The 72,089-nt window shown below is 34.7% G+C and overlaps 1 protein-coding gene across 1 annotated transcript; it reads right to left on the bottom strand.

Moving 5' to 3' along the window:
• Positions 1-24,156: 24,156 nt before the first annotated feature.
• Positions 24,157-50,969, bottom strand: LOC145690906 (uncharacterized). The gene is made up of 2 exons (XM_081766333.1): positions 50,442-50,969; positions 24,157-28,942 (listed from the first exon to the last, which is right to left on the bottom strand). Exons 1-2 carry the CDS (start codon positions 50,804-50,806, stop codon positions 27,856-27,858), a joined length of 1,452 nt encoding a protein of 483 aa, XP_081622459.1. The 5' UTR covers positions 50,807-50,969; the 3' UTR covers positions 24,157-27,855.
• Between the last annotated feature and the right edge of the window lie 21,120 nt (positions 50,970-72,089).

The raw sequence follows: 72,089 nt of genomic DNA on the forward strand, positions 1-72,089 counted from the left end.
TAGATTTTAAATCGTTCTAGAGTCTCCACAACTGACATCAATTCAAGCAAATAAATGGGCTTACTATAATCATAATGACGTAATTTTCGACTGAAATACGCTACAGGTCTCAAGTAGCCTTCTGAATCGTACTGTTGGATTACCCCTCCAAGACTTTTTAATGATGAATCGCAACACGCTATAAACTTTTCGTTTAAATCGGGTAATTTAAGTACAATGTGGGATTTAAACATTGCCTTCATATCATCTAAGGCTTTTTTCTGAGCGGGTCCCCAATGAAATGCCACCTTAGGAGATCTCAATTCATTTATTGGATGCATTATTTCATGAAAACCGGGCACGAACCTTGAGTATTATTGCAAGAATGAACATAACCGCAACACCCCCCGACAATTTTTTGGTGCTGGTAAGTTTCGTATAGTATCTAGGCGAGCAGGATCCATTTCAAACTTATTGCATTCAATAATATGACCTAAATAAGAAATCCTGGTTTGAAACATAACACTCTTATCAAGCGACAACGTAATACCATTTTCACGAAAAATATTCAACACTTTTGTCAACAATTTCTTATGGGAAAATATATTTTAGGAAACCAGAACGACGTCATCAAAAAACCACTCCAATCCTTCCTCTTTTAAGGGATATAGCAAGTCCGTCATAAGTTTTGACAACAAGTAAGACCCCACTGATAATCCAAAAGGTAAATAACGAAATTGAAAAAGGCTTCTGTGCGTCAAAAACGCGGTATACTGGCGCGAATTCTCAGATATCTTCAATTGTAGATAAGCTTTAAGTAGATCGATCACACTAAAGATACGCCCTTGAGATAATTGTGCAATAACATCCTCAATAAGCGGAGTATATTGAGAATTAACCAACAGTCTATCATTCAAACCCTTATAATTCACTACTAATCTTCTTCCCCCACTCTTGTTTTTAACCAAAAATGAAGGAAAAGCCCAACAACTATTACTTTTTTCAATAATGTTCTGTTCTAACCAATCATCAATAATTTTATCCATCTCCTTCTGTTGACTACGTGAAATCGGATATGCTTTATTTCGAATAGGGGTTTAATCAGTTACTTTTAATTCATGCTCAAAGTTTTTAACAGTTCCAATACGATCACTGAAAACGTCCGAATAATTAGCAACCAATTCATTTACATACCTTGGTAAATCAGGATCTTCACTCACCAACTTGGGATCGACCAAAACCTTGGTAGCCTGCCTATTAGGAGTTCTCGTATCCTCTCGTACATTGGATCCATCCCCCTGTATACCAGAGTGTTGAAAATTATGTACCACCGCCCTGGATATAGCTCTGCTGTTTGAACCTGTTTCTGCTTGCACACCATCACGGTACGCCTGATGTTCCACAAACCATTTGGAAGTCGGAAACTTATGGGACCTGGAATGATTAGTTTCTGCGGCAGAATCATTTTTCATAGGAACAGGGGTATTATTTAACCTTACTGGAACCTTAACTTTTCCACCATCTATTATAAATTGCTTCTTGTTAATGTCTACTGTTCCTTTAAGAAAACTAATTCCGTCTATTAATATAATGAACTTAGGTGACAAGTTTTTGTGGAAAAAGAATGTCAGTTTATAAGTTATGCCTCCAATTTTTATCGGTAGAACAACACATTGATCTAATAAAGCACTTCCTTTCCAATCCCCACTCCACGAAATGTATCTTTAATATATTGCACTCTCCAGTTAGTGTTTTGTTCCCATTCTTTAAAAGAGTCTATATCACAAAGATTCACTGTGCTGTACGTATCTAGGGCTCCTTCCAACTTTCGTCCCAAAAAATACGCATCAATAAATGTAGCTATAGGTTTCCTAATATCTTCGGCTGACGTTCTATTCATCAAAGCTGCCTGTTTTTGTTGTTGCTTTTTATACATACAATTTATGACTCTATGATCCCCACCACAAAAATAGCATTTATTCTCTTTTTACACTCAATGGAAAAATTTGACCCACACATTTCATCATAGACTAATTTTGATCTTTCATAATTCACATATTTAACAACTTCCTCATAAAGTTCTTGATAAGTTGATGGAATATTGTATTTAAAGATTGCGTATCTAATATCTGGTTTCATACCCTGTAAAACATTCAATTTAAAACCCTCTTCATTTAGAGTGCCTTGAAACACCACATAAGAATCATAAATATTACTGATATATTATAATATATTTTCATTCTTGCTCTGAATACGTTCAACAAACAATCTATTTATTTCTCGTAACCCTAATGGTGTCAACAGAGAAGTTCGTAAGGCACGACATACCTCCAACCAGTCATTAACATTGCCCAACAACTTAAGTAATTCTGTATTCAATAACCCAGTAGTTTTTCCAATAGCCATCATCATAATACATTCTAAGGGAAACAACCTCAGTTTATAAATTTTATAAACAGAAAGCAAAAACTGAAAAAGTTCTATATCTTTGCTTCCATCACAAAAGGGTATATTACGAGCAAAATCATTTAAAGATTTTTGTGCTGAATGAGTTACAAGTTTACTTAAATCTGTTCTCAAAACAGAAGCATTAGTATTGCATCTAAAAAGTAGTCTATCTTTTAGATAATTGAAATAGGAAAACAAACTTGAAGTTCGGAAGAATTGTGGGTTTAAGAGGTGCTAGGCCATAGGGCGAGCGGGTGTGTGGGGGTGAAGCCCCAGCTGGGCACATTCAGGGACTATGAAAATCAAATGCACGAAATGCACTGTTGATACACAAGAGGTGCGGGCCGCAGGCCGAGTAAAACCGGGGTGTGGGGGTGGAGCCACCGGTTAGCCAAAAGCTGGTCAAAATATATAACTAGATGAACTTCTTTGAAGACATCTCATTTTAAAAACAAAAAGTAGGAAAAATATAAGAAAAATGTTGGTGTTGTTAACTTAGGAATTACTTGTAAAAATTAGAATCTCTTTACGTGCATTACTGTGTGTAAAAATGGATTTATTAAAGGTACTTAGCATCTACTCTCCAGTGACCGTATGTGTTGCTCACTGAAATACCAGAGGCGGTATGGTATAAAACCGCATACCGTCTCACTTCGACCACTATTTAAGGATATGCAATAATTTAAATTAGTAAAATGTTTCAGAAACATTTCCGGTAAAATTCATTTTAGTATTATGTACTTTTATTGTAACTGAACAATGAGCATACTGTAAACTATTTCTTTAATATATCAGAAAATATTATTAGCTAAAAGCACAAACTATATTTCATAAACACGATGGTACACAGGTTCTATTCATTATTAATATCTGTTTTAAATTCTTTTTATTTAACCTTCAATAAAATATTCTGGAAATAATTCTAAAATATTGTATGAAAATATTTCATTTAAGTTATAAGAGAAGATTACTAAAATACTTTCGTAAAAATTAAGTAAATTTTTAAAAACTTTTCTGAAAAATATTTTTACGTTACGAAATAATTTATTATTAAAATATTCTAAACGTTCTTTTAAATATATATTCGATATGTTTTCTCGTAAAAATAGAAAATATTGCAAATATCGTATTGGAAAACATTTTTTGAATATATAGAATAAATTTCATTTCATTGTTTTCCATATCATATATGTTGAACATTTTTAGTATCATTTCGAAAATATTTTCCTTCTCAACAGTGAAAACATATTACATTACATCCAATACAATATTTCTAATACATTTTGTGAATATTTTCCTGGATTTACTTTCCGGCGAGCATTCTCAACATGTACTTTCGGTAATTTCTAAAATGTTTTCAAAACATTTTTGGGAAAATATTTTCGGGAAATATTCGGAATACATTGAGAAAACCAGCATGGAATTCTCCATAGAAGGAAAACCTTTTAGAAACCAACGAAAATATTTTCTTTTGGTTGAGGAAATATTCCTTGCTGTGTGGGATCCACCTTGAGTATATGTGATCCTTATAAATTGGTATTTCATAGTGATATAATGTTTTTTCCTGTAAATTTTGGTCCTCATGTTGTTCAACTCCAGCACTTCTTTCCTTGATATCCTTGCAAGTATTAACCTTTGGTGTAGATTAAGAATATGGAGACACTATTACGAAGATTTACGGGTAAAATCTATAGATTCACACAGAAAGACTAACATCTAAGGAACTTCATTACTAGCGCAATATGGTAGAAAAAGTGCAATCAGTATGCCTGTAAATGAAGCAATACAGTAGAACAAGGACAACTATAGTGCCATTTATGTGTAATCTACCGTACAGAAAGCATTTATACCCAATATGAACTCTGTCCCAAAGTTGTTTTGAACCATATAATTGTAAATAGCGCTCCCCTCAGTACCTTCAGTGTTCTAACGCTCTTGCAAGTTGCCTACTTTCGCTTGCAATAAAATTCCTAAGCTACTTCGCAACAGTGTCGTCAGCGCCTTAACCAGTAGTGCTACTGTTCTTCCAGGGAATTAATAAGTAGAACATCGCCAATAGTTTAGTGGGTTTTATGCTGTTATGAGTTTATTGTGCACATAAGACAACACACACACACACACACACACACATATATATATATATATATATATATATATATATATATATATTCCATTTACGCTCCGCTCTTGTTAATCTGCGCGTGAAAGATCTCAAATGACAAATATTTGCAGGTACGGCAAAGCTGAAGCTGTTGGCGTACATGAAAGAAACTCTTAAATTTTTTATGGTTACCCCATATTGTTAATCTGTACGATATATTTATCTTTAATATAACTGGAGAGTCATTCGTCTAAAAGAAAAGCATGTTTATTTTTACCTAGTACGCGAAATTCTCCCTTCTTTTGTTATCAATGTTCCATATTCCACCACGATGAGGCGTTGGAATCAAATACGGATCAAAAGCTAATTTGACGAAGTGTACACTATTTAGTGTGCACTTCACTTGTAGACTTCGAGTGTGCATCCTCGAAGTGTGCACTATGACTTTTGGACACAGCCATAATTTTTGATTAAGAGAGACTTTCAATTCGAACCTGACATTGATTATGATATTTTGAAATTAAAAGAGTATTTCTATTAAATGAAAACATTTCTGCTTCTTGACAGAAATCCTATTTCAACATCTATATTTTGGATATTTATATTTTTGTTATGTTCTGTTTGTTTTTCTTTCATTTTTTGTCACGAATGGCTGATTTTATAGTCTTTACTAGGTTCTATTAGTATATTTGCATTTCTTATTGGAGGAATTAACATAAATATATCTCTTATGTTTTCTAATGTTTGTGATATTAATTGCATGTCTATTTTATTTTTTATTTTTGTTGTGTGTTTCAATATTTATAAAGGGGGCCGCGGTGGCTCAGTGGTAGAGCGTTCACCTCTGGTGCTAGGGGTCTCGGGTTCAAACCCTGCTCCCGCCAAGTGAACTTTGTGGTGGACAAACACCGTGTGCGTGGGTTTTCTCGGGGTTCTCCCGTTTCCTCCCACTTTCTTCATTCCACCATTTCATTCATTACTCATTATCACCGTCTCCTTTAGCCTAACCGGCATAACCGTGGGACGTAAAACTCAAAATTTCATTTCCTTTTTCATTTTTCAATATTTATAAAGCTTGTAATTATGTAAGCCTATTGTAAATGGGAATATTCTTTTCCTGTAATAGGTGTCCAATAAATAAATACATAAATAAATAAATAGGTGTTCATTGCCTATCATAAGACGTGGGTATATTGGTGCACCGCTTTAAAATTCTGAGAGGGGTTCCTTGGCTAACCCCTTAAATTTTGGAAATTTTCCGATCTATGCATTCGGAATTATAGTACAGGATCTCAATATGTATCATGATAAATTTGGATGGTCCACCTTGTTCTCTTTTATGGGTAAAAGATTATCGAAAATTAGAACGACCACGTGTTTGGTTTTGACCTAAGTTATTCCCTTTGATGAGATCCTATCATCTTATATGATTATATAAGGGTCTATTATCTTACATAAGATATAGGTATATTAGTGCACCCTTCTTAAAATTTGGGAGGAGAACCTTGTCCCACCCCTTAAATTTGGGAAATTGTTTAATATAAACATTTGGTATTATAGTATAGGACATCAATATGTATCACTATAAATTTGAGTGATCCATCACGTTCCCTTTCATGGGTAAAGAACTACCAAAAATAAAATTTCGGAAGTTATTGACCCATATGATGACGTCTTATTACCGTATATGATTATAAGGGATGCATAGGGGCCTATTCTATTTTTAAAGATACATTGGTGCATCCGTTCAAAATTGAAGTAGTACATTGGCCCCCACCTTAAATTTTGGAAATTGCCAAATGTAAACCTTTAATTTAGTACTACAGGACCCAAATTCCAAATTCCAAATTCCAAAGACTTCAGTTGGAATTAAAATGATACGCTAAAGACAAGAAGTTCAACATACATTATATCTACAATATCCAGATCTTTTATCTGGTATGTGTGTGTTATTAATCAGTGCAGTGTAATAAAATGACCCATAATATGATTTGTGTTTTTCATATTAAGTACAACCCCATGTTCTGGCGTGTACTATTGCATCATGATAAACAGTCTTGGCAGATGTTTTTGTTCTAAACAGCTCCGATTCTTTGTCAATGAGTGCAGAAACTTAAAACATTGAAACCAAAAATTTCAAACAAAAAAATTACAAAAAATTTCAAACAAAAAATTTTCAAACAATAATTTTGAAACAAAAAAATTCAAACAAAAATTTTAAACAAAAGATTTGGAAACGAAGAATTTCAAAAAAAATTCAAACAAAATATTTTTCAAAATTTGAAACAAAAATTTTCAAACAAAATTTTGAAAGGAAAAAAATTTTAAAATTCAAAAAAATGAAAACTTTTCAAACAAAAATTTTACGTTTCATGGTTAACCATCAAACTTTATCCGGTTTTTAACTATTCAATTAACAAATTAACGGTTTTGAACATATTTATCAGTGAGTGTAAAATGTTGAACGAAACCAAGATTTTTAAACAGTAATCTATAAATGTTAAACAAAACTTAAATCTGAAATGCAGCAAACATTTGCTAATTATCAGCCAATCAGATGGTACGAAAGATAGTGATCAACCAGTCAGATTGCGAAAAGATAGTGATCAACCAATCAAATAACATCAACAATAACTTTGCCAGTGTCAGAGTACATCACATTGTGACTAAATTTCTGTGTTGCAGCATGTATTGCCTTTAGACTATGAGTCATAAGATTCAATAAGATTAGCTATCAGATTTCTAAAGCTCAAGGTCAAATCAACCACCACCAATGATCTTAGACTATGAGCTGTGACTAAAGTTCAAAGTATTGTTTCAAATTTCGCGTCTCATGCTAAAATTCTGTTTATCACAATTCCCAAATTTAAAGAATACTTCTCTCGATATACCTAAGTCTTAGAATTAATCATATCATCATATGTTTAATAGTGTCCGTCAATTGTTTACCTTAGTAGAACCAACTGTTTTCTAGAAGTGTGTACTCACACTTAAGGAGTACCACAACGAAGGAAATGAATCTCTGTACACTACCTCGTCAAGGTCAATCACGTGGTACATCGTATTGCTTACGTTTATATTTAGCGGGAATAATCAAAACCAATGACGTAATTTCATTTGGACAATTCTCAAATTATCCTAGAAAGTTTGAATGTACCAATGTCCTGGACTCCTAATCCCATCATAGGTCGATAAGTGATCACGTGATCATACTAATATTTGACAATGATTTACCCAATGAATGATATACTATCAAATTTTAAGAACAATTACCAATTATTGATATGACAATAAGAAATGTACTCCTCCCAAAATATCATATCGGTATACAAATACACCTGTGTCTTATGAAAAAAGTAATAAGTTCTGTACTCATTCAATAATAATCCGTATCAAAGAAAATAAAATAGGTAAATAACCTTTAAAATTTGAATATTTGTTCATAAGAGGGAAACCAACTTGTTATTTGATAATTCCCAAATTTAAAAGGGAACATAAAAATATAAAGGTTATAAACCTCTGTACACATTCATCCTTATCAAAGGGCTCATTTACATTTCTGACAATATTTTACCCGTGAAAGGAAACGAAATTTATAAAAACCTCTATTATTATATCAAATTGGGTAATTTCCTAACTTTATGGGTGAACCAATGTATCTCAGCCATATTTTAAAATGGAAGCATCGATGTTCTCATGGCTTATAAAAGAAAATAAACCCCTGAATACATTCATATATTCATGTAAGCTAATAAAACCGCATCAGAGGTGGTCAATCACCTCCGAAATTTGAATTTTTAACATTTTTTATCCATTAAAGGGGATAAATGGACAATACAAATTTATACTAATACGTATTAGGGTCCTATAGTACTATATTAAAGGTTTACATTTGGCAATTTCCAAAATTTAAGGTGAGGGGCCAATGTACTTCTTCAATTTTTCAACGGATGCACCAATATATCTATATCTTAAAAGTTAGAATAGACCCCTATACATCCCGTATAATACTATAAGGTAATAAGATCTCATCGAATGGCGTCAATAACCTCCGAAATTTTATTTTTGGTAGTTCTTTACCCATGAAAGGGAACGTGATACATATTGATGTCCTATACTATAATACAAAATGCTTATATTAAACATTTTCTAAAATTTAAGGGGTGGGCCAAGGTACCCCTCCCGAATTTTAATAAGGGTGCACTAATTTACCTATATCTTATGTAAGATAATAGACCCTTATATAATCATATAAGATAATAGGATGTCATCAAAGGGGATAACTTAGGTCAAAACCAAACACGTGGTCGTACTAATTTTCGACAATCTTTTACCCATGAAAGAGAACAAGGTGAACCATCCAAATTTATCATGATGCATATTGAGGTCCTGTACTATAAAACCGAATGCATAAATCGGAAAATTTCCAAAATTTAAGGGGTGGGCAATGAACCCTCCCTAAAATTTAAAGGGTTGCACCAATATACCCACGTCTTATTATAGGCAATGAACACCTATTTATTTATTTGTTTATTTATTTATTTATTTATTGGACACCTATTACAGGAAAAGAATATCTCATTTACAATAGGCTTACAAAATTACAAGCTTTATAAATATTGAAACACACAACAAAAGGAAAAAATAAGATAGACATGCACTTAATATCACAAACATTAGAAAACATAAGAGATATATTTATGTTAATTCCTCCAATAAGAAATGCAAATATACTAATAGAACCTAGTAAAGACTATAAAATCAGCCATTCGTGACAAAAAATGAAAGAAAAACAAACAGAACATAACAAAAATATTAATATCCAAAATATAGATATTCAAGTAGGATTTCTGTCAAGAAGCAGAAATGTTTTCTTTTAATAGAAATGCTCTTTTAATTTCAAAATATCATAATCAATGTCAGGTTCGAATTGAAAGTCTCTCTTAATCAAAAATTATACTTAAGAGTTTTTACTTAGACTGAATAAGGTATAGCAAAATCTAAGTCGACATTCTTCTGTATCAGCTTGTTGTATAACCGACAAATTCTCGTAATAGGTGAGTTTAAATGTGCCATAGTTTGAGACCTATTGCAGATAAAAGGTAATCGATTTCAGAATATTATTGATTTTATATAACTTTAGACACTTTGAACTGTCGACAATTCCGTTCACTAATTTGTAGAGGAAAATTAGCTGAGAGCGCTCACGTCTAGTTGCCAAAGAACTACAACCAAAAATACTCAGAAGAGTTTTGTACGATACCTTTGCTTCATAAGAATTAATATTAAAAAATTATAATACAGATATCTCAAAAAAATTTTTTGGATACGTTCCACCTTGGTAATATAGTATTTGTAATAAGGAGCCCAGACTATAGAAGCATAATCAAGTCTACTTCTAACAAGGGCATTAAATACAGTTATTAAAGCATGCACATTGTGGAAGTCTCTGGTGTTCCTCATTACAAATCCCAAATCATTACATACTTTCTCAATATGTACATTAAAAGACATGCTATTATTGATAATAATTCCCAAATCATTTACATCTTGCCATCTTTTGATATTTAAGTTATTAATCTTATAATCAAAATAAGTGGGATTATTATTTTTTGAAAAGGTTATTGCAGTACATTTATTGATATTGAAATGCAGTTTGTTTTTAAGACTCGAGTTATAACAGCTATTTAAATCATCTTGAAGCTTGCAAACATCATAGGTTCTCTTATTTGTCTATACAGTTTCATATCATCGGCGTACAATAAGCAATTTGAATTTTTGAGAACACACGGCAAATCATTGATTAAAAATACAAAAAATAAAGGTCCTAAGTTAGATCCTTGTGGAACACCTGAGTAAACATCAAATAAGGTAGATCTTTGATTATTGAACACCACATATTGTTTTCTGTCTTTTAGGTAAGATGAAATCAATAGAAGCAATTGTTCTGAAAATCCAAAACTAGACAACTTCATAATTAATATATCGTGATCCAATTTGTTGAAAACTTTAGAAAAATCTGTATAAATTGTATCAGCTGAATGATTGTTATTGAGGGAATCTGACATATACTGAACGATAGTAACAACATTTGTAAGTGTTGCTCTCCTGGGATCATGTTGATAAATTGATATATATGGTTTAACATGATTAAAAATGTTATTATAAAGGATGTGTTCAAAAACTTTAGCAATTGTAGAAATTAATGAGATTGGTCTATAACTTTCTATTGCTGTAGGATATCCCTTCTTTAATATAGGAAGGACTTTGCCAATTTTCCAAACATCAGGATAGAGAGAAGTTTTTAATATGAGATTATAGATGTGGCATAGAGGTATCTTCAGAACTTCCCCACATGCTTTAAAAATGTACGAAGGAATTAAGTCAGGACCAGAGGATTTCGAAGATTTTAGCTTTTTAATGGCATTTACATAATCTTGTTCAGTAATGGAATTGAAAACAAGACAGTTATTAACATTTAGGATGGGAGAATAATACCCATTATAATTTGGACGACATGAAGAGTAAACGCTTTTGAAATATTGAGCAAAATTATTGGCAATGGCAGAATCAGAAGTAAGTATTTGATTGTTATATACCATATGACTGGCTTCTAAATTATTACTCTTTTTGCTCTTACGGTAATTCCAAAAGCATTTAGGGTTTCTCCTTAAGTCATTTTCTGATTTCCTTATATAAAATTCGTAAGCCCTAAATCATCAAAACATTTGGAAATGTTATCTTATCTGTTGCTCTTGAAACTAAACACTTTTAAGACGGAATTCAATGTGCTAACAGAGAGAGAGAAAGAGATTCTAGCAAACAGACAATCACATATATGTATGTGTCTGTGTTTTTTTAATGTTAGAAGCTGGATTCATACAAACGGAGGCTAGAATAAATACATTTTATATCTTGTTCTTTCAACTGCCTTTATAATTAAATGAAGAAAAATATATACCGGTACCTATTTTAATAACAACGACCGGTATCACACTTTGTTCACAGCTCACAAAATACGTCTCATGAAATACACTAAAGTTTTTAGGCGGAAAAGACGGTAATCACACTATCTTCACAGTAAGCTGAACACCAATGTTTATACGCGGAAGAGGATGAAATCCACACACATTTTCTCTGTTAAATCTGATTCACAAATGTTCTCTGTATACAGACAGACACACACACACACACACACGCACACCCATACATGTTTGGCTTCGAGAATCACGTCATAACAAGCTCGATCATACCTACGATAATCGAGGTCGCATACTAGTCATCGAAAACATATCTCATTACGATTTCACATGAAGATTTGAGAAAGCCGTGATTTATTTTGTTTTTAGAGCCATCCCTATGGGAATGTGTTTCAAAAAATATCTCATCACGTATGGGAAGCTTGCGTTATTAGATTATGTTCAACCACTGGAATCCAACACGTTTTAAAACAACCATATTCATCCTAGCAACCCAGGGAACGTTCCCAGGTCCAGAATATTTCCACATGTGATTCTAACACTTAGTAACACCATTTTGTATGGGTACGTGTTTCGCTATGAGAGGGATATTTCGTATCTCATCTCACGTTTTAAAAAAATCATGAAATATAATATTTACCTTAGCAACTAAGACCAATTTCATACAATCTGCTGAGAACCTTTGGTCATTTGTATATCACGCATTCAGTTCATAACCTACAGGCATTTCGTGGGAATAGGACCAATGGGGATAAATCGCTTATGCTCTTTGACTTTCCAGGAGGAGCGGTCGGTTCAAATAACTAGCCAATACATGACAAAAACACGAAGAAGAAGACGATAAGGCATGTTTCATCTTGATTCTACAGCCAGTAGGCGTCCAAGAGTATGGGTATACGTACACCAGCTTAGCAACAGCGCCCAGGGAACGTATCCGTGGGAAAAAAATAGATGAAGGTCAAATTTGCTGAAGTGAATTATTCAATACTATAGAGTGGCGGACTCGTCGTAATTTTATTATTTTGACACCACATCGAATCCCATCCATTCCCATTTTTTTTTTTTTTTTTTTTTACAAAACATTATAATTTTCATGTTAATATAAACCGAAGCAATATAATAAGGACAACTTATTGATATTTTGCTAAAATGGTGTATTTATCCAGGATTATAGAACTATTGGTAATAGCTATTGTTTTCAGTTCATGCTGTTGTATAGCTTCTCTCATCCTGTTTTCTTGGGAAGAAACCAATTTTGTCACCAACAAAGTGGGAAGCATATATACGGACAGAAAAACACATTTTAGTACCAAACCTGATTTATCGTGATGAAATGGACTAGTTTGCCGTTGTTAAAAAAACTAAATTATTGAAGTTAGCTTCTCTTTAGCTTTTAGCTAAAAAAAATTCTTTATACGACTATACTGTATGAGGCAAGGTGTGCGATCATACCCACAAATTTAGGTAGAGAGTGAAAGATAATTGTTTATACAAACATTTTACAGGTTTACGTGCGTGAAACACCAATATACCATGGTCTCACTTATCCGACCATTCTTTGTTCTACATACCGTATGATCTGATATATCATTGCAGATAGCACTAATAAGCAAGAAGAACTGCAAGTTGTAGTCTTAATCTATTTTTCATGCTCTAGAGTCTATCGCCTAGCGCGCCCGTCTACACCTTGACTCATACGTCTATCATTCAATGGAGACACGTATCCAGGTATTCTATTAGGAGAGGGCCCAATACGAATCCTCGTAAGAACGTAATTCTAATGTTTTAAAAATATCATTAATAAAAAATAATAATAATGAAACAGTTCCGTACTTCTCTTAAACTTTTTCCTACTTTTCATTTATAAACCGGAAACTGCATTATAGCACAAACAAAATGAAATATATTTTCGAGAGAAATGTAACTAAAGAAAACTGTCTGCTATGTATATCACATAACAAAAATAGCAAGAAGACATTGAGTGTATCGTTCTAATATATAAAAGATAAAAACAGAATGGAAACGAAATGTTAATCCTATTTAAAACTGTTCTTTAATTCCACCTGGTATAATGGCATCATGGCATGTTTTTAGAATTATAACAACACAACAGCACATTGCTCAAACTGATCATTACTAATAAACTGACATAAAAGAACTTCAAAAGGGTAAAACCAAGTTTATTAAAAAGTGCTTGAGATTCGGAGGGGGCAGCCCTCAGGCCCTCAAGCTGGATACGTCCTGATTCAGTGTATTGCAGTTATTTGCTATAAAACATTGTTATTAGATGCGTAATATGTAAAATTATATCATAAGCTTTATTTTCAATAGGTCTCTTCTTAACACATCCACATTATCCAGCGTTCTGCCTGCCTGTTTACGTCGGATAAGCGAAAGTCTACTGTATTTTAAAAGTCAGCATATACATGAACTAGAATTGTATCGTCCTCGAACAGAGTGTGAAATGCTTATATTAAAAGGCTGGAATAAAAAAAAAACAACATAAATACTGTTTTGTTAGCGTGAGAACAAATTAAAAACAATTCAATATATTTCCTAGGTATCAGATTATCATCTTATTGTGTCGATGTGTATTCCTTTTTAAACATAGTTTTAAAAGTCATAGCGTTCGCAATATTCCTAAGGAAATCAAAAGAAAAATTCCTATGTGCATCTTGTGGCAAAGCGGCTTAAGTGCATGGTCCGAAACCGATTCCCATGTTAAGGTATAGATAGAGTTCCCGTACTTCAAAAATGCAAATAAGGGACGCTACTAAATTACGAGAATCTTTGAAATGCTTACAATTGAAAGAAGTGTTGAATACTAATTTACTTTCCTCCATTATATAGAGTTGCTCAAGTATTACGCTATCACATTTTTATTCATTTCACTAGACCTTCTTCCAAGGACGCCGATTTCTCTGTAAATTTGGTGGGCGCACATAAATGCAGAAGATATATATATATATATATATATATATATGAGGATTTTAAGACAATTTCCACTTAAATTATGCCAAATATTGTATATTCATAAATATAAAGGGGTCCTACATGAGCTTTGGGAGGCCAAGCCCCCCAGAATTGGCATCCTTGCCTTCTTCTTAGTTAAGCAAACGTAAGCAAATGATTTAGTCCCTCTTCCTAGTAAGCAAAATTATTATTTTTCCTTAAGACCCGTTGTGTTTCGTAAAATAACAACAGGAATTTCCTGATTACTTAACCATTTAAATGAATATTTCCACTTAGAGCCATCTCATCGATTCACGTTGCCTAGGACTAAAATAGATTAAGGGTCAGTGGCGTATTTACGATTTTGTTTCGGGGGGGCTTTGCTAACTTTCGGGGAGGGCTTTGCCTGAAAATATGAAAATTCTGCAAGATATTTCATATACTTTACTATAGTAAGTAAGATTTCGGGGGGGGGGCTTAAGCCCGGAATCCCCCCCCCTAAATACGCCACTGTTAAGGGTCAATAATGAAGATGAGACTTCCATATCAAACATGAAGAGACATGTGGATCGGAGGTCTTTCTTTGTTGGAACTTTAATTTTTTCAAATCCATGATGGGAAATTATATTATGAGTACAATTTTCGAAATTAATGGTATACAATCATAAAAATTATTTACAAAACGATGGTTAATTGCAAAATACTTTGACTCAAAGAATAAATTACAAGTAATAAACTTGTTACTTTTCCTGAAGAGTCTAAGTCTTCAGTGAGACGCAGGCTCTCGAACGTAGTGCTTGGAGCGATTGCCTCACTTGTTCTACCTTCCCGTGGCGCAGCCTTGATTCGTGTTGATCCTAAACGTATTATTCAGAAGTTGAAGTCGGAAGATGTTTCCCATTTTTCCGAAACACTCAATTGATTGCAATCTGCCTCACTTGTGAGGGGACAATCCCATGCCGTAAGCGTCGGTGGACCACTGATAGGCAACTAGCGATATGTCCCCAAAAACTGGCGGTTCCGCAGCTAAAAATTGGTCTCACTTCCGTTTTGAAAATTATACCACCACCGGCAGAGAAGCGACGGAACGCCAACTTTTGTGGACCTTATTTCTAAATTGAAGGGTAAGAAGACTAAATTCACCCTCTTATTATTATAGATTCATTTCAATTGAAGCAGTTAAACTAGCTGGGAAAAATTAGAAAGCCATATCCTATATTCCAGTGTGCCACAACCGGATAACACGGCACACTGGCGTGCCCAGCAAAATGAACAGTGTGACGCAAACTTTTACCTATTATTTACAAGAATATTTGTCGAGTTTATTTTATTTATTCTTCCACGGATCAGTTGTCTGTTTAGAGTTAAACAAACAAGCATTGAGGGAACAAGTGCAATTATTTACTTTAATAGTAATAAAAAGGTATATTTTCTTGTATTTTCTACCGTGAATAACTGCATCCGGTCTAGAAATCTGCGACTAACAACAAGGGGACCCGATGTGCCAAACACACACCACCCTATAGTCGTGAGTGCCATAAGTCCTTTTCTACGTCTTGGTACCCTAAGGGCTGTTGCCTTCAAAGAGAGCGGGAGAGAGAGAAATAACCTAAGTCCATTGCACTTAGACGCTTAAATAAGTAAATTATGTAAATAAATTTTTCGTTTTCTGTTTATTATTATTATTTTAAATTTCTTAGAAATTTGACTGCCATAAGTATGCTAACTGCTCTCCCGTGCAGCGCCTCGTGTATGATTTTCCGTACACAAACTATATATTCCAAGTTTATTGTGTTCATTCTATACGTGTGTTTGCAATTAGATGCATATCTGTAAGTAGAAGTCAAAATCTAATGCCCACGCTACGTATATGAAAAACCATAGACAAAGAAATTTATGAACAAAGATATTTATGGCGCTGAAACAAAGGGCAAAATAAAGAATTACTGGCGGATTGTTGCCTGTCGTGTTAACAGGTGATAATGGTTAACAGTGTTAAATTTAAACAAATAGTTTTAATTAAGCACGAATTTAACTTATAGTGTACATTGAAGCTGGTTCAGGAGTTCGCTAGGAGCGTTACAATATCGAACCCCGTGAAATACACTGTAAACCTGTCTGCAAGCCCCCCGTAATGTTCAACAGATATTGTGTATTAATGCTCATTTCAGTGCAAACCTACATAGGCCTACGCACTTCAATACTCAACGAAGGTATAGGCTATTCATGAGTTCCAGTATTAAACTCTCTCACCCACTATATTCTCCTAACATGTCTCCCAGCGATTACAACATTTTTGGTATCTCAATCACTTCCTAGTAGGATAGCTTTAACTAGAGACCACTGATTAACCTGGTATTGGATGTTTCACTTTCTTACCTTTGGAGTTGAGAGTCATCGGTTGGACATTGCAACTATCTAATATTAACAACGTTTCTTCTATAATTTCGCAATATTGTATTCTTTCTTTGTATTGTTCATTAGCTTGGTTAGGCTTGTTTAAACACTTTTCTCTTTGCACCTACTTATCGCCGATACTTTAACATTGGATAAAAGCACACTAGCTCTCACCGGCAAGAAAATCCAGAACCAATGCACTTGAACCATTTGGCCACAACAAGGCATATTTAAAAAGGTTTCGATTTTGTTAGGAAAATTGTGATTAGGTGTAATATTTAAAAATATATTTAAAAACCGATGAAACGCACTTAATTTTCTAGCTCCAATTTCTTAAACTGACTCGTGTAAAGCTGCAGCTATTACTGAAACATTTATTTGGGAAATGCGAATAAAATAATGTATTTTGGAAAACTTTGTTGGAAGCAACTTACGTCCAAAAGTAAAGTACAGACTGGTTATATTTTTGTTAGAAATAACTTATGCCATATATTAGAATTATTAAGGAAATAATTGTATGTGAACTATGAGCAAAAGCGTCTAAGTACTTTCTGAGAAAATCGTCAAAAATTCATCCGAAAGAATAAAATATCTCTTGTGTATCTTTTCTGGACAAACGAGTTACTCTATTTATGAAATACGAACAAAATTGCCTGAGTCGTTCTCGTCAAAATCGTAGGGTAAAACTTGCTCTGAAAAGTAATATACAACTTCTAGCTTTTTAGGATGATGGAACTATACCATATCGTTAGGTTATTTATGTAACATTTATTTATGAAATATAAACAAAATTGCGTCAGGTGTTAATGAGAAAATCGTCGGAGAAGAGTAAACTACCCCTTCTGAATGTTTACAAGACGAACGAGTTGTGTCATATTATTAGGTTATTAATGATACATTTATTTTTGAAATGTGATTGAGAAAATTGTTCGAAAAAACTCATCCCATAGAGTAAATTACACCTTACGTATTTTTTTTCAGAGCAATGATTCATACTATATTAAAAAAAATAAGCAAAATTCTTACAGCTGTTTTTGAGACAATTTAATTATTTTAAATTTTCATCCTTCAGTAAATTAACCTTATTTTTTGGTGTCGGGAGGTGTAGAATTCGAAACGATAAAGTGTTATAAAAACTTCATGTCTAGAATTTGGTCCAGACACGTGGAACAGTATGGCCTCTATTTGAATGCATGTAAAAGCGTGACGAACCGACAGACGAACAGATAGACAGACATCAAAATCACTTTTTACCATATGTGGTGGCGTGAACCTTGAATTCATTGAAATCTCGAATTCGATTTTTATCATTATTACTACAATTTCTTTTTTCGTTGCTCGAACGTGAAAACTAATAGGAATACGACACGTAAGGTGATAATTTGTAATTCCCAAAATTTAATTAGTTACGTTTAATGTGTTGGCATGCTAGAAAAAAAACTAATATGTTTTTATATCATTTTAATATCAGTTCATCACGCAACTATATAATGTAGAAATATGGTATGATTATCGGCGTCTCTTCTTATAAACGAAGGTTTGTTTATGCAAAAGGTCGTCGATAATGTCCTGTGATGTTCTTAAAATTCGAACTATGTTAGTTGGTCCCTGATTGTTCCAAATACGGATGCATTTTTAAAGCTGCATCTCACTTCAGGTAGTTCAGCTTATATATCGTCATGTGTTATAGATGGAGGGACCCCTCGTAATACTATTGACATGATATGTGGCTGAGGTTGCTAGTGTCGGATGTTGTTGAGAGAAGTTAAAGTTGCAGTTTTCCTGAAAATTTCAAAACTGGATTGTCACGAGTTATTTTGCGAAGTTAGCCGACTGTGATATAATGAAATCATTTTTTTGTCTCTACCATTTGCGATATATCTTTGAGTTGCCGATACTAAAGTTGTTACGGAAGTAAACGCTTCGAACTCAAGTACTTTGGATTGTAGTTTTGCAGTAGGAAGCTGTAGACATGGTGCAGAGAACGATAAGCCGGTAGGAGAGAGAGTCAGAGCTTGAGATGCTATGTGCATTTGTATGCTTCTTGAATGGTGGTGAACTCGTTGATGATGCTTGGTGGTTGCCACTGATTGGAGAATGAGAACTGTAAGAAATTGGTTCAGTGTATGCTCTGTCTCGTCGATTTCTCCGCTTCTTGTTTATCTTCAAAGGATGCGTAAAAGACTGTCCATCGTCAATTATCATATGGGATAAAATAACCGAACGGAAGCAGTATACAAAACTATGAAATGAGATCAGTATAAGAAAGAAAATGGTCATAATGATGATCAAAAATTATTCTACTTGTATACTCCAGCTAGCTTTCGCTCGTGAAAGCTCTCAATTTCTTGCAACCTGTCACCTGTTAATGTATCAGCATCACCGTGCGCCAACACGAGTGCAATAAACACAGCCTAGTCTTGACAAATAGGCCTCACTACCTGTAATCCAGCTGCGAAAGTTTGCGAATGCACTACTTTTTACCGGCCAGTCAAAATGGCTAGTAACCCTCTGTAAAGTAGTGCTGAAAAGGAATTTACGTGCAAAGTGTAAGTCGTGGTCTGTGTTCTATCAAAATTTTACAATTATACGGTATAACAGCTAACAAAAGATCAAAAAGACAATCAAAAAATTGGGCGTAAGGAACTTCGATCCTTAGCATTATGAAGGAAGTAAACATATATAGCACACAACTTAATATAAACAGATAGATTCAATATAACTACAACTAGAGAAAATGAAAAATTTGTAAAGTGATAGCGAGGATGGAGAATGAGGGACTGGGGAAGCCAAACTGAGTAGAAAGTGATTACTGTGCAGGATATCATGGTTGAAAGAGTGGAAGATGCTAATGAATAAAATAATCAGATATAACCTTCAGCCCCAGATTAGCCCAAATTCGTGACTTTTTTAAAATTATTTGTGAAGAACTGCAATTGCAAAAAATGAAATGAAATCTTTGAGTTTTACGTCCCACGGTTATGCCGCTTAGGCTAAAGGAGACGGTGATGATGAGTAATGAATGAAATGGTGGAATGAAGAAAGTGGGAGGAAACGGGGGAACCCTGAGAAAACCCACGCACACGGTGTTTGTCAACCACAAAGTTCACTTGGCGGGGGCTGGGATCGAACCCGGGACCCCTAGCACCAGAGGTGAACGCTCTACCACTGAACCACCGCGGCCCAACTGCAATTACTGTTTCCTTAATTGGTATGTTAGCAATTTTGGATGTGGCACTTGTCTGTTTCCGGTGAAAATGTGGATTTCGTATCTATATGCCCAAAAGACCTGCAAAATATGGGAATAAAATTTTTAGTCTTCTTGGGGAAACATTATACTACACAACAAATATGTTAGTGTATGTGGGGACACAGCCAGAAGGTCCGTTCCATATAGATAACAAACCTGAGGAAATAGTGAAGAGATTGTGACAACCGATTTATGGTTCATCTCGCAACGTGACCTTTGACATAGTTTACAAGCTGCAATTTAGTTAAATCAATGGAATGGGACAATAAGTTAAAAATTATAGGGACAAATTTTAAAATAAAGGAAGAGTTGCCCCCGCGTTTGTGAATGCCAAAAAGAGAAAATAATACAGGAGTGTGTTTGGTTTTCATTAGAACTGCACCATTGTCTCCTACCTACCTAAGAAAAATAGAGTGTGTGGTGCTGATCTCAAGTATGTATAATCACAACAAATTAGATGAGAGTACCGGAGATAAGAGGAAGTCAGAGATCGTCACACTTTACAATGAAACTTAAGTTGTGTGGACACCTTAGACCCGATACGTACTGAATATGACGAAGACAGAAACAGTAGACAATGCCCAATGGCGTCATTTTATCACTTCTTAAATGTAGAAGCGATAAATGGTAATGTTACACATTCAGCGAGAGGAGCGAAAAAATTCTAAGAGCGAAAATACCTAAAAGAACTGGAAAAAGTGATTGAAAGAGAGAGCACTGAATAAACAAAATCCCACAGAAATTCGAAATCGGAGGCAAGGTTTTCTGGATTGATTCTAGAAGAAAATGCTTCTGTACCTCCTTAACTAGGAAAGCGAGGACGATGTTACATGTGTAAACACAGTAAGAACAGATACTTTTGCCAGAAGTGCTTTAAGTGGATTTAGATTTACCTAAGTCACGCAAAAATCATGTGTGGAGACTGCTGCAGAATTAAAACGTAAATTTCCCTATGTGTGGAATACACCGCTATTAGAAGAAATGCTGATTTACTTCTTTCTAGTTAAAAATATTTTATTTTGAGTGCCGGTATGTAGGCAAAAAAATAGTCACATAGTTATGGAGCTTATTATAACAACGAAAATATTGCTTCAATGAAATGAATGTATAGTTTCACTTAAATTGTGTCCACCGTTTGGTGTTTGTACTTAATATTGTAAATATAATAAAAATTTAAATCCTAGTTCACATCTTATCAGGCAAAACTGGTTTTGGGTCCAGGAGGCAAAATGTTACCGTTCATGAATTTTTTTTTTCACATTACCACTGTAGGGTTAAGAAGGGTGAATTTCACGCGGGCAAAGTGCACTGACAGAGTGTAAACATTAGGGGTAAGGGCTGATAGCGATTTGGTGTGGCGTCTAAAGTGAAACACAAGATACTGCATGAATAAAGGATGCCGAGTTTTGAAGCGTTTGTTGATATAGGTGAAATTTAGTTTTTCGATATATAACTGTAATATGGGGAAAGTTATGTGTTGGTATAGCTCCAGAGTGGGACTAGGTAATCGGACAAGGAAACCTATGTGAAAAAGTTATGCTTAGAGGATCAAAAATTTTTGATAGATCTTGGATGATGCCGCTCCACCCCGTAGATCTGTATGTTAAGTTTGGCACTAAGAAAACTTTCAAAGTACTTAGGATCGTCTATGAATAAAGTTCAAAAAGATGGCATCAAACCATAGAAAAGTTAAAGTTCGTCCTCCTGTTTCGGGAAAAATATTTGTGGTTTCTCTGTGCTTATCATTTCCATTGTGAACCCAGTAGTAAGCTTATGGCAAGGGTCTGCGTTTGACAGTATCTCCAGATGGAAATGCATTGAAATACTGTTATCTCTTATTGCTACATGACACTCAATTAATATAATTTACAATGTTCAGCACAGATGGCAAGAAAAGAATGAGAGTGACTTGGACAACGTGATCCCACGCTAGAGAAGTGCTCCCTATTCTCTGTTTAATATGGTGATGTACATAAGAATGCAGATCAAAAGTGCAGGGAACAGGAAACCACATTTAAGGTATACTACCACAATACACGAAACATTAAAAACAATTTTAGACTCTGTATGAATATTAGTTTGTTGCCGGAATATGGCTGTTTAGTGGTGAGTGAAACGTGATCGAAAGAATCGGTAATGAGCAGTGGAATGCCGTTTCTCATACAATTGTCTACATAGATAAACGATCGCAAGATAATAGGGGCGGAGTGTTCGTAGTATTAAAATAATGGGGCAGCAGAGCACAGAATCATTTTGTACGAGAGTGTGAAATTATTTGAGCTAAAGTAAGTTTGTCCAAAAACACAAATTTCGTCGGGTGTTTCTGCAGACCATATAGAAACAGTCCTCAAAATTTACTTCAAACATGCCACGAATCACTTCTAGTTGCCATTAGAAGGTGACAAAGTTGCTCATTTTGGTGACTATAACTTGGGCTTAGATATGGATCGACAGTAAACATGGGATAACATCAGACCCTTTGTCGACAATTCTATTCAAGGACTCGATTTAGGATAGTACAATATTCATAACGCGCGTAAAAATAACAGCTTATGTTATGTCATCTGTATATTTCCAACAGAATGTGTCATCTCATATACAGAGTTGCTCCTCCCAGACCGCGAGTTCCCCGTTCCATATGTTACTCCCGAAACCAGAAGCCAGCAATCCAACTCAAAAAGAAAGTTTGTGCCTGACTGAAGGAAGGCCTTTTTGGGTGAAATTTGTAAAAAACTACAGGTGTTACAGTGAACACTTTTACTAGATGGAACAATAGACGAGACAGTGGGTTATTTCTCCGATGTTTTTAATGCAACAATAATAAATACTTTGTCCTGTTTCAAAAAGTAAAATCAATGAAATTTCCAACAAGGCACGGCGAACAGAGTTGCCATACATTCCGAAATAAGAAAAAAGCTTTGGGAATTGTGGCGTGCATTTCCAAATGAACACATATTCTTAAAAGAATTTCTGATATAGGAAAAAAGCTATTGAGATGCAGCGAATACTCTATTTTTTACTACTAAACTATATTTTTTTTTAAAAAAATCAGACACCAGCATCAACAACACTAAACAATTTTGGTCTTAGGTCTAAAACTTCTAGCATACCTCTAGTAAGGTACAATGATGCATCAGGTGCAGAAGTTGAGGGAAAAACAGAAAATTTTAATGAGTTATTTTGTAATAAATTCTAAACTGCATAATCAACGTACTTCCCTGTTCAATCCGTTTGCTCGTCCATTTTATCTCATTTATTTTCTCTCCGGCCTGAGAGCCTCTGGCCAGGACAACATAAGCAAAAACTTTCTGCGTTCGACGTCATCTATTATTTTTTTTCCGCTTTCGCTCATTTTTCATAGATGCGTCAGGGAAACCTGTTTTCCCTGTTCTTGGAAAACAGCCCGTTTCTCTCCCATTTATAAATCTGGATTAGAAAGTTATGTCTCATCCTGAAGCAATATCTCGCTACCCTGAAACATATGAATCTTCTACGAGAAAATTATCGAAAACATTACTTCCGGTTCAGTACAATGCCAAAGTTGGTATTGGAGGGTGGATGGCCCATCTGCCATCAGAGGTAGCCAAAACGTGATTTTTTTGGTTCGCATTTACATAAAATGTAAGTAAAATTTTCATTACGTTTCAGTCGCTGTTTCATTTTTAACATCCCTAACATCAAAAATAATACAAGAAGACAACATCTGTATGAGTTAGCATTAGTACTAATAAATGAAAACCTGAAAGCCTGTTCTGAAATCTCAACTTTGAAAAAAAAAAATGCTGCTGTTCTTGGGACAATATAGGAAGCAAAATACCGATGATGAACCAGTCTAACATATTCGAAGAGATACCTGCTACATCTCCTGGTCAAGACAAAACAGAACTCGCCTTCAATGTAATGATTGTGGAAAAAATGTCTTCAGAAGGCAATCAACAATTACTACTACTTGCAATACATGCCAGCAAACTCAGAAAGAGGGCAGCGGCATGGAGGTTGATTAATTTTGAACTCGCCTGGCATCTACATATTGTGGAAAAACATGTGCAAAATGCACTCAATGATTACTGCTCCCTGCAATAAATATCAACATTATCACAGCTAGCTCAGTGACATGGATGTTGATTAGGTTAGATTCTGTTCTTTTGTGTTTTGTTCAGTGTGTTCACTCATACTGTGTTGTAATTTAATTTAAAGCAAAAGTATACTTTTGGTCAACAATGATTTCTTTAATTTACTAAACCTAAATGCTCCAAAACATACATTTTGCATCATGCACAATGCTGAAATATGTGATTAATCGATGGCGGCCGAATTGACGTCATCGCGATTGGAAACGTGAATAAGCAGTACCTGAGCGGATGAAGGTTAAAGAACGTGATATTTAACTAAGTTTATCGCAAACTTTTCACAACTAAGATGTTTCGCATTTGTAAATTTATCACGTGTGTAATTTGACTATACCATTTTCTATACAAACTTTTTTTTCAGTAAACCGTTTCACATATCTTGCTATATTTTATGGACTTTCTGTAAACGGTTTTCACAATTATGCATAGTCATCTTTTACCTGTATTAAATAGCATGTTTCCCCAAAATTGAACTTCGACTATACCAATCTTCATAGTCTTGACACGAGCAGTTCCTCCGCATGTGTATTAATATATCTGTTGCAAAATATAAACTTATTAAGTCGTTTCTTCACACTTAGAACGCTTTGTTTTTAATATGTTTTCTCCTGCGTGTTTTAACATATGCATTGCAAAATGTGAGCTCCATATAAATCTTCTTTTCAACTGTGTGTATTCATGTGTGAGAGGTTTTCTTCTGTGTATTAAAATGTCCTGCCAAACTTAAAAATACACAAAATACTTTTCTAAACTCGTCATATGTGTTGCTTTCCACTTACGTATAATGAAATTTGTCTTGCCAAGCTTGGACGAGAATAAAATGAGGCACTAGAATCAGAAGCTGCTAGCTAGATTTTATTGCTAGATTTTACAGGATCGCGGTTTAAACCTTATAGAAATGTGTTGACATACAGTTATATTAATAAATGGAATAAAATTTTGTTTCGACACGTGTGACGTTTTCTTACAATACCAGATACGCACAAGGTAAGGAGAAGGCTTTTGAATAGAATTTAAAACCTGATTTAACAACTTTTCTTATAAAACGGGTGAAAAGTTGGTAAGTCAGTAAGTCAGTCAACAGCTGAGTACACAATGAAGAATAGGTAAGGAATACGAAATATAGCTATGAACTTTATTTTTAGCAACCTAGATGCATATTCACTTTACATCATCATCCCGCGCTTTAGAAACGACAGTGAGCGAAAGAGAGTAGTAAATACTGTGCAACGAAGTTCTGGTACACAAACTCATTCCGAACATACACCACGAATTCCGTTAAAGTCAATAACACTTTAGATAAGAATGACATTAAGGTCGCTTTAAAATCGAAGACGTTAACAACTGGAGTGAAATCATTATCACTATTATTAGTGAGTCTTCTTTTGACACATACAACCTTAATACGATTTTTGCGTGAAGTTCGTCTGATCAGTTTAACCCATGTGGAAGAAAGGACGACTTGATTTTTTGATCGCTTCTTTTCTTCAATTTGCCATAGTTTCCGCAAATCTGCATGAAAAAATGTCTTGGGAAATACAGGGTGCGGCACGTAAAACCGGCCCGTCGTAATATTCTGGTATATTGTGTTTTTGCCAACACTTAAATAATCTACCTTCCTACCAAGAGATGGCGTGTCGAGGTCGGGTCGCTTACGTGACCTGCAGCAGTCACGTGCAGCCGCAACCAGTGAAACTTGTAGAAACCAGTTGAGAAAAAGGCCTCGTTGTGTTAAGCCCGGTGAGTGTTAGTGTGATAATGCCGTATTCGATACCCGAGCGTGTTGCCATTGTTGAAGGGTTCACTCTCACTGGATCTTTTGTGAAAACAAAGAATTTGTTTCGGGAAAAATTTCCAGGACGTTCTGTGCCAGCAAAAAGCACCATCCAGGAATTGATTGAAAAATGGCAGCGTACAGGGTCGGTTCAAAATGCTCCCAGGAACAGACAACCATCTGTCTGCACACCTGAATTAAAGATGCAGGTGGAGGAGATAATAACAAGAAGTCCTCAAAGTCAACCAGGAGGTTCAGTTAACAGGTTCATACGAGTGAGAGAAGTTGCAGACGTGTTTTAAGGGGACTAAAGCTAAAACCGTACCGGATAAGTGTTGTGCAAGAACTGAAGGAGCCTGACCTGCAGAAGAGGGAGCATTTCTGTTCATGGCTGTTGAGCAATGTTACCAGACTTGTCCACGTGTGACTTTTACTTATGGGGGCTGTTAAAGGGAAGAGTATACGAAACAAATCCACACACAATTGAAGAACTCAAGACCAGGATCCAGGATTTCACCAATAGCATTATAACACCAGAACTGACAAGCGTATATATGAATCTCCTCAATCGTGCCCACATGTGTGTTGAAGTGGGCGGAGTACCCTTTCAGCACCTGCTGTGAAGGTGAGTAGTCACATTCAATACATTACATTCCATTTATGTGTTGTAGTTAATCATATTCAATACATTTCATTTTATGTGTTCACTTTACGGGCCGGTTTTACGTGCCGCACCCTGTATAAATATATGCGGTGAAAACGGGCCTGCGCAACCACGTATCAACCAGCAAGATGCAGCCAAATCGAAGATGATCCAGAAGGCCCTAGTGTTGAAATAGACATGGAACATGTTTGTTCTGCTGGATCTACACTTGTAGCTGATGAGGAAGATGCACCGTGATTATCGATGTCGCTTAAACTTGTTACCGTTATCTCCATTATATATATGTAGACTCAAGAAGAGGTATATTTGGAGTCATTGTTTTCAGATAAACATTTACTTGATGAATCGTCATTCGAATCTTCCTCGGCGTCAGTCATTTTTCACTATGCTACAATCCCTGTGACGGCAAGGCAAAAGCGCAGCTCGTAGATTAGATGTGGCACAAATTTGCCGCAATATCTGCCAAAATTACGAACTTAAAACATGTCTTTCAAAACACATTTCGTTACAAAGTGGAGGTATGTCATTTGAAATACTTTATGTTTCCTTTAATATTATTGTAAACCTCTTTTGTAAGACATTTATCGTGAACTGATCATTTTTTCAGAACTTAACATCTTGTGAGTGCGTCAAATCTTTCTATATCATATGTATAGTTACATGTCTTGCCAAACCTGATACCAAACAGTATCCTATTCAACACCGTTTGCATGCTTTGTTATTGAAATGTTTTAATATTGCCACTTACCAAATGCGTAATGCTTGTAAATATTTTTCTACTCTCAGTACGTGTGGTTATTGTCCTGTGTGAATTAACATGATTTACTATGTGTGAACCTTGAGTAAATGCAATCTTTGCTCGTTGGTGTTTTACTTTGTTACTGAAATGTCTTCTAAGTTTGAGTGTAGACTTTACATTTTTCCACATTTTTTCGCGTATGACTTTTTCTTCCTGTCGGTAAAAACGTATTAACGTTGAATAAATTCAATTCCAGCGTCCTTGCACGTGTGATGCTTTTCTTCTTTGTAGATTAACATGTGTGTAGCCAAACTTGAACGTTGATTAAATGCTTTACCACACTATCGGCACGTGTGATGCTTTTCCCCTGTGTGGATTAACATGTCTAGTCAAATCTGAACGTCGACTAAATTACTTACCGCACTCTTGGCATGTGTGACCTTATTCTCCTGTATGGATTAACGTGTGTGTAGCCAAATGTGAACGTCGATAAAATGAAACACCACACTCTTGGCATGTGTAATCTTTTTCTCCTGTGTGGATTAACATGTGCCTAACCAAATGTGAACGTAGTTTAAATGCCTTGCCACACTCTTGGCATGTGTGATGCTTTTCTCCTGTGTGGATTAACACGTGTGAAGACAAATTTGAACGTTTAGTAAATGATTTGCCGCAAACTTCGCAGGTGTGATTTTTTTCACCTGTGTGGATTGATATGTGCCTAACCAAATCTGAACGTCGTTTAAATGACCTACCACACTCTTGGCAAGTGTGATTTTTTTCTCCTGTGTGGATTAACGTGTTTGTAGCTAAATGTGAACGTCGATAGAATGAAATACCACACTCTTGGCATGTGTGATGCTTTTCTCCTGTGTGGATTAACATGTGCCTAACCAAACTTGAACGTAGTTTAAATGCCTTTCCACACTCTTGGCATGTGTGATGCTTTTCTCCTGTGTGGATTAACACGTGTCTAGCCAAAATTGAACGTTGATTGAATGCCCTACCACACTCTCGGCATGTGTGATGCTTTTCTCCTGTGTGGATTAACCTGTGTGTAGCCAAAATTGAACGTTGATTGAATGCCTTACCACACTCTTGGCATGTGTGACGCTTTTCTCCTGTGTGGATTAACATGTGTGTAGCCAAATGTGAGCGTCGATTAAATGCCTTACCACACTCGTGGCAAGTGTGATGTTTTTCTCCTGTATGGATGAACATGTGCTTAGCCAAACTTGAACATACACGAAATTTCTTTCCACATACTCCGCAGATGTGGGATTTCTCACTTGTATGCAGTAACTTACCGTCTGACATATTTGAGCTTTGACTAAAGCGTTCATCAGTGTTTTGGTACGTATGACGCTTTCCACTTTCCTGTGTCAGCATATGTCTTGACAAATGCGATCGCTGAAATCCTCTGCCAAACGGCATCGATGTATGACATTCCTGATCTGAATGAGAAATGGTATCCTCTAATATAATAAACGTACTCTCTTCTCCGTGGGAAGCATATACATTATCGGGCCTGTAACATATTCAACAAACAACGAAATGTGATTGGAGATAATGATTAAGTAGCAAAAAAAATAAATGTCATCATTGGCTATATTTCATGATAAAATTACCCTCAATTTGTTTTATTACATGAAATATTGTAGAAATATCAACTGGAGTTCCATTGAGAAGTCTCCATATCTTTCTACTTTCAAAATAAGAGCCTGTAGCTTTTTCAGTATATCAAATTGAACAATCATTTGTATCGTGGCGGTTATAGGTCATTGACCATGTAATGGTGACTGCTTTTAAACAAATGGAGTGTATGAGAAGTAAATGTCATATCTGTAGCTTCGTGTGGAGAATAAACAGATCTTTGATCCAAGGGTTTAAGAACAACTCAACTTATTAATAAAAACTCTACCGAAGATTATCCACTTATATTATCATAAAAGAAACACGCAAGTCGTTTTGAAAAAACAAAAAATAACATACAACTTTCCAAGCTGAGGCAGAGAAACTTAACGTAACCAGACTAAAGACGAATCGTTTAAGCGTAGTGATCGTGGTTCAGTGGTCTAGACGCTTGACCGGTAAACTGGAGGTTCTTCCACCGAATACACGTCGAGCAACTTTTTTTCTCTAATTTAGGAATTTTGATTGCGATTGATCGGCAGACAGACTTTTATTACATTCATATATTTGAATACTCGTATATTCAATACTTGAACTATCCAATTTTCAGGAATAATACTAGTAACAATAATAATTATCTCGTGAAATATTTAAACAATAAAAAATTATTATCGCACAGGTCATACCATTACAAGCAGAAACGTGATATTAGAAAAAATATTTCGGTTTTCTGTAATGCTGCCCATGAAAAGACGAATTTCTTATCTCCATTCTAAAACAAACCGAACAAAATCGGGATGAGGCTTAACATTTTAATTCGAGATGGGGCAAGGGACAAGGCTAACTCACAATATCTTAACGCTTTAAAGATGAGAATCGAGACGAGATGAACAGTATCGTAAACATTGCTCGTCTCATCTCGATTCTCGAAAGGATAGGTTATATGCCACTCTTTAGGTATCAATTGCTCTGTAGACTGAATTTTATATATTATTTTCTTACTTTGTATTATGGTCTGTATATATATATATATATATATATATATATATATATATATATATATATTAGCAAAGCTTATATAATTACATCTGCAAACTCCACAAGTTAATTTATTATAACCCTTACTGTTCAATGATATTCAGTTGTTATTTTTTTACAGTTATTTTCCTGAAATCGTGCAATACAATATTTTCTACAGGAAGGTACGGAACCCCTTCTCCGAATCCCCTACGTTTAAGTAAGTTTTGCCAAACTTCAGGGCAACTTTAAAAATTTTAATACCATTATCATCATTATTATAATTATTATTATTATTATTATTATTATTATTATTGCTGAAATGTTGTAAATTTAATGGTTCAACCTATTTCACCCAACTCCCATTTCGTGAGTATTGTGCTGAACAAACACCGTGTGTATAGGTTTTCTCCGTGTTCCGCTTCCTTCCACTTTCTTTTTGGAATATTTCTTTCATTCTCATCATCGACTTATTCTGTAGCATATCCGGCATCACCATTACTTAAAATATTTTCTTACGGCTCTTGTGAATTCAGAATCCCTACTTTCTACACGAAATTTGTCTCGAAACTTTCCGTTATAACATTTGGCTAGTTGTAGGGACTTATGGAGAGGGTATGTCCTGATGGTCCTGACACTTCTCCCAAATCCCGACTATTTTGTAACTTTTGGCTAAGGCTACCGGCGATTTTACAGGCTTTAATATTATGTGTCCTCGTATGGAATTTCCTATCTATATTATTATTATTATTATTATTATTATTATTATTATTATTATTATGGCTGAATATTTGATACCTCAATATTACGTCCTACTGCAATGCAAAAAAGCATACTGAAATTACGAAAATGAAAATAAATACTTTTGACCCTCTATAAGGAGGTATTGAGTTATAAGAGATACTACAAGAGAGTTATAAGAGAGGAAAAAGGTGTCAGCTACTTGGCAATAAGAAATTCGAAACTTCGGATGCCTTAAAAGAAGCTAAGTAGGATTTGTCTTCATCACGATACTCTTTCTAAGTAACACCCCTGATTAGGGTAAAAGATGTTGCATTATGGATGCGTTATATTGAAATATCATCAAAATATACAATTGAAGTAGTTATATTTATAAATTTTCTTGAACAAATATATGGAACGTTTTGAAAATGGAGAAGGAAAACATTATTATTGTTTCTAATATGAGTAGAAGAACAGTTAGTAACAATTCAGGCAATTTTATGACTCATAGGTCTGAAGGATGACCCATTTATATTCATGAATTGTTTTTGAAACAAGCGAAGTTTTCAGACAGTAGGAATCGAGATTGTGACGTAATGTAATTAGTTTTTCCTGTGAAAAACGTCATTTCAACTCTAACTTGTAAGAACAAGAGAAATTGACAATTTTTCATTTTATTATAAATCAGTAATATTAACATTCTAAATTATAAATGTTTTCTAAATATCCTCGGAGAGAATCGAACCGCGGACCCCTAACACACACAGCAAATGCTCAAGCCACTACCCTAAGAACGCTCTTTTAATTAAGAATTGCGAATCGCTCTTTTATGTAAGAGTTTCTATGTAGCGAATTGCAATCGTGCTATTAACCATGGATCACTGATTTTGGTCAAGATAACATAGTGTAGTCCAGAGAATTGAACATTAAATTTTAAAAAGACCCAAAGTATCTCCGTAACTTATCTCTATTATATTCGGTTATTCTTGTTTTACAGATGTTTCCAATAACCTTGAAAGACAGGGACACGAACACAGATACATCGAGGACATTTAATATTTAAAAGTCTTTCCAATTGGGAATCGAGAGTGAGACTCCGCAAAATAAACTATCTGATGTGTGGGGTGCCTGGTTCGTTCCCAAGGCAAGTAAGGTAGAGACGGACATCGTGCTTGTGGGTTATCTCGGGATACTCCGACTTTGTCATTCCAAGAATTCGTCCATCATAATTCACTTGCTTTAATCATAGTCTCCCTTAACCTAACAGGCATAATCGTTGGACATTAAAGGATTTAATTTTCGAACTGTTAACTCAAACAAATCCGAATCGAAAAAGTTGTATTTTCTATTGGTCATTAACGTTTTCTCACGAATATTATGTAGAAAAAGTCACGGCGAATCGTAATTCTATTCAAAAATGAAACTGCAGACTAGTAATACCTAAACCTAAAATGTAACCATTACATATCCTTTGGAACTTTTCAAAAATCTGCACGGATATTCCGGAAAGTGCCACTGTTGGAGTTGTTCGTTGAAACTCTGGGTCAAAAGCATATGACCCACTGCGACCAACCACCACCACCATGACACACTACGACCCACCACTCACCATGAACCACTGCGATCATGACCCAGAAGTATAATTCTTCTGCAGAGGAAACTACAGATATGAAAGATTTAACTCTCATAAGCTGCATTTGTTTCAAAGAAGTCGTAATTACCTGCTCAAAGACTTAAGTCCGTTACGATATCAGAGTTAACCTGGTACATACCAAAATACTTATTTTGTGCTATATGGAATAAAAATTTCATTATTATAAGTGTAAATAGAGACGGATATCACTAACTTTATTTATATATCATTACTTTTTGTGTCAGAGAATTTAAAAATCCGAAGAGATTTTTTCAATTCCAGCTACAAGAAACTGACACTATCTTTACAAACAAACAAAGGAACGATATAATAACTTTTAAAATATTGCAGAAAATACGTGATTTCCTTATGTATACCAATTTCAAATTGCGATTTTATATAGTCTGATACCTTGAGATAGTAAAATTTTCCGTATATTGATACGTAGGTACGTATTTACAACTGATACATTCTTATTAAATAAATACTTTTGACAAGCATAATGTTTTCAATTTCTTGTAATTTCAATCTACTTATTTGAAATACATGATATAACGATTCCAGAATTCCACGATAAGGTAATATGGACAACCATTAGATTATTCGTTACTCTTAGTTATTACTAGTGCTTTTATGTTTGTGCTCTAAACATGGAATTTAAATTTATCGTAACCCGGTGTAATGTCATTCGCAGAAATCGAAATATATACTGCGTTTGGAATGCTACTATTACACGGCTTTTGCAAACAATCCTCTCGAGTGTTATTAGCATCGTGAAACACTCTAGTCATTGTTGTTTTTTTACGCTAAAAAAGTAAATACGGCGTGCGAAGATAATTGCTACACTCTGAATACCGAAATATTAAAGAAATATGTTATGCACCACATTATAAAATACAAGGAGCTGAACTATTTAAAATAAATAATTGAATATGTTGAGCGTCTACATTTAAGTGGCATTTTATTACGTTACGTTCACTCAAATGGGTTTAAATTCGTACGTCAACTCTTATAATCTAAGTGGTCTCTCCTGTTAGAGAAAGGACAGTTGGCACAATAGCTTTTTCAGTTTTAAAAAAGTGTCGCGTGCAGCAGTGTTTTCGGAATTACAACGTTCTAGAGTGAGAAGACGAACAATCTGCATATTATACCTCAGTACAAAAAATTTGACATCAACCTAATCTGTTATTAACTACAGAAATGGCTGAATCCATTGAAATTAAATTTTACATGTCTGCCATTAACCAGACATGTATGATGTATCTCATTTAGAAAACTTGTTATTTTTTTTTTACGTTACTGTCTCTAGAATGAACATCCTACAAGTAAGAGAAAAGCTATAAATGTTACACTAAACGCAGAGTACCTGATGAGTGGATTATGCTTTGGAGGTGAAAATTGTCATGAAAAATCTTTGCTCTATACCAGTGAGCAAGTTATCTACGACTTACGGGATAAAAACGGACAATTTTGCGCAGATTTCATAATACATAAATTTACCATATGATATAAAATGAATATATAATGTACAGAACTTCGTCACGCATTGCTTGATGCACTCAAGTGATCACAATGTTGCTAGCATAAAAAATGTAGAAAACTACGTTTTTAAGGGGATGTTGTGACATTAAGCTGTAAACTTCAAATCAACTTATAGACTTCTTTAGATGTTTTAACAATAGCAACGTCAAAAACAGCAAAAGGCTTGTAGTATACGACTTACAAAAATTTACTGCGAAACAAAGTATTTTCATTATTTCTCTTTCAAACAATGCCTTTATCATTTCCGAACGATCTTCATTACTTATATGGAGAAATATATCTACTTACTTCTTTGGGAAAAATATCGAAGAATTACTACTTCTTCCTCGATAATTCACATTAATATTTCGTTTCATTCAAGCGTTACTACAACGCAATACTCAGGGAAGAACACTTACGAACATTCTTCACTACGTATATCTACATACCTTTAACGGCATCATATAATACATATATACCATTTTTTAGACACAGTTGGAGGAATAGAATTACGTAATACTATATGACTAATGTTTTAAAGAACACTGGACATATATAAACACAACGTAAAAACAACAAAATAATAATAATTAACATTTGAAATAAATTTTCAAGAAAATCTTTTCCCGACTTTGCCATCGCATTTCGAAGAAAGTATACATTTTATTTATACTATTTCAGTCAAAATATGTTTTCTTCGCATAAATGCGTTTTGAAACTAGCCCACATCTCATTAAAGTACGAGTTAAGATTAAGTTCCTGTACAAATCCTGAAGCAGGGACAATAAGCAGATGCTTGGTTCTGGTTGTATTTACTGTACTATGTGTGAGATTTCAAAGTTGAAGTTAAGCATTGGCTTTCTGTGCACTTTTTTTGCAGAGGTAGCACCCTCATGATCAGGTGTTTGTTTCGCTGGTTACAATAAAGTACAACATACTGTACATACGTTCGCGAAATTGTGAATGAGGCTGAAAGAGTAACTTAATTGCAAAAAACGTGATCTTCATTTGAAGTTTTCATAGTAATTTTCAATGTGTAATTTTAGCAGTAATAGCTTAAAAAACAAAATATATATTTCACTTTAAATTTTAGTATACATTCAAGAATATACGAAACTCGTTCACCCAGTGAATAACCAAACCCTAAGTCCAAAACCTCATAAATTTAACTTCTCGATTGGGTATCATCCTACACTAAACCATGCAAACTTGGATCATTATAGCCCATTCTTAGGGTATCGTATCAAATAATATTATCTTTTCGTTTTTGACACAACAAAACGTCACAAAAGTTTTACAATTCACAAGCATAGTGACGCAAGCGACGTGACCCGCCTATCGTAGACATATCGATTTCATTATTTGTGTAAAAATGTGATGTCTCCTTATTGTAAATGTAAACTAAATATATAGCACGTAAAATTTCTTTTCGTTCATCTCACGCTAAGTAAGTTATTCATAATTTAACGTCTTTTTTCCTGATTGTTAATAACCCTCTGTAACCCTTTCAGCCCTGACCTACACAATTGTGCAGGTAGGTACAATCACCAACATATAGAATACCGGCCGAACATTATGTTTACACTAAGGTAACTATAATGAACTAGTTCAAAAAGTTACAAAGTTCGTAAAATATCTGCGTTTATGAACAACTGATACGGTGTTAGCTGAAACTATGGAATAACCAACGTAAATGTCGGAACGGTAAATTCTTGTAGTGGTTAAAACATACATCATTGGCTCGAAAACGAACAAATAACAGCATTGCCTAGTACTAAAATAATATTTCAAAGCAGGATAAAGGTTAAAATTCGCGCCACTGAAGAGAAAATGTGAAGGTGGCACATTTTTATTAACTATTCACATATCTTCTACAAATATCTGTTACATAGCTACAACTTTTTTATGCATGGCTAAAAGTATCAACCTGGTGGGGCTTATTAAACACTTTATACAATACCCAAATAACAAGTTAATATCGTTTCACAGTCAACTTCCAAAATATATTCGAATTCAATATTCAAACATGAGGTAGTACATCTGTAACAATTTGACCCCATATATTAAGAAGATCGAAGAAGGAATCTGTTCCTTGAACGCTGGATCTATCTAAAATATATATTACTAGTTATTCATTACTTTTTCACTTCTATAAAGATAAATGTTGAAAAAACTTGTTAATTTGAAGCACTTCTAATTTGAATAGAAAGTTAAGGAAGAACACAGAACGTATCGTTGGGACGCTGACTCGATCGCAGAAGAGCTGCTCGACAGCTTATACAGTTTTTCTATATGAAAATCAGATAACAGGATTACTAATCACATACAAAACAACAGCTGCTACATACCTGTTACCATTTTCGTTTTATAGCGATAAATGCTGAAACCGGAGACGGATAATTTTAACCACGTCCAGTTTGAATTGAATTTACACGGAAAAAATGAACATACTATTTGAATGCAGAATCGATTAAAAGAAACTGCAACGTGATAGACTTTTAGCACTCTTCTTCTAAAAAAATAACTAATGAAATTGGATATAATAGTGAATTTGAACTACTTTCCTATTTGACATGTATACAGTTAAAACAAATTAGCCGTGATATTACGCTAGATTCGACACCAGTTTTGTAATGTCTGTTCTAAAATAGTGTTAAAATGTGTTCGTGTCTACATAAAACGATTAGTTTTAACACTGATACTTTCTATATTTTATCATAATAATGATCGGTAGGTCATTTTTGAAGAGAAAAACTGATTTGACAATGCGTGTACGTGCAGAAAACTGATGCCACCGGCACTAACAGTGAGTAAAAGGTTTGGCCGCATAGCACACACTGGCAGTAAATTTCGGAATAAAGAAAAAATAATGCATTGCTGTCAAAAAACTGTGCTTTGGCATCGTTCTATATTTTCTTCAAATATATTCTTACTTGTTAAATAATTATTAACTTGTTAACTTATTAAATAAATATTAACAAATGTGAACATATAGGAATCCATTTTGAAGTAAAGATAGGAAACTGTAAGTATATATAACGAAACCTGGTTTAACAAACCTTAAACCATGAACACATGGTCTAAGATAACGTATGTGAAGTACAAGAAAAGAAATATTAATAATATATGTGAACATATAAATACATATTTAGAATGAAAATGTTTCAACTTCCGTGATTTGAACCCACGCCCATTTATTCCAGACAGCATTGCGTTAACCATCTGACAACCGAATCAACCTTGGAAGTTTTGGTTTGTCCGTTTAATTTACTGTGCAAAAATGCAAAATTAAATCAAGATGTAATTTGTTTCGTGCAAAAATTGAGTACTATACATAGCATAACACCAGAAAGACGTTTCGCCTATCACGACCTGAGGCTCATTTTTTGGAATTTATAAGAAATAGGACAATGTTAAGTTTGAACTTTATTAACCAAGCCTCGTATTTGGAGGAGCAATCTTAAAAATTTTTCAATAGTTTGGTATTTTGTACACTTGTGTTAGTAAGCCCAACTCCGGTCTTACGGCCATATATGCTCAACAAACAGGGACATTGATCACGTGAGTGCTGCATTTCTGGTGACTGTTTCCTTATATCTGAATTTCGGGACAATCACCCTGCACCTACGCACTGTTGTAACTAAAAGACAATAGGACGATAATTCCGGTCCCGATGCTAGGAGTGAAAATCGGGAATTTTCCCGGCTGACCATATACAAGCTTTGGTTTGCTAAAAGAACCTTCAGTGCTTTGCACGAACGCCTGGTCGTCGCTGGGAAAGGCACCCACGAAGGCAAGTGGGGTGCATTTTTGTAAAGTAAACACACGTTATACTCTTATTAGTGCTCCACTTGTACGGATTCAGCTTCGCAAGCTAAATCGCCCTTTGCATGCGCGAGAGCCATTTTTTTTTTTAGTTTATCATCAGTGATTGTACGATATTTGCATACGCCTTCGTGTAAAATATTTTTTCTAATATTGTGCAAAAATCAGCAGTGAAGTGACTAGTAGAAATGTTTTAGCACCTTAACATTCGTTTGTAATTTCAGTATTGTGTGACAATTTTGGCTCCAAATCATTGAAAAGGTCGGAATAATTGTGCCGGCTTGGACGATCGCTTATTACTATCAGCAGAAAACAACTGAGGACTCTTGTGATTATCCGACGTGGAACGTCTCAGATCATTATAACTGCAACGCCCCTGAAGGAGTTGACCGGTCGAAGATTATTGTAAGTAAAATCTTAATTTTTCAATTGTGCCACACAGCCACCTGTATTAAAAGAAAAAAAATAATATAAAGGTGGAAATAAAGAAGTCAAAACGGCAGTAAACATATACAGTAAAAGCTACTTGTTCATTTGTAACCTTTTGATGTTCTTTTACTTTGTATGAATTACATTCAGTATTATTAGATTTTGCATACAGTTTAACCAGGTTTCGTGATTTGCATCGCAAAATAATTTTAGTTTTTTAATATCTGAGCTTAATTTGATAATTTGCTCACTTTTCCATTTTTACGATATCTACGCTTTGTCTACCGTTCTCCCTAGCTTCGGTTTATGATAAAACGTAGGTACGGAAGAAATCTTGATTTGCGGTAGCAAAGCTGGGATAAACGGAATAAACTAGTGACAGGGAGAGGGAGGGATGTGTAAACTTTTGGGAAAAAGGTGAAAATCAATATGAGCGTTATGATTATATTCACAAAATTCTAAAAACGAGAAGAAATACGATTTCACGGCCACAGAAATAACCCATGCAGTCAAAAGAAAGGAATAGAAGTGTAAGGTATTTGACAAAAGCTAGCCTCCACTAACCACTGGTCAATAACATTTAAGATATTTAGAAGAAATGCAAAAACAAATTATTAATAACAAAACAATGTGTTTTGAGAGTAAAATATAGCTTGTAACAGGCGATATTTGAACGCGGGTTATTTCAAAAAATAGCACGACATAGTTCCGATGTATTCCTGCGAGAGCTTGCACATATGATTTTCGAAGTAAGATTTACACTGCACGAACATTATCTAACAAAGCTACGAAATGTAATTCCCGCATGGATTATTGGTGAGGACACATCTTTCTGGCTTCGTAGATTTATGAAATCAACTTTCTAATCATCCTTAAGGAAGTAAGTAAATATCGCAAATTTGGGAGATCACTCTTTAAATCATCGGTTCCTTCCTGTTCCCCCCAAGCCATAGATAGGTGGGCAACATGGAAATTATGAAATTTTTCTCTACGATGGAAGACCAGTTTTAAAACTTGATAACGACCCTTCTTCGTAACTGTCTAAATACTATATCCTTGATCTTCGTTTTCCTGGTATTCCTATTGCATTTCCCGCTATCACCATGGTGATACTATCGGAGTGCGGAATAAGATGGCCAAGCATGCTTTTTCTTTTTTTCCTAGTATTTTCATGATCTGTTGTCCTTCACTAACGTCCCTTAGTCTTTATTCATTTTTTTTTCTGTCCATGTTATACGCAACATTGTGAGCCAATACCAAATTTGAAGTGCTTCTAACTTGGATATTTTAGCTTTTCTCAATGCAAATCCTCGATTAATCCTACATATGTGTAGACGCAACAGTAAGTTATGAAGGTTGTGTTTAATAACTTTTGCCTGATCTTGATCTACAGATCCAAGGTTTTTTTCTGGAGGCACATGTTTAACCACAGACATCTAAAAACCGTAAATAAAATTAAAAATTGAAATGGAACCGGCGGCAACTATATGGCAGTGTGTAGTTATATGGCTGTTTTGAACATACGCCTTAGATTGTGCACCTATTTCGATAGCGTATGACTCATTCTAAATATTCTCTGTTCGATTCGCCTACAGTTTGTTTTTCAATGAATTAAGCATTGTAAAATATGTTTGCTATTGATACTAAAATCAACTTATTCCATAAGAGAAGAGAAAAACCGAAACAGAAAGATGGAACAGGAGGGAAATGCAGACTGTCCATGCTTAAGAGTTAAAACTTTGTTGTTCTGTCCATCTTTCTCTGTCTCAGCATGATACACATTATTATATTCATTTTGTTTGCATTAATTTTCCTCTCTAAGAACTCAACGTGAATGTAATATTCCTATCTATCTAGAACTTCTCTAAGTGATGCCGAAATATTCATTCTTTCTTGCTCCAATTGGAGAAATATGCTGGCGTGTCATGTTCGGTGTCCAGCTATAAGATATACACTGAAACAATTCACCTGGATGAAGGAGCTACTATTTCTTAGAACGCCAACATACTTAAATGTTAGTGGTTAGCTGACTAGGACAAGTAATAAAAAATTGGATTAGAAAGAAATAAGTGAATATTTAAGAAATAATTGTAAAAATTCCGATTAGTAATGTAGCTAAACGCAATCATCAAAAGAAAATGCATAACATGGTGAAAATTAACCATAAAAGAAAAATTGGAATAATACATTCCGAATATTAAAATTACGAAAGGGGAAAGAAAAAAATTACACAAAGAAACGATGGAAATTGTTGCAGATCATGGTTTCTGTAATGTTTATACTAGAAGATTAAATATCAAATATGATTAACCATGTTACTGCATGGTAGACCAAACGCCGGACTAACCTATCGGCCATGGGTTTACGCTCCCTACAAGCAACGACTTTTGTGTCAAATATAATGAAATGCCACATCATCGCTTTTCTGAAGTTTGATCCCTCAGATATAAAACAATCAATCTATGTGACTACTCTATCTTTGAATTATACTATATTCAACTTTTCAATTTGGAATCCATGCTTAAATTTGTACACGTTTAAATATTTGATTCTGTAGCTATATTTTCCACATTTCAAGTTGGTAGTATTGTTATCCTGGATGTGTAGGCCTGAATCAGAAATATTCGATTAAAATTTTCTATGCAAACGTAAAAGTTATAAAATTGCCTTCTGCCAATTTTGATCACTCACTACGGTACCTGTGATTCGAGCAGGTATGTTTCCAAACCTAGTAACTTATTGTGAAATAGCTATCATTTCGCTGCGTTTTTTTCTTTTTTTTTCTTTGGAAGAAGAAGGTAAGATGAATATTGTATAGAAGCTGTACCGCATACGGGATGAATAGTGTATAGAAGCTGTACCGTATAAAAGATGTAAAGAGTAGTTACCAACCTTATCTCTCAAGAGTTGTGTTTTTTTGAGATTCCTGAAGGCAATGGTTTCATGGTAAATTCAAGATGAAAACAATAGTGACTGGAGAAAGGTAAGATCATTATGTCGTTTCATTAAGTTTCTGGTTTCAAGTTTGTTAAAGTTGAGTTCTACGCTTATATAGAATTACTATTGATGCGAATACAGTTATTATTCCTCTGGACATTCCTGACTGGGTATATACTATTCATTTTCACTCCGTTTGCTTGTTTGGAAATAGTTCCGCGGGTGTGCTAATGATGACACTAGGAAAGTAGTACCCAAATCATGTGCTGTCATATGATATTATTGCCACCTCGTATACACTTTCGATATTTCGTGAGGTTTTACGTCACACTCAGCTAAAATATAAATTAATCGTTTAACAAATTGTTCATTACAATAAAGAAGTAATAAAAGTATCATTTAATTTACCTTCACGATTCTCATACTACTTGGATACAAAATAGAAAAAATCTATGTTGCAAGTGCTATGTTGCTACTTGCTAGTATCCTATGAACTTTGAGCTCTCTGCAAGTCCTAATCGAATGTCAAGCATGTAATACTTTGATGGTAAATTGTCAGTATTTTGAGAACCTGTAATTTCAAAACAAACTTCGAAGAAATCTCAGCATTCCAGTTTTTTTCGCCAACTGGTAATACTACTTGAAATGTAAAATTTAACTAATTTTTAAGGTTTCACTCGTGAACTTCCTGATTTTGTATGAAATACCTCAGCGTTTATAGCTTCAAGTGCAAAAATATGGAACTGTTTAAAAAGGCAGTATGAAGTATGATAAAAGCTATCAATACACACAAGTACTGACAAAATGGTAGAAAACTCATATCTTGGTGGAATTCAATCGAAAATAGTGTGAAAAACTTTTAAAAATCGAGAAAAAGTGCAAATTAAAGAAAGAGAAATATACGTGGAAACACAAAATATATCAAAAAACTGATTCACAAGTAAACAATAAACCATTAGCTCCATAACTTTCTCGTCATTCTTGGTTCCACGTACTCTCACGTTCCTGCACTTTTGATTGGATAATGGAATATATTCCCCCGTGTAAGAAATATAATAAAAGTAAACAAAAGATTTTTTTAAAGCAGTTTATATCTTTCACTCATAAAACCTTGGATTCATAGCCATCATCGTGCTTTCCTAATGTAAACCTGCAATCCAGAATGAAATTCAGCTTAGACAGTGTAGTTTTCTAAGCTACTAAAATATTTTGTTCGAAAGGCGGGATGTACTTAGTAATTTCGTATTTACGATTATATTCCTAATCTGGACAGTACAGGGCTAATTTATAAATAAATAAGTAACGCTTCGCTGGCATTTTATGAATACATCTCATTAACCCAAAATGAAATTTGACTTAACATCGTTCTGAAATGAATTTAAATAATAATGATGATGTCAGGCTACAGGAACTCTATATAGGAGAACGAAAAGTCCATTATAAAATACAGTTTTCAAATGTACTGCGAGAACATTATCTGATAAAATGCTGCTGCCCCTTAACAAAAATTGAAACTAACGTTACTCAGAAATCGATTAGTAGTCATAATGAACACCTCCCTTTAAAGAAAAACTAAAAAGAAGAAGCCGACGTTGGGCACATTTTTAAAGGTAATAAGATTCTATTTTGTCAAAAAACATACTTTGCATAGTTATTTTGTATTGATAAATCTATTCTTAATCTTCTATTCCAAAGCTTTTCTTAAACAAAGAACACAAAATCCTGCGGGACTTGTATCTAGGGCCATTCTAACTTGTCCAAAATCAAAAGCAGAGTAACAAAATTTATTTCACTCAAATAATAAAAAAATCTTGATCTTAAATTACATTCTCTGCAATTAGAAGCAGAATAACTGGCAATAGCTGTTAAATTTCGCAAGATGTTTCAAACAGATTGGTTGGAAAATTTTTCAAAATTTGTACCTGGGATATTCTTAAATTTGTCTATATTCTCAAATAAGATCTCAATTCATTTCTCTCACCTAAAAGAATTGAAACGGTCTCAAATTATACCATCCGCAGAGTAGGAGCCGTTCTGAGCCCCAAATTTAAAAGAAGTTTAATGCTGCGATCAAAATTTCTTTCATTGTTTGTCAGTACGGAGATTAATACTTCCTTCTTCACTAAAAGAAATACTCACGAGTTTCTTGCCTCTTATACTAGGAATAGCAGTATGTCAAATATATACCTCTACGATAGGCTCAGAGCACCGCCAAAAAAAAAATCGAATTGGAAAGCGCTTGAATTAGAACGAGCTGAAACTTTCTTTGTAATTTCCAAATAAGATATTCTTAAAATTTCTAAATTGTAGAAAGCACGAACTCCTAATTTGTAACACATAACTACTAAAAATGAAAATAAATAAATTATTTATTCCGTAAAGTTGGTTGTAGAATAGCTGCAAGTAAAAGGTAAAATCCAAAACAAGGAAATCCGAAGTCAGTAAAATACTTCCATTCCTTCTTCTTGAAATATTATCAAACGTGCGGTTGGTAATAATACTTTTTCCGCTTCTCAACACAAAGGATATAATTTGAAAGTGTCTTATCCGTAAAAACTGAGGGAAACACATTTGTTGCTATAAGATACAACATAAAACATACAATTATGTGCGTAGGTAACAGAAACTAAAAATTATCCTTTTCTATTTTTTTTACCTACTCTAAATTTTCACTTCTCATTTAGGCGCTCTGAGGGACTAAGTTGGAGGTGTTTCACTTCAAATCGCGTTATCGCTACCCGATGAGTGAAATAATTAGTTATCATACTCTACAATCTACGAAGGGATAATAATATCCTAGGCAAGAGCTATACAATTATACCCAATCGTTTTATTTGTAACGTTTAGAATTTGGATCTATTCATGGCGTGCGTTCTTCTTCTCACCACAGGGGTTATAATTTGAAATCACTCCATTTAAAAGACAAGTGAAATGACTAAAATTTTTGAGGGACTTGCAGAAAGAATGGGCCTAGATATGAATCACAAACAATTTCTTACTTTTTTATTTGAGACCCGGAATATTCCCGGGTTTTCTCCCTGGCCTAAAAAATCCCGGAAAGGAATTTATTTCCATTTCTTTACTTTATCTTCCAAATTATAAGAACAATATGACTAATTACTTTATTTTAAAATAATAGGAATTACTTCTAAATTTTAAAGAATTTGGACGTTAAAACATTTAAAATTATTTGACTGTACTTTATATAACTAACAATATGATTTTCTTAAATTCCATTTCCATTTGAACTAAAAGTAGGGTAATTGTTTAATATAGGGGAAAAAAACTAGCAAAATATAGGATGATTTACGGAACAAATGAGTTGATAGTGATGTACAAGTACTCAAGAAAGTACCGCACACAAATTTTTTCGGGGGTAGGGGATTTTCACGAACCGTAAGTGTAAGAGGAAGTGATTTATATGAGAAAAGAAAGTGAATTGCTGGTAACGAAGATAGAAAACAACGTGCCCAGCGGGGCTCTATCACACCTTCAGTGGCTACGCTCGCTCGGCAATGCTGTCTGAATTTAATGTTGGTAACGTAATTTAACATATGAAACCATTAAAAAACCGCATCAGAATAGAATATCGCAAAAAGTAGGCGCATATGCTGGTCCACCAAATATAAACAATAGCCAAAATAGCAAAGTACTAAATTACAAATGATGAAAGGGAACCATTTTATAAGTAATTTAGAATTACGTAGAAATAGAGATGTAGCACTATTAAAAAACCCTGAAACAGTGTTAGTAATAGAGGTCGGTCTGTCTCCTATCTCTGGCTTGAATTTTTGAAGAGGTACTCGGACTTCACTTACATGTAAATTAAAGCGTGACATTTCGAGAAATGGGCAGGGAGAGAGGTGGTGTGGCAATATTACATGCAAAATTATAAAGATAAGAATTTTTCTTGCAAGTATTGCGGACATACATATTTATGCCTAAATGTTGAAAAAAATTGTAGGACATGTGTCTTCTGGCAGTTACCCAACCTAATTTGTTTATAACTTGTAAAAATTTGATATGTTTATATCAGTGGTAGAGTCAAGTTTCGAAAATCCACTTACATGTAAACTTAAACTTTTTAGCGGTTTAAAAGTATGCGGACTTACTATACCATTTTTGAAACATATTTTCTTTCGTAGAACATATTGTAAATAAATATCCATTTATGCGTACTCTCTAAATATAAAATATTAATAAAATACCATAACATCGTTCAGAATATACATTTTAAAGACTCCTCTGGGGACAACTGTAATAATATACTGATATAAAAACGAATTTAACTTTGAAGTTATATATAGAAACAGAATGCATTTTTATGCGTGATTGTTCATAAATTCCCGGAAAATTCCCATGTTTGGGATCTTCCCGAAAAATATCTTACTGGGAATTTACACACCACTAGTCCTGTCATGTTCTCGTCATAGGACAGTTTGTAAATGTGGATAAAACCTTCGCCGTTGCCGACCATTTGTGCAAGTGGTCCCGAGTTCGATTCCCGACGTAAAAGTGCTAAGAATTGATTTTACAATCAATTACTTTAATTAATTATCCGGCATCAGCGCAGAAGTTAGAGGGAAAAAAAGAGACAAAATCTATTATGCCAATAGTTTCGAGTAGCATGTTTTAATTATATGATATTGTACTTAAATTCTGAATTGCAAAATAAATTAATATCAAGATAGAATATGTATGGTAGGAGAGCTGCAAAGTAGTACTATTCTATTTTTTTTTTTTTTTTTTTTGAGACTTGGTGTCTGAGTGGTAAAGCTCTGCTTGTTCGTTTAGCTTCCATCAAGCGGGTTTTGTAGTTGAAGAACAAAAACGTGTACGTGGGTTTTCGCGGTATTCTGCCGTTTCCTTCCACTTTTCTCACTCTACCATTCATTCATTGCTGTCATCACCGTCTGCTTCGGTGCATAATTAAGTAACATTAAAGTAGAGGTAATAAAAACTAGAACCCCTTCTTCTTAATATATAAAATGATTAGCCCGCTGGCCGGACTGGGGCTTAAAAAGCATAAATCACATTTGGCCTGAGTAATAAATCTTTAAATATACAACCATACTTCTCGGGCCTAACTTTGTAAATATGCTTTACAACGATATTTATTGGACAGTTCTTTCTGGAAAACTATTAAAGCACAACTGCATAATTAAACCTCCAATTGCTGTAAATAAAAATACAACTTTCAACAATACAATACAAAAATGAAATCTTTAAGTTTTACGTCCCACGGTTATGCCGGTTAGGCTAAAGGAGACGGTGATAATGAGAGATGAGTGAAATGGTGGAATGAAGAAAGTGGGAGGAAACGGGAGAACCCCGAGAAAACCCACGAGCACGGTGTTTGTCCACCACAAAGTTCACTTGGCGGGGGCTGGGATCGAACCCAGGACCCCAAGCACCAGAGGTGAACGCTCTACCACTGAGCCACCGCGCCCCCCACAATACAATACAATACATTACAAAAAATACAACTTTCTTTACAGTTTCCAGCTAAAGATATTCTTACAACTTTCTAAATTGTAGAAAGAACAAACTCCTAATTTGTTACACTTAACACCTAAATAAGAAAATAAATAAATTATTTATTCAGTAGAGTTGGTTGTAGAATAGTTGCAAGTAAAAGGTACAAATCCGAAACAAAAAAATGAAATGAAATCTTTGAGTTTTACGTCCCATGGTCATGCCGGTTAGGCTAAAGGACGCGGTGATTATGAGAAATGAATGAAATGGTGGAATGAAGAAAGTGGGAGGAAACGGGAGAACCCCGAGAAAACTCACGCACACGGTGTTTGTCCACCACAAAGTTCACTTGGCGGGAGCAGGGTTTGAACCCGGGACCCCATCCACCAGAGGTGAACGCTCTACCACTGAGCCACCGCGGCCCCCAATTCCGAAACAAATTAGGAAAATATTTCCAATCCTTATTCTTGAAATATTATCAAACTTGTTATTGGTAGTAACAGTTTTTCCGCTTCTCAACACAAAGGATATAATTTGAAATTGTCTTATCAGTAATAACTGAGAGAAACAAATTTGTTGCTATATGATACAATATAAAACATACAAAGTGCAAAATATAGCTTGGATAGGAAACTATTACCACTGGAGACTCCTGTGTTTTAAATTTAGGTGAATTTCCTATTTATGTAGATGCTGGAATGGATTGTTTGTTAGAAAACAAATTATGAACAGTGGCAGATCCAGAAAAGTAGTATGAGAGGGGCTTGATTTAAAAAGACTTTTTTTTTTTTTTTAAAGAAATCACTATAGACTTTTGCAGACTGGGCTTGCAGCTTATACACGTAGGAATCACTAGCAATAGATTTTTAGGCGAATCTTTACTTTGACTCAAACAGTGACTGCAACGATTTATCTGATCCGGTGTTCGGAGCAGTTTAGGAATGATTCCCAAATACTCCAATTTGCTCCCAGAACCGGATCAGTTGAATCGATTATAGTTACTGTCCAAGTCAAAATAATGTACAATCTTAAGAATTATACTACCAACCCACCTACACCCTACTGAAGTACAATAAAAACATCCAAAAAAAACATATTTAGTCAAACCACTACTATAAAGCTAACGTAAGAAGGAAAAAAAATTAAAAAAAAAAACATTCATCACTAATTATAAATTAGTGAAGCATGACAAGGAAAAATAAATTACATTTCACCAAGATGATGGAACAACCACCAGCAAAGCAAATACTTCGCCAAATACTCAAATGCAAAGCAAATCAAGAATAAAAATAATATCAATTAAAAAACGAAAGCACTCGCCGTTTCGCCATACCAGAACACTCATGAATAATGAACTCATAGTTTCTGATTCCCGAAAACCTAAGATAGCAGCAACACATGCGCAATACTCAACTACACATTACTGAAAAGGTTCCTTTCTGCACAGACGTAGATTTATTAAAACGAGCAAACTTGTTATTATGACAAATAAGAGTAACCAATAAACGCTCACTTTTACCATACGTCGGGAATATCTTCAGCGTTCGACCACAACCATCACAGGTATTCTCTAAATCAATTGAACCACAGTGCTGAAAGGCGATATGAGTTAATATCCGAATCTAATACAAACTTATTTAAAAACGACAAGTTCAAATTCTTTGTATTAAATTCATGTTACGGTGTCTCAATCGCACTTGCTAACTAGATCGTCGCCATGAAACGAAAATTCAATTACCCGCTCACCGCATTCCACCAGCAACAGCACACACATACAAGCAGACATAACATGTGACCTCACAGTACCAAACTGCCATATGGCTGTACAGAGACACTTAATGGGAAAATATGAACTACCACCAATCACTGAACTAAGATGTTACACCAAAAACAAGAACAATTCCAAGTGACTCACGCATAACAGTTCCAGGAAGTGACTAAACCTTTAAGAACCGATTAAAGTCACTGTTTTTGAGTTTAATTACAGACGTGCCGTTAAAAAAAATGCAATTTTGGGTAGGTTTCAGCCTGAAAGTTAGAAACCTCGTAAATCTTGAACTGATTAGTGTCCCGATCATAATCTTGGACAAAGGGAATAACCATATCAAATCAGTTTACGAAAATGATTTTTTCTTTTCGTCAGCTGGCACTTTTGTGGGACATATGTTAAACTATTAGAATGTGGTTCCATAATCGGTACCAGAAAATACATAATTTCGTTTACAAATCTCGATAATTCAAACTAAGTACTGATACCGGTACCATCATTATAATATCAATGTTACTAAAATGCATGCAGTTTTGTGTAGAATGTAAAATGTTTAAATACTGAATGAAAACATTGCATGGAAACGTATGTTTAACATACTTTTTTGTATGTTGTTGAAAGTAACCACACCTATGAAACATTTCACATTTCAATTTCAACAATTGCATCGAAGTCCAATTATAAGCGCTAGTATTCTACGAAACTGACTAAACTTTGACAGAAATTCTTTTAGATTCAGAGTGTTTTTACAGTAACTGCTGTCCATACCACTGTAACAAACCGTTCCGATAAATAGAACTGATGCTAACCCCCAACATTATATATATATATCTTACTGTGTAGTTGAAACTTCCTGTTTACAGTTCATGGTTGTACCGACAGAGGACTATGAAACGCCTTTCATATTTCGTGCAAACTAACGACCGATGTGCAAAGTAACCCCGTGTTACGTTATCTAGTAACCACTGTAAACGAAATGGAGTATCAAAATTGCGTGTGCCAAATCATGACACGGACTAGAAAAATGTTTGGGAATGAAGGAATGCATATAATTATGAAATTACGTCCCTAATGTATTGTGGTACTTCGGCACACAAATATGCAAGCAAAGAAAGCATTTCAGAGTGTTACCTACAAAATACTTAGAAACGTTTAAGTACACATTCAACACGCAAGACATGTAAGTTTATCCTAAATAAAGTATTTTGCTCTATCCTCGTTTACCAACATTCTGCGTAATGCCCTTATCTGCACAGCAATCTTCTTTATACTGGCCATCTAGCGCATGCTCGTTAGAGTTTCTTGTACATCTATTCATATTCATGTACGTTTACTAAGCCCCTAAAGTGATCCTATATTCAGAAATGGAAGTCCGTACCCTAGAAATGATTGCTGGGAATTTAAAAAGTAGACTTGCTTGAAAGAAATTAGTGCAGCTATGAAATGGATTTGTGTAAGGACATCTACAATTAATGAACATCCATTGTTGGTAAAAATATTCTTTATTTTGTATTTTGCCAATGTCTTTCTAAGCCCTCCGGAGAAATGAGGCTAGACCCCTTTGAGCTAAATTCTGACTAAAATTACAAACATCTATAATTTTTGTTCCAATACATTTCATTCCACGTTTAATTTGAAGATTTTTAGGATGAATATTATTCTTGCGATTTATTTTACAAGTCTCTATATAAATAAAACAATATCGTCGAGTACCTATATTTTAAACATGTGCAATAATTAGTGAGTAATTTGTAATCAACAACAAAAGAATCAATTTTTTTTTTCAAGATATAAACTACATAAGACTTCTTTGAGCTGTAGTTTAAATCTTGAAAAAAAAAATTCCTTTATATCTTGACAAAACATCGATTCCTTGTTATTATTTGGTATACAGCTAGTGTATGTGTGCCAAGCCATTCCCAAAGTGTAGATTTCTAACTTACGTTCGATATATCTCCCATATATAAATACCTTTGTGAAGCATTGCTTTTAACCAACAATTTTCCGAACCCATGTAGCCGTATTATCAATCTGAGCCAATTACTATATGAAAAAAATGAACATTACCTTTCTGGCCGAACTGAATTTAAATTTTTTGTGGTTAGTTGTTGGGAGTCATTAGAGTACGACGCGCAAGTCTCCTGAACCACTCTTTTTCTTAGCGTTTCTATATTACTTTCAAATGCAGGATCATCTTCTACTGTTAATTCTGATTTCACCCTATCAACGTTTAGTTTCACATCCAAAGAACACATAGCTGTATCCTTGTCCATTGTTTGCTGTCCTTCCGTTGTAGATAATATTAACTCTTTGTTGTCAGTCATCAGTGCGTTTGTCCACCCTTTCCCTTCGAGTGGATCTTCCTGAGGTAAGTAATAAACAATTTCTTCTTTACACATCAATTCCAACTTAACAGCCGCCTCACCAGCCATTGTGAATTGAAGTATAATAAGAATTTAACACTAGTCTTATACTTCCCTTATATTTTTTTTCAGTTATTGGAATGATTTACGAGAACTTACAGAAAAGTAACTTTATTTGTCCAATCTTCTGCGGTTGCGTATTTCTTTCGTAGATTGATTCTAGGTTACTAGAATTAATAAGGTTGGAAGTGTTGCCAGATATGAAGATTAAAAAGTAACGTAGCTGTGCTTCAAAAGTAGTGGATTTGAACTACTTGTAGCCCAAACATAAAAATAAATTATATTGTAAGTATGTGCTTTCACACACACACACAAACACACACACGTGTGTATATATATATAAGGGGGAACACGCAGTAGTGTTTTCTCTCTCTTGACAAAATGAGTCATTTTTCAGCGCGGGGCGACTCATTATTTTTTAACTTAGGGATGCAGCGACTACAGCTTTTGTTTTTCATTATGCAGGTTATTTTACGTAAATTTATATTTATCATTTCATTTTTATTTAGGCTAGGTTAGATTATATTTTGTATGGTTGGGTCTGGTTAGACTAGGGAGGTAAGTTAGCTTTATGGTTAAGTTAGGTTGGACTAGGATAAGCATAAAATTTAATACTAATTATCAGCAAAAGAAATATTTTGTTTATTTTTTACTACGTTAGTCTTATTTCCATTGCACAATTCCTGATCAATAGACATAAATAAATTTAATGAACAATCAGTTCACTCGCATAAAGATCACATACTACTGACTGTTTAGTAATAAACTTAACCTATATTCTTTTTCTGTCTTACCCAGCAACATTTTACTATTTTACGTAACGTAAAATTAATTTATAATATAAGAAATACAAATTAATTTTTATTACTCACCATATATTTAAAATTGTATAGCCGAAAAAATGTCGGTAGTCTCCTCATCTTCGTTTTCGGCTGGTTCTTTGTTATAGATTGATGAATTAAACCTGAACATTTTGTTGATGGTGTAAAGTTCTAACAGCATATATTTCTGTCTTCAAACATCATTTTAACTAGGAGAATCGAGGAAATAAGTTCTAACCCCATTCTGTTTCGGAGTTTTGTTTTTGTTGCAGTTACTCTCGAAAACACTCTTTGTAATGTCACCGGCCTAAGGCTCATTTTCTTTAAATTTAAAAGAGATATTGGAAAAAACAGACCTAATCTAAACTTTATTAACCAACCCTCGTATATTCCGAACACTCTAGAAACTCTCCCCTCATTGCTTCGGCATGCATCTTCGTCTGTGTTGGTAGGCCTCAGCTAGATTTTGTGACCAAATATGGACATACGACGCAGAAACAATGACTCCATTTGTTAACGTTCTCCTGAGTCCGGAAAAACGAGAAAGTTGCAAAGAACACTTTACTTCTTGTCATTGCTCAACGCTGATTCGACTATTTAAAATGTCCGCACTTCTCCAGCCAAAGAGTGTGAAATTGGTATTATACGTCATCATCGGGGATCTCCAGCCCCGAGAACATGTACGGAATAGTGAACGAGACAAAGCGTTCAGTCCGCAGCAAGCAGTCTGAGGGAGTCTTCCTGCTACTAATTTCCGTGCGTAGCGCGCTCACACAAGAGCAGCGTTCATTGCTGCCTAAAACATAACGTGCTCATCTTCGAGTATGACGCCTGCATTAGTGAAAAGATATATTATTCATTACGAGAAGGCTTGAATTTGTGAACCAGTTAAACAGTTAATTAAGTGACTGTGCGACTTGTAGTCTAATACTAAAGTGTTGGAAGTTGAACATAATAGTTTTATTTACGAAAACGTTTTAATACGATTAGTCAATCAGAGTTGCTATTCACCATAACGAATGGAAGCTAAGCCCCAAAGCACGAGTCGGCCGAGACTACGGATTCAACATCATACTCATCGCATCACTTGGGATACTTACTGAGGAAAGAGCAGTCGGGACTCAAACCTAGGATTTCAACCCCTGAAACAGCGCACACATTTGGATACAGGACGTCGAGGGAGCAACTCGTAAGGCTAGCCGAAGAATTACGTTAGTCAAGTTTTAGTTAAGCCAAGCCACCTCGTCGTTATTAATAATGAATAGTTAATTATAGATATATTTCAAACTTGAATGCATGTAATATTTGTGCTTATACAGTAACATTACATTCTTTCTATAAAAGTGATTTTGTCATTTGTTGTACATTCAACGTTTACTTTTACCATGAGTGTAGCTTAACAGATATTTCACGTTGTCTGCATTTTCATCTGCCGTGTTCCCAGTCACCGCAAGTCGGAATTGTAGGCTTGGGCAGTGATCATACTCGTCGTAGCGTAACTGGGAATTAAGATCAAGAAAAAGGGGAGCATATGAGAATTAAAAGTTAATCCGAACCACGGCGCATATATTGGTCACACCCGAAATGGCTAAACCGTAAACAGGACATATCTCAATCTTCGGGATAGAATTGTATTTAAATATTTTAGCATTAATTTATTAAAACATGATAATAGGAAAAACTTGAATCACATAGTTACAAGCAGTTAACTTGGTGCAGAATCACGCATAGATTGTCTTAACCCGTGAAAAGAAAAGAGAAAAAGGGAAGAAAATAATAGGTAGTGTTTAAAAACAGAAAGAAAAGCTAGTTATCAGAGAAATATCTTTAGTATAATTTGTTTTGTGAGAAATTAAAGCATTTTATTTGTTCGCGAATTTTTCTTCCGTCAACTTTTAGAGTACGTATAAACGAAAGCACTGAACAGCTGATCATAGCCACACACACACACACTGACAGTAGTATATGCACCTCTATAAAATAATGAATGAATAACAATTTGTTTGTTTATGTTAATTGTCTATCGAAACACTTTGCAAAATGAAATTTTAAAGCAAAATAAAAACTTTCTGTAATTGAAATGATGGAATAGTTTTAGAAAAGTGTTTGTTTATATACTGTTATCGAATTCAAGTGTTTATTTTTTTTGCATGGTTTATGTTGTGACTTAGTTACTTGTAATTTAAGTAAATATGGAAGCGAATATTTTAGAACAATTTCAGGCAATGTTAACAGAACAATTAGAGAAACAGTCTGAGAAATTAGACCAAAAATTAGAAAATAATAATGAACGTTTAGAACATGAAATTGAAAGTAATAGTGAACGTTTAGAACATAAAATTGAAAGTAATAACGAGCGATTGGAATACAAAATTACAGAACTAGCGAAGGAATGTACGCAAAATAAGTTAGAGGTAGAAAATAAGTTTGATTGTAAATTTGACCAATTGAGTACTGATATTACAACCACCAACAATTCTATTACAGAGGTTCGCGTTACGTTAGCTAACTTAACCAAACGCGTCGAGACGGACAACGCGGAACATAAGAAAAGTATTAATGATTTACGAGAAGTTGTTCAAATGGTACAGATTGAGTGTAGGCAAGCCACCGAGAAACAACAATGCGAAATTAATGCTATTAAAGAGGAAGTGCAAGGGGTAAAAAATCAAGTGGATGAAATAGAGAAATGTCAGGTATTTACGAACGAGAAATGCGAGTTTATTAATCCTCGTGTAAACAAACATGAAAGCGTCATACATGAATTGAACGGGTATGTTAAGGAACTCGCGGAAGAGACAAGTGAGATAGGTGAAGAAGTGCAAGCACACCGACAAATTCTAAAATTGAATAGTGAACGATCAGATGGGATCGAACAGACATTAGAAAGTTTTAGAGAACATCAGAATGCTACTGTCGAAATGATAATCGAGCATATTGAAAAACAGGCCGCGATCATTGTAAAATCCGAACATGATCGAGACTTTACTCATGAAATGCATAGGTTAGAAAGAGTAAATCGTGAATTGTTAGCACGACAAGAGCATATTGAAAATCAATTACAGCAACTACATACTGATACACGTAGGTCTCCACGTAAGGAAAGTCAGTCTCACCATGAGTACCACGATTCAGACTATCAAAGTGAGGGATTCGAATCTGATGGATCTGATAGTAGTATTAAACGAGTCTACTCACGTAGAGTGTCTAAGCCTAAACGCGTCATTCAAGTTAGAGATTTACAGTATTTACCAAAATATACAGGACTTCCGGACGGTACAACTGCGCGTTCATATATTCAGGATTTGAAAGAAAGAGCTCGAGTTGTAGGTATATATGAAGATGATTTAAATCATCTTATCCCCTGTCTTGTCGAACAAGTTGCTAAAGAGTGGGTCACAAATTACCCGCGAGAATTTGAAACTTTTAGTCAGTTTGAAAAGGCACTAATAGATACGTTTGATTCAGATACTATTGTCGCTAGCCAGATTGCTTCGTGTAGAAGCAGACGATTCGATCCCAAGACCCAAGATAATGTCCGCAGTTTTTCTACGAAACAGTATCAGCAATTGAGAGATTTAAACCCGGAAAGTTCACCCGCGAAGATCATTGCAAGTATTATTGATACTTTACCGCGAAGGTATCGCGAAGAACTGACGTTACATCCGTGTACTTCTTTTCAACAGTTCTTAGCAAGCATCGCCAGAATTGAATCATTACGGCTTGCCGAAAGTAATAACATAAAGAGAAATTACAATACATATAACAGTAATACTTACAAAGATAATCGTACATTTCGTGTGCAACAAGCTAAAACAACAAACAATTCACCTAACGGTCAGCAAAGTAATAATAGGCGAAATAATCAGGGCGCTGAAACTCGGCACAACTCTTGTAATGCAAATAATCAGGACGCTGAAAATGCACGAAGAAATAATGAACAGAATCGAACCGAAGGACTTCGTATTGAGAGGGAGACAGTAATTGGCGTGGTAATAATAACCGTAGACCAGGACAACGTAGAGGGAATAATAGAGGACGGGGAAATTATAGACATAATTGGAGAGTCCAAAATAATAACGGATCAAACCAGAATGGAACCCAAGACCAGTCACGCGAAGAATCGGAAAACTAAATGAAGACGGGTTTCAAGGGGGGACATCCGTCGAAACAATAACTAACCAAATCCAAAACAATGTATTCCGTGTTCGAAATTTCACATTTGAATCTCATTCAGATTTCGACCAGGATGCTAGGAGCGATACCGAAGATGATAAATTTGAAGAAAAGATAGTGAAAGCGTATGGCAGGCAATATTCTGCTTACATTAATACACGCGTAAATGGAATTGAAGCGAAAACGTTGTGTGATACAGGAGCAGAGATTTCGCTAGCCTCCTCTGACCTGTGGAAAGAAATTACAAAAGAAATCTCGTTTCCTAAATTACAACCAGCTGATGACGTTCTTATTGTGGATTACAGTGGAAAGTTTAAGAAAAAGTGCAAGGGTAGGACCGTTATGCCAGTCGAAATAGATTCACTTACATTTACATCGGAAGATTTTGTTGTGGCAGATCTTAATGAGAAATTTATATTGGGTTTGAATGCATTAGAATAATTGCAAAGTATTATTAATCTTAGTCAAGGCAATATTTCATTAGAATATGATAACATTAGAGTGGTTGTCTCCCTCCTGCCCATTGAATCACCAGGCCGTGACGATGACTGGAAGTCTTACGTTGGATCAGCTGACGAAGAAGATGTCAGCGTAAGACAACCCTGTGTAAATAATATTAGTTGTGGTAAGGAATAAACTGTTCTTAAACGGGTAGCATCATCACAACAATTGAAAGCTGGTGTTGATCGTGCTAGTACATTAGACCCCCATCAAAAAGAACAAGTTTTGGATTTATTGTTTCGAAACAGAAATTTTCACGAATTATCCTGGCAGATGTAAAGGTTTTCAATACGAAATGGAGATTGACACTAATGAACCATTGGTCCGTAAACAGTATCCCATTGCGTACAAACACTTATCGCTTGTACGAGGAGAGATCAAGAAGTTATTACGATTGGGAATAATTACTAATAGCCAATCTATTCATAGTAATCCCATTTTAGTTGTCCCGAAAAAGAATAATAAACAAAGATTATGCATTGATTTGAGGGCTGTTAATGAACATTCAGTTTTAAGGCATGTTAAACCAGAGCGAATAGAAGACTTATTAGCCAAATTACAGAGCAAACCTTTTACCAGCGTCTTGGATTTAAATTCTTCGTACCATCATTGTCCTCTACATCCAAAATCTCAACCGTATACAGCATTCAATTTTGAGGGACAGTGCTATCAATATAAACGAGTACCTTTTGGGTATAGGAATGGTGGGCAAGCTTTAAACGCTATGATGTCTCATGTATTAGGCCCGGAGTTACACAGCAAAATCATTCGGTACATAGATGATAATTTGATCACGAATGACAGTTTCCAGGATCATTTACAGTTGTTAGATCAGATTTTTGCCAAGTTCAGACAGTATAATATAACGTTGAACATCGATAAGTGCCTGTTTTGCGCACCAGAAGTATCATTTTTGGGGTATATTATTAGTCCAAAGGGAATAAAGAAAGACGAAAGGACCATAAAGGCAGTAAGGGAATTACCAGTACCCACCAATATTAAAAGCTTGCAATCTGCGTTAGGATTATTTAATTGGTGTCAAAATTTCATACCGGATTATGCTACAAAAGCTGTTCCGTTGTATGCATTGGAAAAGAAGGGTAAAAAATGGCAGTGGACTGAAGAATGTGAGAGAGCTTTTAATCAGATTAAAGACGATATCTGTGCAAATATTTTGCTGTCACATCCTGACTTTACAAAACCTTTTTATGTCCAAGTAGATGCTTCGACTGTCGGCTTAGGTTGTAAATTATGGCATGAACAAAACGGTAAACCACGGATCATTCAGTGCATTAGCCGTATCTTGACCCCATGTGAACGTCGGTATTCAATTTCGAGACTTGAATGTCTCGCAGTTATATATGCTTTGAGAAAATGGAGACCCATGCTGTTAGGAAGACGAATCATTATTGTCACTGATCACCATGCTCTTTTATTCCTTAAACGTGTAAAATCTTGGAACAATAGGCTATCGCGTTGGAGTGCAGAAATCAGCGAATTCCAACATGACATAGAATTTGTAAAGGGAGAAACTAATAAATTTTGTGACGCTCTCAGCAGACTATTCCCATCGCATGAACACAGATTGCTTAAGGTACATTCGTTCCAAGTATTACAAGATGTAGTTCTTAATATTTCTCCTCAGCGATTAGCGGATCTTCAAAGAGAATGTCCAGACTAAAGAAACGTCATACGTGTTTTAGAAGGAACGGTGTACGAAATTGAATTTCGAAACATCAGATCATGGAAACAAAACTATAAGTTAGAAAATGATATTTTGCTCATTCGAGACTTCCATCATCATAATAAATGGAAAATTTGTATACCGCCAGTTTTGGTGCACAACATACTTACCGCGTACCATTCTGATGTAGGCCATCCAGGCACCGACAGGACCATTGCATTCATTTCCAAAGCATTTCATTGGAAAGGATTAAGAACTTCGGTCAAAAATTTTGTGAGAGATTGTATTACATGTGCTCGAATGAAACCGGATCAACATCCACCAGCCAAGTTGTTAAGTACCATTCCATCACGAAGACCGCGAGTTTGTATCTCCATCGATATGTTAGGAGCATACCCTATTGGAAAATCACAGAAGCGTTTTGCTCTTGTCGTTATGGATTTGTATACACGATATTATACTGCATTCGCATTGAGGAGTTCCACAGCCAAAGCGATTGTTAGGTGTTTTGAAGAATATTATTTTCCTATGCTTGGACTGCCTCGTTTTATTCTATCAGATAATGCGCCAGTCTTTCATTCTAAATGTTTCGTTCAAGCCATGAAAAAATACAATGTGGTCATCAAATACTGTACTGTTTATCATGCTCAAAGTTCTTTGGTAGAGAGAGTGAATAAAGAACTGTTTCAAACATTAAGAACTTTATGTTCACAATCACATACGGAGTGGGCTGAGAATTTGACACAGGCTGTACTTTTGTATAATTACTCTATTTCACAAAATCTGGGAGTTTCACCACCTAGTTTACACCTGAACATTGACTCTTCACGTCCAATATTTTTGCATTTTGGTATTAATGTTAAGGAAGACGTGTCTGACGAGGATGGGATAAATTGGAGCAATAATTTAGTTTTGGCCAATATGAAAAGAACTGAAAAAAATCAAAAAGAGGAATGCAAGATGGAATGAAACTCAAGCACACAGAAGTCTAGTGCGCGTTGGAGATTTTGTATTTGTGCGGCAGCATAATGTAAGCAGCCTTATAAAGAAACAATCGCAAATTTTTTTGATCTTTTCCGTGGGCCATATATATGTACTAGTGTGTCAAGTAATGACAGGGCAGTTGAATTACGGGACCCTTTGAGTGGTGAAAGTATAGGATATCAATCTATGGATAGGGTCAAAGTCTGGACGCCTACACCGCCAACGTACAATACTTGGTTATTGTTGGCTAAGAAACACTTGCCTGAAGATGAAATTGGTAATTTGCAGAACCTTCCCCATCGACTTGAGACAATCGATGATCCCCTACCTCTGTTACAACCTGAGTGTGAAATTCATAACCATCAAGAACCAATGAGTGAAGACAATATTGAGACACAGCTTAAACAACGTTCTGTGCGATTGGAAAATATACATAAGATAAATTATTTCCTGTACAAAACACGTGACTTGTACGTCACTGATTATTGCATGCGCTCACCTGAATGGACCAGCGAATGTCTTAAGGTCATTATGCCTAACTACTCCAGCGGACTCCAATTATGGCATTGAAAAAAAAGTTGAGGTGAAATGGAAAAGTAAGAAGTCATACTTTTTTCTTTTAGAGACATCAATTGAAACATAAAGATTATTATTTTATTTTAATTATTCCCCGTCGAATTTCGAAATTTAGGAATTTGTTTTTCAGTTTCAAGTGTGTGCATGCCGTCACCGACGCGCCCATCCAGAGGAACCACCAGTATCCATTCATAATCAGGTACGTTCATTTAAATATCATGTTTTATTCTTTCTTTGCAGTTTTTGGAGATGAGAGATGTATGTGAAAAACAGAGGAAGGGCAGTATTGGAAATTTTAAATAGGTAATCTATTTAGATCACGATCTCGGACTTTGAAATTTTAACAATGCACCACCACTTTTGAAAATTATGGTTATCCCGTTTTGGATACAGAACTTCTGTATCAAATTCTTGTTAGGATGCCTATATTTTGAATGTTTTATTTCTTTTCAGGTACTTCCAGTCTACAAGCGTCATTATTAAAATTTTAGCATTCCATTTTTCGAGTTTTATTCATTTACCTTGTATGTTTATATAAACATTTAGCTGTCCCCATACTATTAGGCATTTAGAGAAGCGTTAGGCTATTGAGATATTTGAAAATTCAATTAGAGAAATACTGACGAATATTACAATTAATTATGAAATTTGGATCTTTGAAAAATAATGTGTGTTCTTCAGTTAATGAATCTTTTCATTTGACTTTGTCATTAAGTATGTGCAAAAGCATAATGAGTTTTGTAATATAAGACTGGTTAGGCGTCGAAACATTGAAAATTAAATATTATTTAGTATGATTTTGAAAGTAATTGAAAATAATGTAGAATTTAATAAATCTGTTTATGAAACCATTCACATATGATGTTCGTTATGCAAAGTCAATTGGTACCTGTTATGATGTTAATGAAGTTTTGAACTTAATTGAATTTAATTATAAAAACTGTTCTACAAGTTAAGAAGAGGCAAAAGGTTGAAAACTATGATTCAACCCTTAGGGGCGTCACTAATTTCTTTCTAAATTAAAGTGACGAAATCGGGGTAGCGTCCGATTGGGCCTCAGCTAGTGTGTGATTTGGCAATTACACACACACACTTCAAAATTCCATTTTGGCTTGTGATGTTTATTATATATATTTAAAAGGAGAAGATATTTAATTGACGCTTAAAAATTTCGTATTTTTATTAGATATTTATTTTTAATTGACTTAAAAGAGATAATAAATTGTATTTGTTTGGATCTTAGAAAACCACTTTTTCTCTTCTTTTCTTTTGGCTGTACTGTGTTGACAAGATAAGATAATAAAAGATGCACGAAATATTGTTAGAGAATATGTTTATCATTCAGAGTTGTAAGTTTTGTTATAGCATCATGTTAAAACAGTACATCCAACAATAACCGATACAATTTGGTATCGATGAATATGGAGTGTTTGTTTTATTTAGGTGGTGTTACCTATGATAAATTTGAATTCTAAAATGAAAAACATACATTTTAAACATTTCAAAAAAAATTATGGAAACTTGGTAATTGGTTTAGGTTTGTATTATTGGTTTAGTTTTGTATAAAACTTGATAAATATTGTTCAAAATTTTAAAATGAATTTATCTTCGGAATTAAAAAATGTGAATAATAATTGTTCAGAGTTAATTGAAACCACGAATACGATATTCCAATTACAAATGATATTTGTCAGATGCAATGATTAATTCAGGATTTGAAAATGTTTCTTCTAATTTCATTTCTTTTCAATCTTTCTTGTATGAGAAGAGTCTGTTGGTTCTTAATTGAACATTGTATAATTTTCAAACTACTGATTATCGCCATTCTCAGACTTGTAGTATTGACCTTATTTTCTTGTTTCGTTGAGGACATTACCACTCTGTTGTTCATTTTTTATTACTCATTCAAAAAAAGTTAAGCATAATACGTTCGTGCTGAAAGCCGCTTAGCGTTCTCTTACGCATTTATAATTCTATAATTTGCTGGAAAAAAATGTCATTTTAGATTGTAGATGATTATGGATTTAGATTTGTGGATAAACATTCTCGATTGTGACTTTACTCCCGGATGTGACTATTCCTAAATATGACTGTAATCCCGATAGTGATAAACGCATTTTCGCCAGGAGGCCACACATTTTTTGTATCGGCTAGCGCTCTTTAAAATAATATTTTGTAAACCTACTAATTTTGTAGGTATGAGCGAGCCTAAAATAATTTATAGTTAATGAGTGATTAATGATTCAGATGCAGGGTTGTAGTATCAAATTCCCCCACCCCCCTAGGGTATTCTTATTGTCCTCTTCATATATTTATTTTTCCTAAACACCTTTTTTAGGTCTGGATACTGACAACCCAATTGGGGTTGGGAAAATTTACCCGATTGTGTCATAGCTGTAATGCGTGGAGCATTCAGCTGGGTGGAACAAGGATTTCGTGAAGAAGCGATTTTATTCAAATCGTCGGGGAGTTCAGCGACCCCGCACACTTTAGCTATGAGAAAATAGTAAGTCAGCGCTCATTGATCTTCGGGATCAATTCATTAACCTATATTTTTGTTTAATTTATGACTTACGACCTGCTTTGTCAATCAATGGCACGCAGGATGGCGCTTCGAAAGTCTTAACCGCCGTTTAACTCATTTATATATTGAAATGTTTAAAAGATTTTAATTATGTTATGTAACGTAAGTGTATGGATAAACAGTTTAACTATTTTGCATATAATAATGTAATATGTAGGAATGTTAGAATACTATATATGCGGGTTTTTGCTTACTTTTTTAACTTTATTAGTTTCATGAATAGATTTTGCATTTAGTGATGAAAATACAATTAGAATTTATTTTGTTCATATATCGTATTACGTTTACATATTATCTTTTTGAAAAATATATATATATATTCCAAAAGGAAGAAGCAGTGTTTATGTAGTAAGCATATTTAAAATAAGACTTCGTTTTTATAATTTTTCGCAAGTCTATCTATAGCTCAACGACTCACATAAAGGAGAGAATACCTAATTTTGTTTCGTTTTGTGTCAAATAATTCGTACAGATGACAATTTTTTGTTTCATTCACTTTGTTAGAGTTTTTATCTATGTCAATATGAGGGAAGTGTTAGATGAAGCTTTCGCTACACAGTTCATTGGAATAGAATGATCAGAATTAACGAATTACCTTGTTGTTGAACCGATTATTTTTTATTTTCGAAAGCTTGCAATATCGTTTCGGATCAGCACTTGTCAATAAGCTCACATAATAGTAATACGTAACGAAATTTAGATTGAATTTGAGAATTTTGAGAATTGAAAATTTGAAAAAAAAAGAAATAAGAATGGAAAGAAATTGGTTTGTTGTACAATTTAATAGTAATTAATAGATTCCATTGCTTATAGTATGTTGAGGCAATCAAGTTTAAATCTGTTAGTCATGTTGATATTTATAATGGTCATCGAGCGAACAAAATGATTGCGTGTGAACGGTTTTGAGCTGTATATGTTTGAGTTCAATCGAATGGCAATTGAGCATTATGAATGAGTTAGGGCTATTTTTGAGATGCCAAACGCTGTATAGAGCGGCATCCTTATATGAGTTTATTGTTATGATATATGCGTATCTTAACGTGAAACCAAAGGCCATTAGAGGGCGGTTCGCGTTCGGAGATAGATACTCCTTGTAATTTACCGAATACCTAGCTTGCTGCTAGATGAGTAGGGAAGGCGTCTAATGTTTTAGAGGTGGATTGTAAATCCCTCTTATTATGTGATATGCGTTTGCGATTAATGCCCGTAGAATCGAGTTGTAATTTGCCTTTGCCAATAAGATGCTTGTTGAAAATGAGATTCGGAAATGATTGCATCAGCCAAAAGTCGTATGTTCGCCAATGTTATAGAAGATCCGTGCACTAGTGTTGATGCCCACATCCTTGTTGCAATTAATAAATAAGTAAAATAAAAAGTTTACGTTTGTTGTGAGTTATGCAGATAATAAAAAAATATAAGTTGACATTCGAATCCAAATTCATTTGAAGCAATCCAATAGAGCTTTTGTTTGTTGTTTGAGCAATATGATTATTGAAACTCCATAATATATTTGATTTTGAATTCTTTTAGTATTTTTGATTTTTAGTAAACTGAAAATATAGTATTTTGAATAATTGGTATGTGATTTACGTCATCACTATTTTACGAATTCTCGTTTTGAATTTTTTTTTGAAGTTATTAATATTCTGCATGTATGAATATATATATAAGTTGATATAATTATTTTGAAGTTATATTAGATGTTTATGTTTGATAATCGAATGTTATAAAAATTTTGAATAAGAAAATTTAAGTATTAATCAAGTTTGTTGTAAAAGGGTGCGTATACACACACTACACTACATAAAATACAGAGATTAGGAATTCCGATATTAACGTTCATTCCGTTGTTAGGCTACACTTCCGAAATCGGTATACACATTGTTGCTATTGTTTAGTAGTTAAGTATTTTCTGTGTCAATGTTTATTGGTACATTTATTTGGCTTAACATGTTTGAGTATATCATGTGTTTAGTGAAAAATGATTGAACAGTAAACCAAAGTACATTTAATTATGGTGAGAAACCGATCTTTGAAAAAGTAAGTAAACAAATAAAAGGAACTATAAACTGAAAATATAAATAAATTAATAAGGAACAATTTATCAATGGTGGGATAAAAATGGCTTAGTCGGAACTTAAAGGTGGCTATATAAAAACAAAAGGTGGCTTTATGAACATGATAGGTGGCTTTAATAAAGGTGGCTTGTTGTCATACAGGGCGAACAACCTCACAATTACTAAGTGAAGTGTGATATGTACAGTGCAATCCCAATACACCGAATTTCTATGGTAAGTCCCCAACGATCTTCGATTCATGTACAGGGTACTCCACAATATAGCGATTTTCTAGTAACACTTCAGTGAATTAGTGAAATATATTACATACAGTACAGTCCGATAAACCGAATTCTTATGGTGAGTTCCCAGTGATAGTTGATTCATATACAGAACGTTCAACGATATAATAACCCTCAAGTGACATTTTAGTTTGGACCATTAACCCTTCAACGGCCAGGGTTCTCTTCACAAATTGAATCAATTTGCTCGGATACTGTTCAGGCCCCAATAGGATGTCCCCGGTCTAAGGCTCATTTTCTTTAAATTTAAAAGAGGTATTGGAAAAAAACAGACCTAATTTAAACTTTATTAACCAACCCTCGTATATTCCGAACACTCTAGAAGCTCTCCCCTCATCTCTTCGGCACGCATCTTCGTCTGTGTTGGTAGGCCTCAGCTAGATTTTGTGACCAAATATGGACATACGACGCAGAAACAATGACTCCCTTTGTGAACGTTCTCCTGAGTCCGGAAAAACGGGAAAGTTGCTAAAACACTTTACTTCTTGTCATTGCTCAACGCTGATTCGACTATTTAAAATGTCCGCACTTCTCCAGCCAAAGAGTGTGAAATTGGTATTATACGTCATCATCGGGGATCTCCAGCCCCGAGAACATGTATGGAATAGTGAACGAGACAAAGCGTTCAGTCCGCAGCAAGCAGTCTGAGGGAGTCTTCCTGCTACTAATTTCCGTGCGTAGCGCGCTCACACAAGAGCAGCGTTCATTGCTGCCTAAAACATAACGTGCTCATCTTCGAGTATGACGCCTGCATTAGTGAAAAGATATATTATTCATTACGAAAAGGCTTGAATTTGTGAACCAGTTAAGCAGTTAATTAAGTGACTGTGCGTCTTGTAGTCTAATACTAAAGTGTTGGAAGTTGAACACAATAGTTTTATTTACGAAAACGTTTTAATACGATTAGTCAATCAGAGTTGCTATTCACCATAACGAATGGAAGCTAAGCCCCAAAGCACGAGTCGGCCGAGACTACGGATTCAACATCATACTCATAGCACCACTTGGGATACTTACTGAGGAAAGAGCAGTCGGGACTCAAACCTAGGATTTCAACCCCTGAAACAGCGCGCACATTTGGATACAGGACGTCGAGGGAGCAACTCATAAGGCTAGCCGAAGAATCACTAGTGTCAACTTTTAGTTAAGCCAAGCCACCTCGTCGTTATTAATAATGAATTGTTAATCATAGATATATTTCAAACTTGAATGCATCTATTTGTGCTTATACAGTAACATTACATTCTTTCTATAAAAGTGATTTTGTCATTTGTTGTACATTCAATGTTTAGTTTTACCATGAGTGTAGCTTAACAGATATTTCACGTTGTCTGCATTTTCGTCTGCCGTGTTCCCAGTCACCGCAAGTCGGAATTGTAGGCATGGGCAGTGACCATACTCGTCGTAGCGTAACTGGGAATTAAGATCAAGAAAAAGGGGAGCATATGAGAATAAAAAGTTAATCCGAACCACGACGCATATATTGGTCACAGTAACCATACGGTTCAGCTCATTGAATATTTATCAAGAAAATTTTAACTTTTTAAATGAACCTCGCATAATAGTGGTCTCAAGAATTTTTCTCTCAGCCAACAAACGAATATGCATATATGTATGTGCGTCTCGTCTGAGACGGAGATCGTAGAGTTCCTCTCTCCTTCCCAAATAAGGAGCTAAAATTCAGCACAATGGACAAACGTCGTCTCTAAAATTTCCTATCTATGGGTTGTCATAGCTAGTTTTAACTTTTGACATCACCAAACTGCGAAGCGAACTGAACTGTGGCCTAGCAACGCGAGGAGACGGAGAGAACAGGTGCAGTAGTCTGACATATACACTCGGTGAAGTTACCACGAGAAACTGGTGCTAACAACTAGAATGAACAAGCAACTCAAAATAATGTTTTATTTTTATCAAGTGTGAAACGTAGTAAATTTTAAATATTGTAATATTGAATCAATGCTATAATAATGAAGATTACCAATAATTTTAAAATGTTCGTCTGAAAACGTGACCTAAAAGGTTTCTCTTTGACATGGAGGAGACAAGCAGTACAACCAACCTGTCCATCGCAAAGAAGATGAAACGAAAGCAACCCGCAACCTTTGGGACATCTTCCCCTGGAATCGCTAATAGTTTCCTTATAAGTGTCAAAGTGAGTGAACAGAGACAGTGAATTTCAGAAATCAACAATGTAACGAAATATAACGAATAATTCGTGGCTACCGCGTCATCCGCGTATTTAATAATAAATGGGCCTAAATTAAAATATAATAATCACATCCAGTTTTCCAATTGAAGTGCCAGGAAGTTTTGTAATATTTGTTCGTAAAGTTTTAGTGTTGTTAATTAAAGTGTAAAGCGAAATAGTAAGTATCCTTTCAAAATAATAATCATGGTTTAAATATATATATGTTAATTTTAAGAAATAATCTGATTTATTTTTCTTTACAGCATGAGTGATTACCGCCTATGCAAATTAGTAATTCGTACATTAATAAATTACATCAGCGCTACAAATACAATTGGTTTCCATTTTTATGTTGATTCTCTAAAACGTTCTGGTTCGAACTCCGTATCATGTGTTCAGTAGTTATATGGTAGGCTTAGATGGATGATCCGAATTGTTGATAAATACTAAAGGAGACATACAAGTTGTAGGGGATCGAATCCCGGACCATTGTAGATGTCCGAGCCCACCTAGGAATCTGTAAAATCCAAACTACATAATCTTATATAGGCTTTACACTGATAACGGGCACATAAGGATCGAACCCAGTACTGTTACTAGAAAGGCGTACCGAACAAGATACGAACCCAGTCGGGTCACAATTATAGCTTTCCCGAACAGGAACACGAACCAATCGTGTTATAGAAATGGCTTTCCCTCACAGGGACAAACGAGAACCGAACCCTTCTTGTTATAGAAATGTCTTCCCGAACAGGGACAGGTAAGAAACGAAACCCGTCATGTTATAGAAATGGCTTTCCCGAACAGGAACACGAACCTTTCCGGTCACAATAATGGCGCTCCGAACTGAGACAGAATTCCTGAACCGCTAAATTGAAAATAGTAATTTATGTACTGGAACGTTTGATAAAACCACATAAAAGCGACGCTAATTGTATTTTTGATCAAGGTAAATCGTAGTGCCTTTTCTTGCCTTTTAATTTTGTTGTTTTGGTATTCGTAAATCAGTCATCATGTATGTGAATGGAAATATGATACCTGTCATGAAGGAGATGCGAAAAATATTAAAAGAAACAGAGTATGTAATGGTAGAAAGGCAATTCAGATATAGAATAGAACCATTTACATTGCGAGAAGTTGAAAATACTTTGAAAGTAGATCAGGAAGCATCTAAAATTCGTAAAAGAGCTAAACAGGAAGCTGCAAAATTTCTTTTAGAAAGCAATATAGAACATAGAGCAGGAGTTAAAATTGTGGCTGAAATGCATGAAATACGCAAATCTGAGCTTTATCGCAAGTTTAAAGATGAATGTATTTTTAAATCAAAATCTGTTTCTTTGTCAGACATTAAACATAAGTTGAAGATCGACTTCAAAATTTCAGATATCGTACGTACTGAAAAAAAAAGGTTAGCTAAAAGGATTTACAAAAAGTATTTAAAATATCACAATATTAGTTGTAATAAGGATTCCAGCGATGAACAGAAGGTAAATTGTAAAACAGTACCACCAAAAGGGGTTAAGGTTGTAGATCCTCCTGAAACTGTAACATTTCTGCATCCCTTTGTAAATGTTAATAAGTTAGAAAGTATTCAAAATTACGAGAGTTGTAAAAGAAAAACTACCATTAGAAATAAAACTTGCTAGAAGTAATTTTGAATTTGTTGAATCTGAGTTTGAAGGAATTTTGTGGGACGTTGCCCCCGTAGCTCAGAAAGCATACGCACGAACAGTGAAAAATGAATGTGTTGAAAGTTGTACTATTTTGCCATGCGTTAGTTTTCAGTTACCACCTGTTGTTTTAAATCAAGCCAATGTTGAATTTTTTGATAATAAATTTGAACAGGTTGAAGAAATATCTGAGTGTGAATTGAAGGTAGAAAAAGAAATAATTCCTGTTGTCAGTTACGTTAACGTTGAGTTAGGCCAAGCCAAACAATTTGTTTTGTCTCTCTCGAATAGCATTTTAGAAAGAAAAGAAACAGAAAGAAAAAAGAATAACGAGTGCAACCCAGCTGTCTCTTTGTAACCTCCACCAACCATCGAGTTGGTCACGTACAGCGTAGCTCTGTGCATGAGTGAGCAGCCAGCTGTTCCAGCTGTTGCTTGTTTGTTTTGCAAAGGAACAAAAGGCATTTATGGATGCAATGCGTGCGTCACTACAGAAAGGTTTACTAGAGTGGTAATAAATTGCGTTGAGAATGAAGGCGAGAGCGGCCCATTCACGCAACCTTGTAGTGTATTATGTTTATTAGAGGAAAATTGTTTCTATGGCACCTTGCTAACCAGTAAATTAGAATGCGTTCCGTTTCACAAAACTTGTTTATTTTTTGTGTCTGTTAGGGTTGTAGAGATTTGTCAAGAGAAGAGTAGTTCTTTAAGCTGTGAGCTGAAAGTTAAAAACATACAGATAGAACAAATGAAGTATGTCACCTTTTGCATAGTTACTTGCACTCAAATTGTGTATTTAGAAGATTGTACAAACGGCTTTACGCCAGTTAGGCCTAATGGTAATGACCATAACTCAGTAACGTGGGAAGAGAGATTAAAAACCTGTCAAGAAAATTTCAGTACGTTACGAAATGTAGTTTGTCAAATGGTATGGAAATATAATTTACAGGTTCGATATGGCAAAAAGCACCGGCAATATAAAAAGAAAGTATGTAAAGTCAGACGGAAACTGAAAAGAGTTAAACGCATGTTGTATTGTTTTTCAAAATTTTCTAAGTGTATTCGTAAAGGCTCTTTAAGAAGTGAATGTCACAGTTGTACCAATGCTCAGACAAGAAGTCGTGAACGTGAAGTTGTTTTGTCGCACCATAGTAACCAATACTCTACGTGTATTTTTGAAAGAAGTGACCGAAATTTTAAATCAAATCACACTAGTAACTTAGCGATCAATAACTTAGTAAAGGGGTCAGGTACTGACCACGCATCACCTGCAAGTAATAAAAACCACGAACCTTTTCAAGAAGAATGTGGCAATCGGGTGAACAAACCTTTCACGTTTAACCGATTTGAGAATGCATATGATAGTAAAATTAAAAGTCAATCATCAACCACTATCAGTAGTGTGCTATCAGCTAATCGTGACGTAATAAAAAAGGTTCAACATACAGGTAAATGGAAAAACCTAGTGAAACAAAAAATACAATTTAGTGTTCACTCTGAATACCGTAAAGTTGGTGCACATCGAAAATTATTACAAAAGAGAAGTAATTGCTACTCAAGCAGCGATAAGTTAGTCAATTTCTTGTGTTGAGAAACCGATTTTGTGTTTTGAGCTACCGCTTTCAAATGTAATCAGAATTGATGAAAACTCGTACTAGTATATGCATTCACATTACTTGTTTATTGGCAAATGAAACCTTTGAAAATTGTTTTTGTGTTGAAAAAAACCTCGAGTAGGTGTAGGATAAACAAACAACTTTGTTATACCGGACTGCTTGCATTATATGATATCGACACTTGCAATGGTTTTGATATTTCAAAAAAATTATTTGATACGAAATAAGCAGGCATCTGTGATTAGCTATGCGTCTTCCAGATGGCCGTTGGTATTTTCTTTTCTAAAGTAATGACAAAACCAGCAAAGATGTATGCCAAGTTATTGAGATGAGGTTCCCTCCCACTTTTGGGTAACATTATATTTATGTAAGGCCCGATGTAGGCAATTTTCGTATTATACCCTTCTATATTATTTTTAATATAAACCTTTTATTCTATAAGTAACCCTCGTCTCCGGGTTGGAAATAAATGAAAACTTTAATGTGGGTAGGTATCTTCGAAATTTAGGAGAGCAGACACTTTAAAAAGTGTAATGGTTTGACAAACCATCCACTGCTCAGTCCATTCTTGGTCAAGTTTTAACCAGAATGTAATAAATGTAAAATATTATGATTAATTAGTATTGTTGTAGATTTAAGTAAAAATTTATCATACCGTAACCAATATTCTGAAAATATTTCCGTGTGTTCATGCTTGAATTTGTGCCCTATATATTTGTTTTATAGTAGTAATAATAATGGAAATAATACCATTACTAGTAAAAATAAATGGAAATGAATATATATTTGTTGTGTTAGTTTCCAAGAATGTTAAAAGTTGCTTTTAATGAAAGTAAATATTGAAAATGAATGCTTTTTTTTATAATAGTAAGAAAATTAATTCATGTTACACTTAAGAATACAAGGCACTAAATTAGTAAATATTTTAGGTTACAATAATTATCAAATATATTTATAAATGTAATATTTTGTATTTAATGGTAAACAGTACCAGTCATTAGTTATTCGAATTATCTAATATGCTATTTTGAACGAAAATGATGAAAACTTTGTTTACGTTTTGATGTGTTTGAAATTATGGCACTTAATTATTTTAAAACGACAAATATTAATATAATAAAAGACATTGATAAACTATATTGAAATTATGGCCCAACTGTAATCCGAAATTCGTTTCGTATGGCCCACGTGTTCGTTACCGTACTTCCGAAAGGACTTTAAAAATTATTCGTTATATCATCTCAAGAAGAGTTAAGTGATGTTAACCCTTTGAGAACCAGTGAATGAAATTTGGTGACACTAGTGAAGTGATCAGTGTTGCAGGGTTCTGTTTGTTTTTCATCTCCGCTCAAAAACAAACGTCCTGTCGAGCGTCTTTGTAAACATACGGTTCAGCTCATTGAATATTTATCAAGAAAATTTTAACTTTTTAAATGAACCTCGCATAATAGTGGTCTCAAGAATTTTTCTCTCAGCCAACAAACGAATATGCATATATGTATGTGCGTCTCGTCTGAGACGGAGATCGTAGAGTTCCTCTCTCCTTCCCAAATAAGGAGCTAAAATTCAGCACAATGGACAAACGTCGTCTCTAAAATTTCCTATCTATGGGTTGTCATAGCTAGTTTTAACTTTTGACATCACCAAACTGCGAAGCGAACTGAACTGTTGCCTAGCAACGCGAGGAGACGGAGAGAAAAGGTGCAGTAGTCTGACATATACACTCGGTGAAGTTACCACGAGAAACTGGTGCTAACAACTAGAATGAACAAGCAACTCAAAATAATGTTTTATTTTTATCAAGTGTGAAACGTAGTAAATTTTAAATATTATAATATTGAATCAATGCTATAATAATGAAGATTACCAATAATTTTAAAATGTTCGTCTGAAAACGTGACCTAAAAGGTGTCTCAGTGACATGGAGGAGACAAGCAGTACAACCAACCTGTCCATCGCAAAGAAGATGAAACGAAAGCAACCCGCAACCTTTGGGACATCTCCCCCTGGAATCGCTAAAATAGTTTCCTTATAAGTGTCAAAGTGAGTGAACAGAGACAGTGAATTTCAGAAATCAACAATGTAACGAAATATAACGAATAATTCGTGGCTACAGCGTCATCCGCGTAT

This window comes from Thermobia domestica, chromosome 7 (assembly GCF_964235325.1).
Source record: "Thermobia domestica chromosome 7, izTheDome1.hap1.1, whole genome shotgun sequence".
NCBI lineage: Eukaryota > Metazoa > Arthropoda > Insecta > Zygentoma > Lepismatidae > Thermobia > Thermobia domestica.

Excerpts from the sequence above, each read along its gene's own strand:
- LOC145690906 (XM_081766333.1), bottom strand. The coding sequence starts at position 50,806 with ATGGCTGGTGAGGCGGCTGTTAAGTTGGAATTGATGTGTAAAGAAGAA. Across the intron at positions 28,943-50,441 it reads AATTCAGTTCGGCCAGAAAG|GCCCGATAATGTATATGCTT; the intron begins GTAATGTTCATT and ends AATATGTTACAG.